This window comes from Solanum tuberosum, unplaced genomic scaffold (genome assembly GCF_000226075.1).
Source record: "Solanum tuberosum cultivar DM 1-3 516 R44 unplaced genomic scaffold, SolTub_3.0 scf00008, whole genome shotgun sequence".
NCBI classification, from domain to species: domain Eukaryota; kingdom Viridiplantae; phylum Streptophyta; class Magnoliopsida; order Solanales; family Solanaceae; genus Solanum; species Solanum tuberosum.
In genome coordinates this window covers 2,669,947-2,730,188 of record NW_006238934.1, presented here as the reverse complement: position 1 = coordinate 2,730,188, position 60,242 = coordinate 2,669,947, and the positions used below count along the sequence as shown (strand labels likewise).

General features: G+C 32.8%; 8 protein-coding genes across 11 annotated transcripts in view; 5 read left to right on the top strand and 3 right to left on the bottom strand.

Annotated features, from left to right (window-relative positions):
• LOC102584669 (uncharacterized) overlaps positions 1–4,128 on the top strand; it is a 4,806-nt gene extending 678 nt beyond the window's left edge. Inside the window, exons 2-7 of one of the 2 annotated variants that reach the window (XM_015309838.1) lie at positions 5–60; positions 1,784–1,930; positions 2,014–2,091; positions 2,876–2,941; positions 3,018–3,083; positions 3,166–4,128. In XM_015309838.1, coding sequence (XP_015165324.1) covers positions 5–60; positions 1,784–1,930; positions 2,014–2,091; positions 2,876–2,941; positions 3,018–3,083; positions 3,166–3,885 — 1,133 coding nt within the window. In that variant the 3' untranslated portion in view covers positions 3,886–4,128. The remainder of the gene's footprint in view (positions 1–4; positions 61–1,783; positions 1,931–2,013; positions 2,092–2,875; positions 2,942–3,017; positions 3,084–3,165) is intronic. The other variant, XM_006339254.2, reaches the window with a different exon arrangement.
• A 5,312-nt stretch (positions 4,129–9,440) lies between these two features.
• Positions 9,441–10,449, top strand: LOC102600965 (zinc finger A20 and AN1 domain-containing stress-associated protein 4-like). The gene has a single exon (XM_006339064.2). The coding sequence runs from the start codon at positions 9,632–9,634 to the stop codon at positions 10,109–10,111; it is 480 nt and encodes a 159-aa protein (XP_006339126.1). The 5' UTR covers positions 9,441–9,631; the 3' UTR covers positions 10,112–10,449.
• A 3,807-nt stretch (positions 10,450–14,256) lies between these two features.
• LOC102584326 (uncharacterized) lies at positions 14,257–14,631 on the top strand. The gene has a single exon (XM_006339253.2). It carries the CDS (start codon positions 14,257–14,259, stop codon positions 14,566–14,568), a length of 312 nt encoding a protein of 103 aa, XP_006339315.1. The 3' UTR covers positions 14,569–14,631.
• A 79-nt stretch (positions 14,632–14,710) lies between these two features.
• On the bottom strand, positions 14,711–17,872 carry LOC102600294 (E3 ubiquitin-protein ligase UPL5-like). Of its 2 annotated transcripts, XM_015309817.1 has the most exons (4): positions 17,406–17,872; positions 16,316–17,141; positions 15,447–16,033; positions 14,711–15,180 (listed from the first exon to the last, which is right to left on the bottom strand). In XM_015309817.1, exons 1-4 carry the CDS (start codon positions 17,847–17,849, stop codon positions 14,917–14,919), a joined length of 2,121 nt encoding a protein of 706 aa, XP_015165303.1. In that variant the 5' UTR covers positions 17,850–17,872; the 3' UTR covers positions 14,711–14,916. The 2 variants fall into 2 exon arrangements, with proteins under 2 accessions (XP_015165303.1, XP_006339124.1); XM_006339062.2 differs by having other exon boundaries at positions 16,316–17,872.
• Positions 17,873–18,388: 516 nt separating this feature from the next.
• Positions 18,389–21,292, bottom strand: LOC102600625 (F-box/LRR-repeat protein At1g67190). Of its 2 annotated transcripts, XR_001473739.1 has the most exons (4): positions 21,074–21,292; positions 20,903–20,952; positions 19,127–20,453; positions 18,389–18,475 (listed from the first exon to the last, which is right to left on the bottom strand). XR_001473739.1 is itself a non-coding variant. In XM_006339063.2 (3 exons), exons 2-3 carry the CDS (start codon positions 20,927–20,929, stop codon positions 19,191–19,193), a joined length of 1,290 nt encoding a protein of 429 aa, XP_006339125.1. In that variant the 5' UTR covers positions 20,930–20,952; positions 21,074–21,292; the 3' UTR covers positions 18,901–19,190. The 2 variants fall into 2 exon arrangements, 1 of the variants encoding a protein (XP_006339125.1); XM_006339063.2 differs by lacking the exon at positions 18,389–18,475 and having other exon boundaries at positions 18,901–20,453.
• Positions 21,293–22,506: 1,214 nt separating this feature from the next.
• On the top strand, positions 22,507–33,690 carry LOC102599969 (cell division protein FtsZ homolog 2-1, chloroplastic). Its single transcript, XM_006339061.2, has 9 exons — positions 22,507–22,612; positions 22,919–23,663; positions 27,027–27,326; positions 29,606–29,696; positions 31,031–31,155; positions 31,705–31,797; positions 32,803–32,868; positions 32,965–33,096; positions 33,198–33,690. Exons 2-8 carry the CDS (start codon positions 23,034–23,036, stop codon positions 33,094–33,096), a joined length of 1,437 nt encoding a protein of 478 aa, XP_006339123.1. The 5' UTR covers positions 22,507–22,612; positions 22,919–23,033; the 3' UTR covers positions 33,198–33,690.
• Positions 33,691–45,957: 12,267 nt separating this feature from the next.
• Positions 45,958–52,162, top strand: LOC102599640 (serine/threonine-protein kinase KIPK). The gene is made up of 3 exons (XM_006339060.2): positions 45,958–46,074; positions 47,545–49,913; positions 51,101–52,162. The coding sequence occupies exons 2-3, from the start codon at positions 47,731–47,733 to the stop codon at positions 51,933–51,935; spliced, it is 3,018 nt and encodes a 1,005-aa protein (XP_006339122.1). The 5' UTR covers positions 45,958–46,074; positions 47,545–47,730; the 3' UTR covers positions 51,936–52,162.
• Positions 52,163–55,050: 2,888 nt separating this feature from the next.
• LOC102584006 (growth-regulating factor 3-like) lies at positions 55,051–59,273 on the bottom strand. The gene is made up of 4 exons (XM_006339252.2): positions 58,883–59,273; positions 58,447–58,656; positions 57,421–57,748; positions 55,051–55,657 (listed from the first exon to the last, which is right to left on the bottom strand). Exons 1-4 carry the CDS (start codon positions 59,106–59,108, stop codon positions 55,246–55,248), a joined length of 1,176 nt encoding a protein of 391 aa, XP_006339314.1. The 5' UTR covers positions 59,109–59,273; the 3' UTR covers positions 55,051–55,245.
• Between the last annotated feature and the right edge of the window lie 969 nt (positions 59,274–60,242).

Here is a 60,242-nt window from a genome sequence, read left to right as displayed (position 1 = left end):
CGAGATCATACCGCCGGTGAAATTGAATTCTCCGTAGACGCCGACGATGCTCGTATTACTGTATGCGTATGATTGTATTCAATTTTGATTTATAAAACTGACACACTTTTTCTTACTGATACTAACAGTACATAATTTAAAAAGCATTGTGCCAATTAGTTTGCTTCACCGTTCGTGTTCATCAGTTCAGGTACGAGCTCTGGACATCTGTAACTATGGCTTCAATACAATCATATTAACGTGTGTTTGGTACGAAGAAAAATATTTTCCGCCAAGTAAATTTATTGAATTTGTTTACTTATTTTATGATATTTGGTAGATACACAGAGAATATTGTTGTCTCAAAAATATTTTTATAATAGTCTACGTAAAAGGGTCAAAAATGCAAACAATTCGAAATTGAACAAAAATGTCTCGGTTAATATTTTTGTTCTAAAAATATCCCTCTGGCAATAGTTTGATTAAAAAATGTCCAAATTGTTACTTAGCTATTCGAAAATGCCCTTTTTCCTAATGAAGATAATTGTTTCATTTCTTGGTAGTGTCAATTCTTTTTCTAATAATAATTTTTTTGATTAGCAAATGTTTATCCTATATTAAGAAATACAACTATTGTCTATTTTATTAAAAAAACATTATGTTATCAAAATGAAATTAACGATGGAATTACTATAATCTTATTTATATATACCTTATATTACTCCTCCTGTCCAAATTTATATGAGTTTGTTTGACTTGACACTTATTTAAATAAAATAAGAAATACTTTTATAATTTGTGGTCTAAAATAAGTCGAGTATATTTGTGTCGCTAGAAATCATTCGATAGGTAAAATGCATATTTTGAAGTTATATAGAAATATGTCACGACTAAAAAGGAAAGTAAGTCATATAAAGTGAGACCATAGGAGTATTAGTCAAGAAGATACATGTAATTATCCTATATTAATTGATGAAATGATATCTGATTCGATCAAACTATCGACGACAGGGGTATTTTTAAATCAAATTATTAATTGGGGGCATTGTTATTCAATTTGGTATAGTTCAAAGGGAGGCTATGGGTGGGGTGGACGTGAGAACCAAGATGAGATGATTGATATAAAATTCTAGTTGTGAAATTTATTTTCCCTACTTTCAGAACCTCTTCGTTAAAGAAGTTTGATCTAACCAGAAAATATTTTCCTCTGTACCAAACACACCAGTGTGATCCCTTTATAGGACGAGTTGAGTTAATTGTGTTGACAATTGGCAAGAGAGAGGAAAAGAGGAACATGAGACTACTCTCAATGCCCAATGGGTATTGTCTCTTTATTTTCTCTAGGAAATGGACTCAATTCTTCAGCATTGAGATAATGGTGATTTGGATGCAACATCTATACTTACTAAGTTTTTTAAGGGCATACATTGTGAATTGTTTTTTATGTTAGTTTAAGATATGACAGTCCGAGCTGAACTACTCTATTGCGTGTTTTCTCGGAATGTCTAGGAGGCACAGGTTAGTTTCCTCATTTGCTTTTCAATATGGACTTAATTTAGATGTTGACGGGAATTAATTTACTTTTCATTTCGAGGTTTTAACTTTCATTTACGTATCTTCGTGTGTGCATCTTTTGGCGTAACTGGTTATTCCTTACCTCAGGAACAAATTGGTTACTGGGCAGTACTGCAAGTATTTGTAACAGGTGCCCCTGAAGCCATTTCTGTCTAAGTAGATATGATTTCTTTTGCAATTTGTTCCTGGTCTTTTGATAGAATTCCCCGATGCTCTCTTGTGTATAAAGGAGCAAGGAATAGCCATAAAGTTTGAAGATGAGCAAGAAGTAGCTATTCAGGCTGGATATGAATCTGAACTCAAAACAAGTATTGTATGTGATTTAAATTATCCACCGCCAGTTACCAGAAGAACATCGCGGCAGGAATTGACTGAGGTGCTAAAGATTTACAGTCTCTTATACTTATTTCTTAGATGTTTCAATTCTTTTTTTTTAAAACTGAAAGCATGTTTGCTCAGGCAGAGAAGGAAGAACGAAGGATGCGCCGTGTATTAGCTAACAGAGAATCTGCCAAGCGGACAATTCATCGTAGACAGGTATGCTGGTATACTCAACCGCTTACAAATTCTGCGTACACCACTCCCTAAATGAAGGCACAAACTTACTTAACTGAGGGTGCTATGACATTTTTATATTTCATTGTTAAGAGTGTTATCATTTCATCAACAAATTTAAATTTTTAGATTTTTAGAGAGAACAAACTTTCGTTTACTTTATTATATTCCCAATTCCCTTAATGTGCATGCGAGTCGGCTGTTTATTTTACCATGCAAGAAGGAAATTTATGTGTTGGATGATTTACTTACCAGGTTTCCAGTTGACCCTTTTCTTGTAAAACAAGGTTATGCCTACACTTGCTGAACGACTTCATTACGAACTAATTGAAGCCGTTGGTGAACTAACGGAGTTTGTGCTGGTGCTTTGAGAACTCTCCTTAGAGAACATAACATAACATGTTTTTTTTTAACATGATAATAGTTTGGAACAATGCACTTAATTTAGAGTGATCAGGCAACCGTTGTGTCCACAGACGTCCCAATAAAATATGTTTACATGATTAGTGTGTCTTCCTACTTAAACATAATTAGTGTGTCTTCCTACTGCAGTTGGGACTTGCAGTTCTACCCTTACCGCTCGTCTTCCAACCAAAATCATCTGCCTAACAAGAATGAGAATTGACAAAGTCCTTATGGTTCAATGATTCTTTATAGGATTTTCATATTCCCTGGACTTCTACGTTTCTTGTTATCGATGGAGAACTTAATTAAATTGAGGCTACAGACTGTACCATGTCAAAATCTGATAGTTTTTCCTTAAAAGGCAATGCGAGAGGAAATGAGAAGAAAAGCAGATGATCTAGCACTGGAGAATGAAAATTTGAAAAAGGTATGTGTGATATCTTTACTCATATATTTGTGCTATCTCTGCCGTTTTTCTGCTGAGTGTCATTTTTGACGAATAGATTAAAGAACTTGCTGCTGCAGAATACAAATCGTTGAAGAACAAAAACAGTAACTTGAGAATGCAGGTAACTTAGTTTAATTGGAGATTATCGACTTTGCGTTACATGAACAAATTACATATGCGAAAAATGACTTGATTCATTGCAGCTAGCTAAAAATGTAAAGACTGAAGTAGAGGAAACAGATGATGATTGTAAGTCTACTCTTGTGGAAACTCTTACTTCAGCTACATCCACAACTTCTCTGCATAACCAAGTGCCTCTCGTTCTGTCTACCGTTCTTCCGTGTTTTGACGGTCTCATATTACAAAGTGGTACCCAAAGTATAGAGGAGTCCGTGATGATGAACGCCGCTCCAGAGACTCCTCTATATATAGTTTCCTTTCCTTGGCAGATGCAATTCCATGCCCAAAGTTATCCACTTCATTCATGGACGACCTCATATCCTAACGATCAACACAAGACTTCCTCAGTTCATGAATGTAGTACTTCAACTCCGAAAACAACGATCAACATGGAAAATCACCTAAACGCAACTCCTCCGAAAGTTGAAACAGAAACTCCTGATTCAATAGATACTTTGCCTATAGACTTCCTTCACTGCAACACCAGCAGGGATTTTCGACTAGATGAAATCGGACAACTATCAGGATTTCGTTCTACTTCAAGTCCTTTGGTACTACCACCAGTTATTGCTAGACAAAATGAGATCATTCAACAACATATATATACTCCTGATTTCAAAGTTACTTATTCTGATGTTGGGCATGTAGCAGGTGCCTCTACAGAAATGCATCAAGAACATGTTACATGTTCTAACAACGCGTCTGCAGAGGCTAGTAGGAAGTGGAAGGCGCTTATGAAATGAAAAGTCAAATGTTGCTATCAGTATGATTTGTCTGCCTGTCATGCCGAAGACATGAGATTAGAACCAAAAGGAAAGAGTAACTTTTTGAATTTTGAGTTTGTTATGATCGTCAATAGATATGTATAACTTACTACGTATACGTTCTTTAACATACGTTATGTACTTTGCTTCTATGAGTTTGTGAAAGATTAATGAATAAATAACGAGAAACGGAATGAACCGTGCTCAAGTACTACTTTTCAAGTTGTCGTGGTTAGTTTTATAACATGATTTTGTAAGATTTTAATCGGTCTGATTTTATATCTTTTCGTTGTGTAATGAGAGAAGGTTTTCAAACGAATTTTTTTGTTTTTGTTGTTAAATTTCTTTTTGATTAATCAATGTGTGATATTTTGAATGTTCGTTATTTCTGAAATTCAAATGATCTTTGGATGGATTATATCATTCTTTTAGTTAAAATTTATTACTATACATTCCAAAAGTATTAGTGGTCTCATAAACTCGAAGGTAGTGTTACTGCTAATGTACAGAACACATTATCTTAATCTCATATTATAATTTTTGTATCGTACGTGGTTCTTGCATTAATTAACGGGGCATAACTCATAATGCCTCTTTTTTTTTTATTATAAAAAGAACTTTGAATCATGATTCATGCATTATCTTGTTGCTACATCAAATGATTTTTAAATCGAAATATTATATCTTATCCAGTGAACAAGTCTATTCACGGGGATATTATTTGATTGAATCTATAAGAATAGTATTGAATATGATATAATAATAATACTGATATTGACTTGCATTAGTTATGTTGAGATTTCTTTTTATGGAGTATCTAATTTGGTGTATTAAAAATAATAGAATTATTGCATAATTTTTTTAAAGCATATTTATTTATAAAAATATTTTCTACAAATATGGAAAGGATGTCAAATGCGATGGAAATGATGTGTTTTTTTTAAGGGTTAGTTGTATTTTAGTTAACCATGCTATAAATCTGCATCAAATCTACTTGCATTGCTATCATGATTTTCCTTGTATTAGTTATACATAGCTTAATATCAAATAAAAATGATCGTTTGGTAGGATGATTAGAAAAGAATAATGTATGCATTAACTTTTTTGGTATTATTTTATGTATAACTAAAATACACGGGAAATCTTAATTAGCAATGTAAGAGATTTTAATGTATGCATTAGCTTGGTTGAAGACACAATTGTTTTTCAAAATCTTTTCGACATCCTTAATTTATTTCATATTTGTGGAAGATAAATTTTGTTTTCTTAAAAGTTATGTCATGCATGTTATTTTTAATAGATCAAATCAGACATCGCATAAAAATAATGTTAGCATAACTAATAATAACATCACTAACATATATTATATTTGTTGTTGTTTATCCTTTTGGTGTTCGATGTACTTTCTAGAGATGTAATTTTTTTCTATTTAGTAATTTCGGTCCATTTTCATATTAGTGGTAAGTGATTCTCAATAAAATTAATGGCTTATAAAATTAAATTTTAATCAAAACTTTTAAATATATATACATACATATTTAATGGATTTAACTTCCAATAGTAATATTAATGTATTATTATTTATAAAAGTAAGAGATAATTCTAGTAACTTAGAATTTAGTCATTTATGTGCAGTACATTATTTTGGATATTATTGTAAAAATTTCATTTATCAATATGAAAATTTTGAGTTGTTTAATTTAAAGTTATAAAATATTTCTAGTTTTATATATAAAAAAAAATAAAAATTATGTACCTTTCTTACCATCTTCAATATTGTTTTAAGTTAAACTGAAATTATAGAAGTTATTATTAAATTTCTTTTGAGCCTCAAAATATTAGGGGCATAACGTAAACGCTTTACTAGCCTAATTCAATTTCCGGGAGCTGCAATTTTTGGAATTTGACAAACTTTAAAACTCACCAAATATTTGACCGAACAAAAAAGCAGTGAGCATTTAGATAGATGTGAAAAATATATTTATTTGATATTTTTAATTTAAATTTTGAAAAAAAATTATGTATTTATTTTAGCATTCATTACATATGTAAATTTACATACGACATATCATTTATGTTTTGTCATATACATCAATATCAATTAGAATATATTTGAGTTTTGTAACTTATTAAAGTTATCGTATATAATTAAAGAAGTGACATATTTTGACGAATGAAATTATTTATGCATTGAGCTTAAGAATGTACCACAAAAGTTTTATAAATTTTAGCTGGATATACTTAATAACTCATTCAACTAGTAATATATTAATTCATTTAATATCTTAAATGGAAAAGGATCAAAACTCTTCAACTGTTGAAATAGATTAAGTATACCCTTAAACTATCTCTCGGTTCAAAAGTACATGTGTGTATTAATATGCCACATCGACCACCACATGTGCACGCCCAGCCCACCCACCTCCACATAGATGTTTTAAGAGCCCTAATTTCACTATTTTCCCACATTTCATCATTATCTAAAAAAAGACCCAAAGAAGGTTCCTTTCACCAACCCTAATTTCACCTTGAAGATTTACACAACATTATTCAAAGAATAGTGAGTGCAACATTATTCATGAGCTTGTCAAGTCTTGTTGTTTTTGGTAGCGTATGTCATATTAAAAATTTTAATGTAACCAACATCAGCTAGTGAAGTTTCATAGTACAAATTTCAAGCAATCTTTTACATTTAATTACACTTCATAGTTCAAACTTCAAACAACCTCCCACATTCCTAAGTTGAACCAATAAAAAAAATTAGATGTCATTTTCCTTGTTTGTCAAACATCCTTCTTATTTCTGAACACTAGTTGCCTCACTTCAGTGCCATGCTTTTGTTTACTTTTCTATTTTTGTTCTCGTCTTCGGATAAGTTGAGAGCAAAGAATTCATTACGCACAAAGAAAGTTGATAAGGAGGCAGGGTCCAACCAAATTGCAGTCAAGACTTCTATATTTCATGATTTAGCAGATGCAACAAAAAAATTTCGAGGTGATTATCTTCTTGGAGAACGAGGTTTTGGTAGAGTTTACAAAGGGTGATTGAGTCCAATCAGGTCGATTCTCATCAAATCTTTTTGCTTTTTGTTAATAATGGAATGTAACAAAGAAATCAACGGTTTGGTTTGCCTCTAATCTACTAAATTCGATCTGTTGCACTCACTATTCTTTAAATAATGTTGTTGCGTAAATCTTCAGAGTGAAATTAGATATGGTGAAAGGAAGCTTCTTTAGGTTTCTTTTAAGAAAATGACGAAATGTGGGAAAATGGTGAAATTAGGGTTCTTAGAACGTCTATGTGGAGGTGGGTGGGGTGGGCATGCACATGTGGAGATCTATGTGGCATATTAATACACACATGGGATGCCACATGCTCTTCCGTTAAATAGAAGGGTAAGTCTGGTCCAATAGTAAGACGGAAAGGGTACTTTTGAACCGAGAGATAGTTTAACGGTATACTTAATCTATTTCGAAAGTTGAAGGGTAGTTTTGATCATTTTTCATTTATTAAATGATAATATCATTTGATTTATTTTTTTCAAACGAAATTTAAAGCTAGCAATTTCAATCCAAGTTTCACATTTAATCTTTGAGAAAAGACATAAAATCACCACTAAAGTTGTTCCGGATTTTCAAAAAGACACCTTAACTTTGCAGACGTTCTATTATCCCAGAAAAATATTAACTACCTTTATAAATATACCATTTTGACTCATTTTCTCATCTATGAAGAGCACGTGATGGTCACCCCTTTGATCCATTTTAATTAAATTTAAAAATAAATAAAAGTGAGGATAACCCAACCCCAATCTAAACAAAAGCACTTCCATCTCTTTTCTTTTTCATTTTTCAGATTCTCTTTTCTTTTCCATTAAAATTTGCACGGCATTTTAACTAAATAAACAAGGGATTGAAGGTTAATAGGTTAAGATTTCATATTTATCTTGTATTTGATAAAAAATCATATTATTTTCTTCATGTATTTGTGATTTGTTGGGGAAACACCTGTTTAGGGATACGGTTTTTTGAGCTCTGGCAACAATGTAAGTTGATTTACCCATCCACCACTAGAAAAATAAAGATAGGTCGTCGTTGTATCCAATTTATATTTCACCGGCGTTTTGTGTTCGTCTTTTCAAATGAAATTGTAATTTACAGTAAGTTTGATAGTAAACTTGAAAAATAAATTCTATTGAAAGTTTGGGGAAGCTAGTGTCTTAATTAATGGTAGAAAGGGTCGGCATTGTTGTCGAAATTCGGTACAAAGATTCTAATTCTGATTTGCGTCATTATCGGAATTTGTGTTCTCTCTTGTACAATGGTATCTTGTATTGTGAAACTGTCATGTTCATCTTTTTTGGATAAAATTACAATTTACAACGAGTTTGATAGCAGATATGAAGAATAAGCTCTATTGAAATTTTGGGGATGATGGTGTATTTAAAGATTTAATTAATTAATAGAGAAATCAACTGAAATGTGGCATTTTAAAATTGATTTTGGGATGTAAACTGACTCATTCATGCGCTGATATTTGCGTGTTCACAAACATTAGGCGAAAATGGGTCAGAATGGTCTATTTATAAAGATATTTAATACTTTTATGGGTAATACGACGCCCACAAAGTTAGTGTGCCTTTTTGAAAAATTCGAGGCAACTTCAGTGGTAATTTTATGTCTTTTCTATTTATCTTTTTATATAGTCTAATAAGTACTCTATCAAATATATATAGTAATTCCATCAAAAATATAAATATTATATGTCATTAATCTGATCCTTTATAAGAACTATCTTAATAATGAATTCACAAAAATAAAATTTAAAAACAATAAATGACGAATGATTAAAATAAAGTTTGTCATTCATTTTTTAATGTAATCTAAGACAAATAGATTTTTTTTTTTTTTTATCAAACTCTACTTAGCAAACAAATCGGATTATTCATATAGAACTTATTTATCATATATCACTTAAATTATGTCAAAATTCGAATATCTAAAAAAAAAAACTTTCAATAAGTACATTAAGAGAAGTTTCTAGAGGATGATAGTCTATTATATATAGAAATTACATCAAAAATATAAATATTATTAGAACTATCTTAACAATGAATTTACAAAAAATAAAATTTAAAAATAACCAATGAAGAATTATCAAAATAAAGTTTGTCACCCATTTTTTAATATAATCTACGACAAATAGATTATTAGTATTTTTTATCAAACTCTACTTGAAAAACGAATTGATTATTCATATAGAACTTCTTTATTATATATCAATTAAAATATGTCATAAATTCAAATATTGGAAAAAAAAAATAGACTTTCAATTACCTCTCACCTCAAACCACAATTCTTTAGCCACGTGTCCTCCCCCACCATCCAATTACTCCTCATAAACAAATTTCTTGGCTTCCCTTCATTTGCTAAGTTTCCTCCCCAATTTAAAAATAAAAAATAAAAACAAAAACCATCTTCATCCTCTTTTTTGCCTCTTCCAGCCTGTTCTTTTCATATTTCTTTATTTTATTATATTATATTATATCCTTCTCTAATGATTTGCCACCATTTTCATTATTAAATTCCCTTTTTCATTTTTTTTCTTTTGTCTCCTTTCCCCTTCTCTATTTATCTATTCTCCCTTCACCCCATTTTTTCTCCATTTGCTTTACACAATTGAATTAAAAAAAATTCTTTGATATCGAAGAGAAATCGATATAATTATGGCGGAAGAGCATGGATTTGAAGCACCAGAAGGACATATATTATGCGCTAATAACTGTGGCTTCTTCGGCAGCCCAACAACACAAAATTTCTGCTCCAAATGTTACAATGAAGTTTATATAAAAGGGGGACAACAAAAACCTATTGATTCCCTCTTTCCTCCGCAGCTGCCGATTCCATCTCAAAGCTCATCGGTACTGGTGCTTCCGGAACCGGCAGCTGTTGAGGAAAAACCGGAGGTTGTGATCGCGGCCGTAACGGCCGCGGTCCAACCGATGCCTGCACAGTCGAACAGGTGTTCGGCCTGCAGGAAGAAGGTGGGATTGATCGGGTTCAAGTGTAGATGTGGGACCACGTTTTGTGGGACCCATCGATACCCGGAGATCCATGGATGTTCGTTTGATTTCAAATCTATGGGAAGAGAAGCCATTGCTAAGGCAAATCCGGTGGTTAAAGCAGAAAAATTGGGGAAGATATAATCACAGCCGTTGGATTTAGATGATGAAATCTCGTCGGAAAATGACGTCATGCGAATTAATATTATATCAATTATGGGGACCAAAATGGAAATAGAGAAAAATCTTGGGGGGGTGTCCCATTATTGACCAAAAAAAATGTGAATTAATTAGTGTATATTTTTTTTTGGTTATTTTTTATCTTTTGCTTGGAAAATAATTTATGGTTTGGCTTGTTTTTGGATTTCAACTTTACTATCTTTGGAATTTGGATATTCCCTCTCCATTGAGGTTTTCACCATGCATTATTGGTTAAATAAATAAAGATGATGAAAGTTATACAAATTTTATTTAAATGTCAATCCCAATTTTCTTATTTATCAATGTTACTTTATGAACCAATAATTTTCTAAAGTCTTTTAATACATTTTTACTTTTTCTAGGATAATTTAGTTAAACAACATAATATTTGATGTGATTATATAAGTGAAGTCAGGTGAGAAAAAAATGTACGTAGATCTTATCTTTACTTTAAGTTATTTCTTTATATTTTTGGCTCAAGTATAACACCTTACACTATGAAAAAGATATATAAAAATGGAAGTAATCAAAGCACAAAAAATACACATGGCAATTAGATGAACAAAGAATTAATTGCAACTTAATTTAGTGCTACTAAATAATTTTTGATGAATATGTCAAAATCGTAGTTGATTTGTGATTTGATAAAAATGTTAAAAATTGGAACTTCAGCACTTGCCATGCCAAAAAATCCTCTAAAGTTGTATATAAAATTATTACCAATTTGATCATAAAAAAACACTTAAATTTGTATGTTTTGTTGTTTAATTTGTAAACATGATAATTAAGTGATTCAATTGAGTAATAGTCAACCTTGCTCACCCACATTATCAAAACATAGTAATAATTTTAGTAGTCCACATAATTAAGTGAAACGGAGAGAATACATAATTAATCCTAACTCAACCCTATATAGATTTGAGAGACAAAATTTTGATAGATTATTCGTCTCCCTTTTTTTTTTGTCTTCATCCAAAAAGAAAGTTTTAAAGTTCAAGACTTTTTTAATTGGTACTATACTACTAGTTTGTATCTGTCACTTGCTTTGTGAATACCATTCTTTTACTCAATAAGAATTTTGGTAGTTTCAAATGAAGGGAAAGAATAGATCGCAATTTCTTAAAATATAATAAAAACAATAATTTTTAAGCTGCGATTTACATCTCTACTTTTCATAGTTTAGAACTTTAGATAAATTTGACAAAAAGGAAGTGGAAATACTAGATTAGTGATGAAGTTTGAATTCTCCGCTTAACCGTAGAAAAAAACAAAAAATTACTACAACCTTGAGATCAATCGTAAATTACTTTGTCCTACACATTAGGGTATTGCTTTCACTTTCACTATAAGGATATATTAAAAGGTTATTTATTTATTTTAATTAATAACAATTGAGTACCTAACATACAATTTATGGTGTCGACATATTTATGACACATGTCCTTATCCTTTGCCAAAGAAAAACACAATCAATGATTTAGGATAAAACCTTTCTTAAGTGGTCATATGCTAGTATGAGGTGAGTACTTCCTATTCCATGTGACAGAGAAAAAAAGAAGATAAATTGGTATATATTCAAATGGTAGAGGAATGAAAATGACTATTTTTTTATTTTTTTTGGCATTTATCAATTGGTAGCATTTTTATTTATGGTTTTCTCAAAGTTCTATTTGGTGATGGCCTTATGTGATTCATCTTTTGTGGCTATGATCAATAAAAGATAAGAATAAAGAAGCACAAACATAACACGTAGCTAGTATCTTCTCATGCTAAGTAAAAAACAAAAAATACTAACATAAAATCAAATATATCCTTATTATATTAGAAATAAATTTGAAATACCTTTTGTTTGAATATGTGTTCAATTATGATCCTTTATTTGAGTATGCTTTAAAATTATTTTTAATGGTATATAGGGATGACCTAGATGGAATGAACCGATTTTAAACATGTGTGAGACGGTCTAAATTTAGATATGTGTGAGTGTGAAGCAGGATAAACCTAAAAATAAATTAATTATACGTAGGTGTAGAATGAATGCGTGTATATTATTATTTCACATTTGCACTTCTAATTGACTATCAGTTGTGTACTTCATTCACTTATAATTTTGCTTTCACTTATTTAGAGAAAATTTTGATTTTTAAATAGCATAAATTTTTATAATTTTAGGCAAAAATATTTAAAGTTTGACCTTGTTATGATTATTGCTTTGATTAAACTTAATTATCTGAAGTTAGTCTTGGTAAATTCAGATAAAAATTTATTGATTAAGTTTGAAATTTGGTTTTGTCAACTAGTTCACAATTTAAATTAAAATTCTTCGACGTTAATTTTATTATATTAAACTTCAGATAAAAGTTTCTAATATTTGTTATTTACAAGGATATACTTCAAACAAAAATATTTAAAGTCGTAAATTTTCAACTTCAATCATTACATATAAAGTTAGAATATGTAAACTTGCAATAACAAAAAAAACACAAACATAAATTAAACGATGATCTCAAAATTAGATATTCGTGCACTTTCAAAATATATTTAGTAACCACGGAACGTCGGAACCCTTGGAAAGTCACAAATGACCTCCAATTTTTTTGACCTCGCTTAACAATCATTTAAAAATGTAGTTGCTTAAAAAAAATTGTTAGATAATTTTTTTTTGTTGCTCATCAGATATAAATCGTGGAAATAAATTATTTCTAACTATAAGGTAGAAGTTCAAGATATTTCAAAAGAGTGAACTTACTCAATTAACTACAAATTAGATAAAAATAAAACTTATACCGAATATAAACAACAAAAATTCTTTCTCAAGTTAAGATTATATTTTTAAATAATGACAAACTTCAAAATCGAACACTTTTAAAGACATCACCCGTCATTTCCTTCCTAGGATGAGCTAAAAAGTCTTTTTGACCAATTCAAACCAATCGCCAAAGAAATAAAATACATTTACATAGTCTTAAATGGATGCATCTAATCATATATATACTAGTATATATGAGGAAACGTTCTTTCTTCTTTGAATTTATGGATACCCATTCATTATTTGTCGAACGAATTTTCAATTGTATCGACTTCTTTAAAAAATAGTAAATATTATTTATCAATAAATATTTCTTTTATTACAATCGTTATACTGAATATATACTAATCAAACAATCTAGTGATACTTAGGAGTTAGATGGCGAGACACGAGTGAAATTTTCGTAACATACTATCAAAACTTATAATTTAGTGATATCAATGAAAAATATTTGTACCATAAATGTGAGTTCAATCCTCACTATCTTCCTAGCATCTTCATAGTTAACTTATTATGTACTTTATAATCATGCAATAAAATAGGTGGAAAAATTATAAAATAAAGTTCTTGTGACGTGGCTCTGACGTATCAGGCTGCTAATTATTAATATAATTAATTCATATAATAATAATTAGGAAATGTGTGATAACAATCCTCCCATGTGGTTGTTACTGTTAGCTCTACTTCTACTGACCTTTCTTTTGTTGGTTTAGGTGGAAGCAAATTACTCCGTTGGTTTTAATTTATTTATCTTCGTATAATTTGCAATAAAGTATTTTTTCAAAAAAACTACTTTTTAAAATTTAGGATCTTTAGACTAAATATGTGCAATATACGAATCAAAAAGTATGTAAAACAAGTAAACAACATATCACCGATTAAAAAAATGTATTAATTGCATAAAAAATATTTATTCTATCAATGTTTATTTTTTTTCACATTATCAATGAATTTTAACTTTATAATCTTGTTTACACTTTCAAAAAGAATTAATGGTAAGGATAAAATATTTTTAAAAAAAATTGATTCTATATTGATTTTCTAAATTAACTGGCAATTTCTAAATTAACGTGAACAATTGATATGAACGAGAGAGTAGTATCTAATTAGTTGCATTAAGAAATAAGTAACTACAAATATCTAATTAGTTTAGAAGATAGTTGAAGATTTGTTGAAGAGCGTTCTACTAATTAACCCATTTTCCACCAACCAACCACACAAATCTTAATATAAATAACTATATTATTCCTAAATCTCCAAAATTAAGAGACAAGACAATATGGCTCTAGTCTCTAATCAAGAACTCAAAGAAGAAATCAAAATTCTTATTGATCATTTGCCAAAAGAAGAAGATGAAGAAGAAGAATTTTTTGAGATAGATTTGGAATTAGTGAATAATTATTTTTCAACACCCAATAATTATAATTGGGAAAGCTATTTTAGAGCAACAACAACTAGTACTTGTACTCTTCTAGCTAATTGTTTGTTGCCTATAGCTGATGTTTCATGTGCTATTCCTATCACAACTAAAGCTTGTGATGCCTTCATTTCATTACCACCGAGTGGTGATTCACCGTTTTCAAGATTTTAAGTTTATGAGTTCTGAAACATAGACGTATTTACTTGGTTCTTGATAAGTGATTTATATGTGTATTGAGTGAATCTTAATACAAAATATTGAATTTGAACCAAAATTATTGAATTCTACCGAACATATAGCGATTCGCCCTTAATGCTAACAACATTGTTTGTTCTACTATAGTAGAATATTGTTATAGAAAACATAGGAGTATAATATAACATGACTTGAGAGATCGATTCTATAGAAAATTATAGAAAGATCTGACTGTATTAATTTTTGTTTCTTCTTTAGCAAGAGTTTACCTACATTGTAGACTTAACATTATAAGCTTCAAATGTTGAATTTGCCTCTGATCGATCACGAGGTACCAAAGCTGCAACCAATGTGTTCTTGAGTGATTATGTGGAGTCGATCTTGCATGATAGACTCGGACTTATAAGGAGGAAAACGCAAGCAGTTGAAGCAGGTTTGTGAAGTAGGCAAGTGATCATAAGGTGTCGAGCTTCTGTGGATGTAAAGCCTTGAGCTCAAACCAGCAAAACCATTTGGAGGCAGAAACTTAATTGAAGTCCAGAAGAAGAGGAGCGCGTTTCTCTGCTCAACAGACATACACTCGACTATCTGCACGTAAAGATAGATAACAAACATAACAGAACGTCCTGAATAATGGACTCATTTGCCAAGCATAGTTTCACGAATCATGCTTCAATTGTGTCCTTAACTGTTCCTATTAGACACTTTTTCAGCTCATATTATAGAGAATTACACGTATGCTCAAACGTTCATCACATATATTAGTTAATTAATCACGTAAAATATGTCTTGAGTGAAAAATTTACTACTTTTACAAGTAATTCAAACTATTAGTAGAGACAAGAATCATGTACCTTCCAGAACCAGGATATTTGACGATCACTTTTCTTGTAGCCAGAGTAATCCGTATGTGCTTTCCAATCTTCAACAGAAATATCATTTCCACTACCATCAAGCATTAAGTCGAGATCCTCAAGATTAAGACACCGGAATAAGGGCTGGTGCCTTGAAGTGGTTGTAATATCAGCAAAACCTTTGGCAAAACACGCAACCTGCTCTGCAACTGATGTTACAAAGTAATGTTTTATAAGAAGATTAATATATTTCTCCCGATTCTTACTGTCCACGATCGTATCTTTCCCATTGGGACAAAGCTCGATCCCTTTCCTAGAGCCCATCGACTCAACATCACAAATGAACCTCAAGCCTAGATTATCTCCATCCACCATCTCTGGATCCATTTCTAGTATTTCCTTACAGCTCTTGTAAAAGGGTGGATCCGCATCCCTAACATCTTCCAATGTTATGTCTTTCCCAGCCAATTGCAAAAAGAAAGTGCGATCAAACACAACACCGATTTGTACTTTATGCATTAAAGTCAATGCAATCATCCTACCAGAGAAGCAGAAGTAATTAAGGTGTAATGGATTAACCTTAGATGCTGCAAACACAAATTGTAGATGTGTGTTAATATTAGCGACGAGATTTATTATAGCTTCTTGAATATCCTCGAATACTAGAAGATGTAAAAACACATTTATCTTTATAAGAAAGGTGCATTTGGAGGGATGTTACAACCGGGGGTTTGTGGTTGCTCCATTTCCTTTCAGTCAAGTGACTTTAAGCTTATCCTTATCGACATCCATTCATATTGAACCAAATAGCAAAATTAGAACCAAATACTAGCAAAATGTCAAAGTGCATAAATGAAATAAAAGCTTACCTGAATTTGGAAAAAACCTTCTACGATCATTTGGGCAAGCAACAAAGAGAGCATTCTGAGGGTTGAACATCGCTTGGCATACCAATAAAAACCACTCCCTCAACACACCAGGCCCAGTAGCTTCTTCATGTTTGAATTTAATAAACAAACAACCTTGCAGATTCTTAGGAGTGGCATTACCAATGTACTCAAACGAATTTTCCAGCAATCGAGACCTGTCAATGAACATGCAGTACAGCCCCCCGCCGTCTCCAACTTCTGGAAGCATCATTATTGCCAAATGTCTCCGTACCTCAAAACTCATTACCTCCTTGTGCTCGAAAAGCCACCCATAATCTTCTGATTTAGTTGCAAACTTAACTACCAGAAAGCACAATGAAGCCTTTACTTGCCTCATCTTTTGCCAAAACACTTTCTCCAGGCCCGTATACACTTTTGATATATTGTTTAACTCCTTTAGAATTGTAAGATACAAAGACCACCATTGTACAACTCGCGCATCTTCTACTTCCTCTTTCAAGCCCAACTGGGTTTCCAAAAGCCCTAAAGACAACAACGTTGCTTCTAGCAAACCATGGAAAGAACAATGTAAACATTCAATACTCTCTCTGTAATACTCTGCTTCACCGGTGTCATTCTCCATCAACGGAAAAGTTATTGTAAAGTCAAATGGTACTTGAAACAATATGGCATTCCGCACTGGAAGCATAAAAGCAGCAAAATCATGCACAAGGCTACACGGTAATGACAAATCAGTTGATTCCATAGTCAAATTTAAGTTATGGTGTAATTGAGCAACTATCTCACGAACAAATGGTAAAACATCCTGCAATGATATGAACTTCTTCATATCAGCCTTGCACCTCGCAATTCCTACGAGCTCTATGATATCACAGAAACTACTCCGACAAAAGATATACAAATCATCTTCAATCCCAGCCTCTCTCAAAATCTTACAAAATTCTAACATGATAGCACATGTACTATACATTGGTGTAAGGGACTCACTCTTAAATGAATTTATAATTTGACGAATACATTTATCAGCAAGAGTTTTATTGTCTAGACGTGAAGACATATAAAGCATTACCAGAGCTGCTGGAACAGAGGATGAAATAAATATTTCGAGGTATTCAGAGGCTTCATCAATGTCATGAGGAATCATAATCAAAATCTCTATAAGCACATCTTCTATATGATCCTTGTCATACCGAACCGAACGGAATTCGGTTTTGCAGAATCCCCAAATTATTGAAGACAATTCATTCATGAGCTTCCAAGCGCGAGAATGCTTTGTGCTCCTCAATCGGCCAACGAGTTGCAAGTTGGATTCCATTTCAATTCCACAATCCGATATCATTTGGTCTGATTGAAGCTGTTTGCCCCTGTAGATTAAGCTCTGGACAGATATGGGAATTCCGGTGATCAAACTGATTTTCTGGTGAATTACTTCCACTCTATTGGTGGAATCGGCTTGAACAACTAGGGTTTTTCCACCAGAAAATAAACGGACAAAGAAATGAATCCGATTCATCTTAACGCTGAATCGATCGATAGGAACTCAGGAGAGACTGTTTGAGAAATGGATGTGGAGTGTGAAAAAGGTGAGGGGAAAAGTTCATTTAAAGCTGTGGGAAGACAAATATGGAATAAGTAAAAATTTAAAATTAGTCCCTTTAATATATTTTAAAACCGTTTCAAGTCTTTTAAGTTTGTAAAAGTGAAAGTTTAGTCTTCTTAAGTATTTAGTAAATCATGTCTCTATTAGAATTGCTTTAAAAAGATAGAGACCCCTTTGTAAAAAGTGTTAAGAAAAAGTCACTTAATGTGACTGTAGATCATATACTTAAAGACAAAGAAATGTTCATGCTGACTCTTTAGAGTGTATACAAGTGTAGATAGAATGAAGTGCGAGGATAAAATAATAAGACCTATGCAACCTTTAAAATCTATGCTAGACGCTATATATAAATCAAAAATAATATCAACTATAAAAATTGCACCTCTAAGATGTGAGTTTTTGATAAATAAATCGTCATAATATATATGACGATGAGGAAAAATGCTTACTATTGACAACTTAAAGGACTAAAGCCTGCTTGGATTGACAATTCGCATGACAATAATAGGAATACCACTTCTCATCTTCACTAAACAGGGCTGCAAAACAAACGAGTAACAAAGGAGAAGGTGAATAGGGTTCCATCAATCGGAACCAAGGTTGTATCTACAACAACATACCTAGTGTAATCCCACAAGTGGAGTCTGGAGAAGGTAGAGTGTACGTAGACCTTACCCCTACCTCGTAGAGATAGAGAGGTTATTTCCGATAGACCATAAGCTCAAGTATCACATCTCAAAGCAGTTTATAAATGAGAATACATAAATGAAAGCAGTAACAATACCAAAAAAGAGCGTTATGGAAAGCAGTACATAACATACAGAGAATGATATCTGCTAATTTCTACTTCTTGTGAAGGGGGATTCACTCCCTTTACATGGCAATTAGATGACAGTTTTTTTCCTCGTTTCTTCAGCAAGTATGTAGTTGAATTTATGCAGTATATATTAGAAAAGCTTAAACATGGAACAAAAGACTAAACTTCATTACAACAAGAAATAAAACAGACAAGCAGAAAAAATAAAGAAAATGAGAAGTTACAATAAGAATACCACAACAGTGAACACTATGCGAACTTGAGTTGAAAGAATAGGGTAAGTTACAATGCTGAAGCACAACTTTAACTAAAACATGAACGCAGCATGGTAACCACGTAAAAACAGAAACAATCACCACAAAGGATCGTGTACCTCCTTGAGCTAATGACATTTGAACAAAAATGTGAATTCCAAGGCAGGGTACAGTTGCTCAAATCTATTCATATTCAAACTGAACATCTATCTTCAAATACTTCTTCATTAGCCTTACAATAAAGGATGTGAATTTCGCTAATGTTTGGCATTCTTCGTGTGTTTTGGTTTCTGAAACAACCCCATGAATCACCAACTTCCTTAGATTAGGGCATCTTTCCAATAGCCCTGCTACCCACTGTGAAAAGAGGTCACTGATCACCGTCCAACCAAGCTCCAATACAACCACATTTTCCAATTGAAAAGAACCCTGCAATCCATACTGAATTACTGCCTCTCTTAGTTCATAGCTCAAGGAGAGATGAGTTAGTTGCGGAAAGCAAGCAGAAATTGTCTCAATATCAACAACCTCATCATCGTCATCAAACACAACTGCCCATAGCCTCAGTCTTCTCAGTTTTGATGACTTTGCTATCATATGATGGAACTTGGACCACATGATTGTGAAATTGCTGACGTCCACAATCTCAAGATTCTCAGCGCTCTCACCAATATCAAGATGGATGACACTAACATCATCAATCTTAAGGAGTCTTAACTTCCCCTTGCTGACAAGCTCAAAGACCTCAAGTGTACAATCTTTTAACTGCAACTTCTCAAGGCTATCTGCCTCCAGAATGATTTTATCCAAACTAATGGCTTCAACATAGATATCTTTCAAAGAGTTAGTACTCAGCTCCATTGAGGCATGTGGATCAGACATAACAATATCCAGACTTATAAGGCTCAAGACCTCAACTTTCGGGCAGGCTGTGAGAAAAATACTGAGGTCCAAAGCTGATACACTGACATAGCTCAGTGAAAGAGACCTCAAGCAAGGAAATTTTTGGTAACTAGGTTCAACACCCGTAATCGTATTGTGTGCCAGAGCCAATACTTCCAGTCTCTGGCGACCACATATCTCAAGAATATTAATGTTTGGCGTAGTCCTGACATTATAGTGTAACTCACGCAAAGTTTCTCTCGTGTACATTAGCCAAGCAATCACCGGAGCAGCAGAGAACTCATCCACATCATCCATCATAATTGACAGACACTGCAATCCATTAGTCTGGAATATTGTCTGTGTCACAATTATCTCTAGTCTGCTCCTTGTAAGCTCATGATAAAGAGGCCAGTCATTCGAATTAAATGTGAGTGTGTGAAGATGATTTCTCCAAGCCTCTCGCCATTTCCGGCAAGTAGAAGATGCAATCACAACATCTCGTGCAGCTCCTAACCGAGACAATATGTTGCCAATAACCTCAACAGGAAGGTGCTCCATAGCCTTCATACAGAATAACAAATCAAAAGGCCACCAGAAGTAAAGAAAAAAAAATGCTACAACCTAATGAATCCAACTGAGCCACTAAAACCTCCAAACTTCACAGCTACATTAGGCATGTTTAAAGTCAAGAACCAGCTTATTCTCAGCAACCAAATGAAATCCAAAATCAGATGGAAAAAAAAACACTAAAAGTAGACCAATCTTACAGCTTCACAACTAAAAAGTACACCAAACTAAAACCTCCAAACATCACAGCTACAGTACTGTTCAAACTGAGAGTAACAGTAAATCACAGACCAATCTTCAGGGGAAAGTAGACCAAAAGATGAAATATCAGGCAACCCAATCAATGACCCATCAAATTATATAATCAACCAATGACAGATTTCTTGATTCCACAACCATCTACTTCAAAACCCCAAATAAAAAAAAAACTCAAAAGATTTCACCTTTTTGGGCAAAGGCAACAATCCCATTAACACCTCATCAATTTCCCATCCTGCAACCAAAAAAAATCAAAACTTTAAGAAACCCCACACACATTCATATAGAAAAGCGATACATAACATGGATGATGCAGCAAAATTAAACCAAAAAAATCAAGAATTTGTCCAACTTACAACAAGAATCAAATAAGAGATCACGACCCAGAACCAGAAATGGATCGATGAAGGTAAATTATAAGCCCCGTCGATCAAAAGGGGGTGGAAATCTGATAAAATTTTAGGAGAAAATTGTTCAGACAAGATGGTGGAAGAAAGGCAGCACAGACACACACAGTGTGTGGTGTGCTGTGTGCAATTTGGAATACAGGTGAGACCCACGTCAAGTGGCTAGTTATATTGAACCTTTTAAATACGCAATTTTCAGTGTTTTATTTATTTATATTTTTAATAAACAAATAAAAAAATTCATGTTGCCAATTTGTTGGAACATTGGTTTTGGAGTAATGCATTTCATCGAGTAATGAATAATGATTCAAAGTAGGAAATTATGTACATAGTATCTGATTGTTGGACATAGTCCCAACATATTGCAGCCAAGCAAACTATACAAGAGCTATAGTTTAAGAATAGTAATTAAGTTTTGCGATCCAATTAGTTAACCTGGCCTTTAAACTACCTCGCATTACCACAATGTGAATAATTTGTCCTGTGAAAATCGCAGGGTTTCTCTTTTTGATTTGAAAGACTCAATTGTTCCTTTCTTATCATATCGTATACACTGTATCAGCTACAGTGATCCTAAGTAGTTCAACCCGTGTTTTCTTCCCATTAGCATGAGTCTCAATCCAACACACCTTCTTTGTCCATTTCATTGCATTCCTATTATGTACTTGCCAACGCAAAAGCTTGTTCCTACAACAGCCAAAAAGAAACATTTAAAGAACAAATCATAGATATTCTGATCAATCAAATTCCACTCAACAGTCGATCTCTAGTGTAAAGACTGTTGAGAATTGCTAGATAGAGTATGAAAATCCATTTGGGAGCTCCAAAATTATTGCATACCGGTCTCTTCCACTGTACTTTCTGATAGGTACCTCTAAGTTTTGCATACACCTGCTTCACGATGAATTGCTAGACATCGTGGAAACATTAAGGACAGATCGCTGCGAGAATTATGCTTTTCTTCATCAATTAATTACAAACCGACAATAATCCTCTCAAAGACCATAAAAAAGTTAAGTATTTCAAGAAATAATGAGAACACATTTTTTTACTATCTCAATGCCCCATTCAAACAGTTTCTCACGACATAATACTTAACGAAATCTACCTAATCACCTTTACTTCAAACCCAACAAGTTCTTTCATAATGTCAATATCTCATTCACTTCTATGAAAATTTATAAGAAAAAAAGCAATTTCCATATTTTTACCTAATATAAACAAATTTTTACCCTCTTTTAATTATCACATTTTTCGTAATATTTTTTTTATTTAAAAAAAAGTAACTTAAGTTAGGGTGATTCTCAAGCAATTCTTGTGAAGTATTTTACAAAAAGTTGATATTTATATCAAATGGACACTGAAATTGCTAAAATTCAGTTTCTTACCATTGCTTATACACTATAATAATAAAATAGATAAAAATCCCTTCTTTTTTATCTCACTGAAAACTTCGCCTCTCTCACTGCAAATGCTGCGAGTTTTTCTGTAAGTATTTGTTTCCAAGAATCTCTCTACTCCTATGGCATTTTCTTTCTTTTTCTTGCTGAAGTTACAATCTTGCTACAATTTCTGCAATTTTAAGGTTTTCAATTCTATCTTGCTTTGTTTAGGGGAAAAACTGGTAGAAATGTATGAAGTTTTGAGCTTTATCTGTTGCATTTCTGGTTTATGTTATCTTTTTGTTGCAAGTTTTAATGGGTTTGTTCATTGGGGGTAGGGGGTTATGGGTATTGGAGCCCTTTCACAAATTTCCCCTGATTGCCTGTTTCTTGCTTTTTTTTCAATTGACAGGTGCTGAAAGAAAGTTTTGGGGTTGAAATTCAGTTATAATCAAGTGGGGTTGTGATATTTTTGGGGAATTAGTAGATTAAGTTGATTTTTGATTCTGGGTTTTTTGAGTTTGGGTATGGCTAGTTGTACATCAGCTGTGTTTGTGCCTCTGGATACTCGATTGCGGAATGGGGTATTAACTGTTCTTGCAAGAAGAGTTTGTCCTTTGAAAATGCAGGATGAGAAAGTTGGATTCTTGGGTGTTAACCAAAAGGGTATTTCAAGTTGTCCACAGTTCAAGTGTTCAGCTAATTCACATAGGTTCAATAATTATCAAAGTAAGGACTCGTTTCTAAATCTGCATCCTGAAATTTCGATGCTTCAAGGTGAAGGAAACCATACTTTCACTACCTCTAGACAGGAAAGCTCGAGTGGAGGTGTTGCCGAGAGCTTAATGGACTCATCTAGTTTGAAGAATTTCAATGAGGCTAAGATTAAGGTGGTTGGTGTAGGAGGTGGTGGATCAAATGCAGTTAATCGTATGATTGAGAGCTCTATGAATGGTGTGGAGTTTTGGATTGTGAATACTGATATTCAGGCAATTAGGATGTCACCTGTGTTTCCTGAGAATCGATTGCCAATAGGCCAAGAGCTCACGAGAGGACTAGGTGCAGGTGGTAATCCAGATATAGGGATGAATGCTGCCAAAGAAAGCAAGGAGGCTATTGAAGAAGCAGTTCGCGGTGCAGATATGGTTTTTGTGACTGTAAGTTCAGCTTTTGTTTAGGACTATAAGTTTAAGTTGTTTAGCTTTATGTTAACTTTACTTTGATGCTTTGTCATATCTTTTTTTGTGTTCTCAGTTTCTCGGTTTCATATGGTGTTGTACAAGATTCTTTGTTTTTTCATTCTTCGATAACAGATACTGCAATACAGTGCTTCCTTTCTAGCTGTCAGGAATATATGAAACTCATAAGAGATATTCTGGATAGATTCAACTGAAATAGATTCTCTTAATTCACATCTATCAGAGTTAATTGGTGATAACATGCAGAATCACCAAATGATCTTATAATTGCAGCTTGTTTGGATGATAGTTACCTATTGTATTGTTAGTTTAAATACCATGTTCTTTTTATTGTTACTTAAATTATATTGTATCATATCGTTCAATTCATTGTTATGTAACCATCAAAAGTCTCATTTTAAGTAACGACCGATTTGGTGTGATCGCGTCGTTACCTTATTTTTTTCTTCTCATTTTTGTCTTTGTTTATTTCCAATAATAATCTTATTTTAACCTTTACACTGCCTTCTTATAATAGTTTTACCTAGTACCCTACTTTTCTTGTAGGTTTGTCTTTCAAATTGCTAATGTGTTGTATTATGTAATTAGGGAAACGATAATATTTACTCAAACATTATATTCATCAAAACAATACAACACAATACAATAAAAAACTATACATTTTGAAACTATATGTAACAACCATCCATTAAAGGCAAGCTAATTGCAACACTAAAACCAAACTCCAAATACTTTTTCTTAACAGATGGCTCCTAACCCCTTAAAAGCATCTGGAAATGGGAAAAAGTGGCGGTTGAAGGGATTTCCATTTAGGCCTCATTTGTTTGCACTTAATGATGGTCTTAATCTCAATCATTTAGATATCAATCATTAAGTTTGTTATTTAGATTTGAATCTTAATCATCCAGGTCTTAAAAATTTGGTGCTCTTTTGTTTTTCATGTCACAACCACATAATGAATGATTAAGATCTGTAACAAAGTCCTAATATTATTAAGATGTCTATTGGAAAATTTAATTCTATAAAGATGCAAGCTCACCATTTCCATCTATTCACCGCTACCGCCATCACCCACCATTATCAATTACTACCATCCGCAACCACAATCACCGCCGATGTAAATCATTATAATGAACTATCACCACCATTAGCCACCATTACAATCATCACCATTAACCACTATTACCATAACAACCAGCAATCACTACTTAGTATCAGTATCCCCACCATCGATTGACACTATATATCATCAACCACTAATATCATTCGTCACTACCATTAGTCGTCACTATCAATCCACCACAACTATCATCTGCCACCATCAACCACTACTGTCAACCACCATCAGCAACTAGCTACTATTCACAACATGGCCATTAACCAACACCATTCCCAATCGGCACTCATAACCACCACCGCTAGTCAACACTACCACCAATCGCCATACAATGTTTAATAATATTTTTAAATATAACATTAAATTAATTTAGTACTTTATTGAATTTTATATTTATTCATTTTTTTAAAAATAACTTGTGGGACTACACCGGGTGCGTTGTTGTTGTTGTATTCATTTTTAAATAAAGACAAGTTTTATACATTCATATGTTGAAAAAAATTAAAAATCTTAATTATTTAGTATTCCGATCTTAATACAACATCTTAACAATTCAAATGTGTATTCAGACATCTAAATCTTAATGCACATCTTAATATTAAGATGTATATTCAGATTCAGACGTCTTAATCTTAATGAAAACAAATGAGGCGGTCTACCTTTAAGAGCATAGTTTATTCTCCTTGTCACTAGTTGTATTACATTGTTCCACTTCATCCCTTTAGGCTTCTCTGATTACACAACTACAAAATCCTAATAATTTCATAACATTATAAATAATTTTGCATTGTGTCTTTCTATGAGATGTAGTTGTTGTAAATTTTGTAGCCATCTGGAATTAGTCTTCGTCTTGCATACACCACAAGCTTGGGCTGAGTATGCTGATTGTAAAGGTTGTAGGCAAAAGACAGTGTCATAATCTGATGTTGCGCATCACTCCCTATATAGATCAGAAATATCTATAAATGAAGTACTATATATTCTATGTAGTGAATCAAGGGAGTATAAATTTCCAGGATGAACACCTGACGTTTCATCAAATCATTAGTTTGAGTTTTCAATTTCAGGGACAAGGTTGATACCAGGCAGAAATGTAAATTAGGTGAACTTGATGCTGGAGAAGCTAGAGTATCTGTGATATTTGGCATTTTAGCCTTTAAGCACCTTAAGAATATGATTCCCCTTACCCTTCGGGTTGGCCCAGTGGTTTGGGCTTGGGACTTCCATGTTGGAGGTCTCAAGTTCGAAACCCCTTGCCAGCGAAAGCAAGGGTTTCTTCTGGGTTGAGCTCGTCGCACCGGGCTTGCCTAGTGCGGGTTACCTCTCCTATGTGGTTTGCGAGCTATTGCATAGGAGCGGGGGTTTTACCTTGTGCGCACCCAAAGGGGTAGCGGCTGCGGGTTTCCCTTGTCATAAAAAAAAAAAGAATATGATTCCCCTTGCTTAAATAGGATGAGAAATGAATGAATTTTGACTAGATCATCCATTCAAAGAGAGGAAAAAACTTTCAAAGAAGCATGATTGATATCTTCAGGGTGCCTTGATGATCGGTAGGGTAATTCAGTCATTACCTAGAAAGAGAAATATTTAGTTTTAGCTTAAGTGCAAAATAGGGCCATTTTGCCACATGTTTAGTTTTTGGTCTATTTATGATAACTTCAACCAAACTATGCATGAGGGGATTTTCTTAAAAGTTGTATGACATCTGGAATTTTCCGACAATCGCCAAATATGGTGTTGAAAGGCTTGAGTGAAGGGGAGATGCTGAAATTTATCAGGGGTATAAAATGATGAATTTTGCTCTTAGGGTCTTAATATGGATCTGCATTTGTTTCCTTATTTTATTGAGTTTAAATGGTGTCCAGAAATCAGTGAAGTTTCTTAACTTGAACATATTTAATCTGGAGCACTGATCAAAAGGAATATCTTACTCGAGAATAAAGTGTCATTTTCTGTTTTGCCTCCAATTTTTTATTCTGAGACTTCTTAACTTCACGAGTTATCCTTATGAAACTATATACATATAAGATGATTAATGCCATCCATCTCAATGTATATTATCCAGAAGCTTTGTAAAAGTTAAATATGGATGATCTGCATATTGCTGTATTCAGAATTAAAGTTCCTTTACATTTTTGGTCTTGTAGAAGGGAGTACTTAGTTTAATTTTCCTCCCTTTCTGGGCCTCAAAATTTTATGTGCAGGCTGGAATGGGCGGAGGAACAGGGACTGGTGGGGCTCCTATAATTGCAGGAATTGCCAAATCAATGGGTATCTTAACTGTTGGTATTGTCACAACCCCCTTTTCTTTTGAGGGACGAAGAAGAGCAGTTCAAGCCCAAGAAGGAATTGCAGCTTTGAGAGAAAATGTTGATACGCTAATTGTCATTCCTAATGACAAGTTACTGACTGCTGTTTCCTTATCAACCCCAGTAACTGAAGCTTTTAACCTGGCTGATGATATTCTTCGGCAAGGGGTTCGTGGTATTTCTGATATAATTACGGTACGAATGCTGAGTTCTCCCACTCTTTTGTTTCCATTCTGCTCTCTGCATTGTTTGCCAAGAATTTGAAGTTAAGTTGCTTTTCTCAGTCTTACTTTACATCTAGCAACTGGTCCTTTCATTCCCTTTTTTTTTGGTGTGAGGGGGAGGGCGGAGGTTCTTGTCGTGGTCACACGGGGAATTCACGCTTAACTTCTCTCTAGTCTTCATGTTTGTGCATTTGATTTTGCTTTTCTTTTAACAATTACTCCCTCCGTCCCATATTAGTTGATCATCTTATTAAAAATAGTTGTCCCATATTAGTTGATCACCTTACTAAATCAAGAAAACATTAATTAATTTTTTCCTATATTACCCTTGCAATTAATTCTCTTTGAAAGTGTTCACATTTGTTTATAAAATTTCCTAGAAGTTTTTAAAGGGGTGAATTAATAAAATTATCTTCTTATTTATTATTTCTTAATATGCGTGTAAAAAGAAAAGTGATCAACTAATATGGGACGGAAAGAGTACTATTTACTCCATCTTTTTCAATTTGCTTGTGTTACTTTCCTTTTAGTTTGTATCAAAAGAATGCCTCTTTCCTTTTTTGGCAATTCCTTAACTTCAACTTTCCACGGGACATGTTTAAGGCCACAAGATTAAAGGGCATTTTGGTACATTCTCTACATATCTTTAATTTAAGACCACAAGATTCAAAATTCATCTTTTTACTTTCTTAAGCTTCATGTCAAGTCAAACTAGAAAAATAAATTGAAATGGAGGGAGTAACATTTTCACCTAGGTAAGGTCATCATTTACTCAATTTTATGCTAGCAATATCAACATATAGTCAATTCTATGTTAATAATCACGGTAGTTTCACCTAGACTAGGTGATCATTGACTCAGTTATATCTGAACAATTCCTGTCTGTTACCAGGGGAGTGCATCTTAATTTGCTTTGATTTGGTGACCCCATGTAGCTGATAAGTCTGCAGTGCGTATAAGCTGTTAAATATAACTTTAGAGATTGACATTTACATCCAAATTTGGATACATGCTTTGTAAACTTGAGATGAATTTAGCATTATTTGCCACCTGCCCCTAAAGAGAGGGAGAGACAGGGAGGGAGGGAGGGAAGAATGACAAACTCTCGTGCCCGGTCAATGTTAATTGGCAGAACTGTTTCTAGTCTGACCTGGAAGAATGCAACGAAACCTTGCTGGCCCAGTGATGTTGATGTTTCTTTCTTTCATTTTTCCTGTTTTGGTATTAGGGAGTGGATAGGGCATTCCCTGCCTCTATCACAAGGTTTTCCTCTTTTCTCATCCATAAACTGATTTCTCATCCCTCATTCTCCAGAAGTCCACATCATCAGCTGCACACAAATCTTTGTTTTGATGAAAGTATTTAATTCACAGAAAGGCATCAAGAAGATGCATAGCTACAGGAAATAAATACAAAATAAAGAGTTGTTAGCCCCTTTAATAGTGTCATAAGACAATGGAACTAACAAAGTCCAAAGACTGATCCGTTCTTATTACAGTAACTAACGTAGTGTCGTAGTCCATCAAAAAAGGTTGTATAAGTAATTAGCTTTGAGAGAGTGGTTTGGAGTTGAGGTTTCATCAAAGCATTCCCTATTTCTCTCATTACATATACTACTCCAAAATTGACTGTAGGGATCATCAGCTGCACACAAATCTTTATCCGTAGTAGTAGCAATTGCCCTACTAATTTTATCCTGGTCTTGGTTTTGATATGTTTGGAGAGACTATGGAGCATCTTTGGTGTTTTCTGAAGAAATTATGATGTGATACCCTCCAATCAGTTTGTTTCATCAGCAACAAAATAGGGCTGGCAGATATATGTACTATTACAAAAGACCTTATTAGTGTTACAAGGATTCCGAAAAATCAACAAAAGTTTCTTCCACGACTACATACTTTTCTTTAACCAAAAATGAAGGATACCCTCTATTCAGTTTGTTATCAACAATGTAATTTTCTATGCTTATTTATTGCTACAAGCTTCTGATTCATACCATATGATCTTTGTATGGATTTTTAGAGCAATGAGTCTGATAAATTTTCGGTTAACTTGCCCAATGTCCATTCATCTTCTTTTTATGCATCTGAGTTCCGGCTGTGTAATATGTAACTTTGATCTCATTTTTGATATCTTCATATATTCTTTGCTTATGGATGAATTGAATTCACTTTCAAACCAGTGCTCTTGTTAAGTGGGTGAATATATTAGTCTGTATTATTTATTCTCAGTATATCTACATGAATTCAGATTCCTGGACTGGTAAATGTGGATTTTGCTGATGTGCGTGCTATTATGGCAAATGCTGGTTCCTCATTGATGGGAATAGGAACTGCTACAGGTAAGTTTAGGAAGCTATTTTTCAATTGTGGGCTATCACTTTTTGTTGGTACTGTTTAATTCATAATTTTGTTAGATGTAAGGTGACTACGAATGTGATGAAGTTGCCTTATGTGATACATTCGGGGCCTATATATCTGATATATTCTAAGTACTCCTAAAGTCAAAAGGGATTAAACAAACAAAAGTGGATAAGAGCATTATCATAAGAGTTCTAAATCTAAACACCCATCTAAGAGTTCCCTGATAGCATCATTTTAACCAAGATAAAATATGTTTTTCTGGTACAAACCTAACTTACCCAGCAGTAGACTGCAGTGCAAGCTTATGCTTGCCTAACATGCTGTATACTTTTTGAATGGAATGACACAACCATCAGTTGGTCGACTGTGTGGTTTTCGAGCTATTGCATAGGAGCGGGATTTTTACCCTTTGCGCACTCAAAGGGTAGCAGCTGCGGGTTCCCCTTGTCATTAAAAAAAAGAACATTATCATAAGATCACTTATGCATCATTCTCTTTATTTCCTATCAATATTTGGACTAGCGAAGCCTCCCCAAATGAATAGCAATCCCAATTCTGAACCACCGAATCACATGTTTTGCTTACTTTTATCCTAATATTTTCTTATGGTTCCTTGAGTTAAGTTTCCTGAGATGTTAGCGAGATATTAAATTCCCTTAATAGCTTTAGCCGATGACGGAACCTATAATCAGGTCATATTAAAGAAAAATGACATACTTGACAACTTAGAGGGCTGCAATGTTGGAAATATGAAATGAAAGTTCCGTTGATCTAATTATTTTTTTTTGTCATCCCCTTTCAATATTAACAATGTCTTTTCCGGCTGCGATGACAAACATTAGACTACAATATTTTTGTAGTCAAATCTTTTGTGAATATAAATATAGTATCTTTTCCACAGATGTTAAATGAATCTTTTCTGGGATTTCTTTGTTATCAATAATAACGGACTAACCTAAGCTTACATGCACTCTCATAACTTTCACACCCTGTCATGCCACAATGTACATTTGACATGTTTATATTAATTTCACAATGTTGTAGCCTTTACTTCTTTCTGGAAGTGCAGATTTTTTTTGCATGTTCCATCCTTGTTTTGACCAAGATCCGAAAGTATTTCATATCCATATTAAAAATCAGCTAAGTTTTGAGTTCTAGCAGACTACATGGAATGATATTTAGATTGGGATACAGATATATGTATGGCCACATACAGTTTTTCTCATCTCTCAAGTAGTTGCGTTTTTTCAGCGAATTATTTCTGTTGAGAATGTATTACAGGACATGTCATATTGTTGAGTTGATATTGCAGGGAAGACCAGAGCCAGAGATGCTGCATTGAATGCTGTTCAATCTCCTTTGCTGGACATTGGCATAGAGAGAGCTACTGGAATTGTGTGGAATATAACCGGTGGTAACGATTTAACATTATTTGAGGTACCTGCCCTGCTCCCCTCCTCCCCCACCCCTACCCCCAATGATTTTACTGCTTTTAGTAAATTAACTTTTCTATGTCGAACATAGCATGTATAGATAGTTATATGACCACCTTTCATTAATTTCCCTGAGTGATTGTTCTAGAAATGTAAAAGAACAAAGAGAATCTTTAACTAATGATGCATGAGTGCGGTTTCTCTAAAAAATTTAATGGTTTACACCTTTGGTCTACCTGTTTGTCCTATTTGCTATCTCTCTTCAGCTTTGATGACTGCTTTTCAATCGAAATTTCATATAGCCACATTTCCATCATTGCATCCTTTTCATGTTATACATAGTGATGGTCAGATGAGTCATTTACTCACAACTATTGAATCAAAGCATTCCTACTTCAGATGCACCATTAGTGTTTTTGAACCTCCAGATTCAAAGAAAGCTGCATTCACAATATCTTATGCTCGTAGACACATTGTGGATTATGTTAATTCATGATTATCCAATTTTTTATGTCTTCTCTTACATTTGCATGTTCATCTGGCACTTCTCTAGGTAAATGCTGCAGCAGAGGTTATATATGACCTTGTCGATCCAAGTGCCAACCTCATTTTTGGAGCTGTGATAGACCCATCATTAAGTGGACAGGTACATTAATATCTCCTATCACAAGGATAATATTGCTTTTGTTAAGATGATACTATGTTGAAATAACTAGCAAAGATCTATATGTTTAATAATTACAATGGGCCTGGTATAGACTCTCAGAAACTTCTAATTGAAACAGCATAAAAGTATGTCTGACCATAAAACCCGAACTTGTGAGGGATAGTAATGGTTGGTTTCCTTTACTTCGAGAAAGCATTAGCAGTCGCTTTCTCTTGCATGACAAATCTAATTCTGAAAGAATTTCTCAGCAAAGTATGTACTTCAAAGAAACAGCTTATCAGGTCAGAAGTCCAACATTGACCAAGTATAGGGAAGGCTTTCTCTGTAATTGGTAAATCAAGTGTTTAAAATTGGACAGATACAAGATTGCCTTGTTCTTACAACAACAACATACCTAGTGTAATCCCATAGGTGGGGTTTGGTGAAGATAGTGTATGTAGACCTCACTCCTACCTCGTGGAGGTAGAAAGGCTGTTTCCGAAAGATCCTCACTTCAAATAACGCATATCACAGCAGTTTAAAAAAGAAAAATATACAAGTAAAGAGGAGATAACTAATAATAAGGAAAACAGTCCAGAAAACAAGGAACATTAATAGCCAAATAATGCAATAACCGAAGAACAGGAAACTACGGGTAGTAACAGAAATCATAGGACAAGAAACTACGAGAATAATACTACTACTTCTTAGTTCTTATATGAATGGAGAAATAGGTTTGAAGCAAAATTAGTGCTCCAATGAATAGATGCATCTGTTGTGACATTGCCTTTATTTTTCCACGTCAAATACTTGTTTATGTTAGTTCTCTGGTGAACACAAAAAGGTTCTGGTAATGTTACAGCATTGGGAGGATTGTATCACTTGTTAGTTTGCATTACTCATAGTCTTTCTATTTAGTACTAGTTTCAAGCTCTCTTTCCACGAACCCTTGACCAATATTCATCTTGGATCATGTTTACTCGCGTCATTATTATCATGATGCAGGTCAGTATAACCCTGATTGCCACCGGTTTTAAGCGCCAAGAAGAAAGTGATGGGAGGCCCCTCCAGGTATTCCTCTCTTCCACTTCTCTTTGCATGTTCACTCTTCATGCAAAACCTGTGTATTGGTTGGCATCTTGTATAATTTGTTTCATGATGTTACAGGGAAACCAACTAGCGCAAGGAGATGCCAACCTTGGAATTAACCGACGGCCTTCATCCTTCCTGGAAGGTGGTTCAGTAGAGATCCCCGAGTTCCTCCGGAAGAAAGGAGGCTCTCGCTATCCTAGAGCTTAAGTCAGTCCTTGCTTTTCTTTTATGTATAGTAGTCTTTCACCCTTCATACAATTGTCATTTGTTTCCTCATCTTCTAATATGATAATGTCTTCTATGTACAGGATCTTGGTTTATGCTTCAAATAGTGACTCAGTCTCTGAGGAAGTGTTACCCGACGCCCTTTCTTAATGCATAGATACTTGTTCTGTTTTTCACTAGTCATGCCCGGTATATATTACTTCTTTGGCAGTCAATTGATTATAAGCTAGAGCTTTTTACAGCAAGATATGGAAACGTGATGAGTCGGTAGCCTTGACATACATGAAGTATACCGTTAACATGTCTGTTGTGTCCGGGGTGTGTGTGTGTGTGTGTGCATGCATGTTTTAGGATCAGTTTTCCATCCAGGTAGGGTATGTCAAAACGCGTCCTATCTATGTTCTTGCCAGTAGGCAGAACTGCAAAAAGTTGAGATATTAGAAACCAGTATTTGTGAAAAGATGAGTGATATGATACACTCTTTCTAGTGCAAGATATTGTCCCCAGTTTTGACATTTGTGCTGAAACAATCTTTTCCAGTTTAATGAGAAAAAATCAGAACTAAAATATCCTTAAGTTGATGATGCTTCGGGTTCGAATTTCAATAGAGACAGAATTATTAGGTGATTTTTCTTTATTTGTTTAAGCTTTGGTAGATAGAATTATTCGATATTTATATTGGTCGAAGCTAGTAAATACAGGAAATCGAAAATGTCGAAGTAGGTTGTGGCTTATAAATAGAAAAATAAGGTGTTAGTGAACCAACTTGTCAAGCTCTATCTAACTCGATGTGTGATACTTATAGCTCTGTGAAAACATATTCGGACATGCACACTGCTCATATGAAACCCCCATAGCAAGCTTGAAAGACTATGTGACCCATCTTTTGCGCGCAAACCTAATGACATAGTTGCATGTCACTACCATCTTCTTTTTATAAGTCCGACATATCGATGATTGTAGCTTCATCGAAAAGAAAAAAAAGAATCATAAATATGCCAGTCATTAAAATTAAGAACTGCTATGAAAGATTTTTAATGTATCATCTGTAACAAAATTATAAACCTAAGCTAGTAATTTCCTATGGGTATAATCGTTATACATGTAAGTTAATCTTGTCTCGATGAAAGATAGATATCCTAAAAAATTAATCGAGATGCTAGGTTGGACAACATGAATATCAAAAAGAAAAAGATGTAGAGAAAGGTGATGACAACTTTATGTTGAGTAGGTAGGTATTTGTGGACACATTCTTCTGTATTTTATTTTCCAGTCAGTCCCTATCAGTATTATATATCACTTTTCACTACCTACATTTACTTTAAATGTTCTCATAAGTCACAACACAAGACAAAAACATTAAATTCTCTAGCAAAAATGGACCACTGGCTAAACTTTATTTTTTTCTTTGAGCCTTTTTTGACAGATTGCCTAGCAAAGTGAAAACAGAAATTACCTAACTTAAAAAGTACCAAATTCTAAACATTAAATTGTCTTAATTCAATATTGTAGAGGCTTTTAATTTTAACCCACTATTTATAAATGTGCTTTATTGTCCCTAGAAAATAGTTGAAACATATTAATATACTATATTAAACTTGATCTTTTTCCCCTTTATCCAATTCTATACTCTAGTCTCAAAATATTTTTCGTTTTTATTCTCAAATATTTTCTTCGTCCATCTTTATTTGTTTATTTTACTATAAATAGATGTTCACTTTTACTTGAACAAATTAGAAAATCAAGGAATAATTTATCACTTGTTATGAGTCGTTTGGTGTGAGGTATAAGGTATAATTATCTTAAAAATAAAATGCAAAATTATTTTATTATGTATTTGGTTGGAGGTATCAGTTGGCTCTTGAATTATTCATCCCACCACTTTTACCGTGGTGGATAAGTTATCTCATATGTATGTGGGATAACTTATCTTGAGATAATTAATCTCGAAATAACTTGTTTTCAACCAAACAACCCCTAAGTTACTGATTTAATTTATAATAAACTATAGTCATTTCTCAAAAGTATTGAATTTATTATTATTCAAGGGTGATATAGTAAAATTATCATTTTATTTATTATTCTTGAAGGGGTATGCCAAGTCAATGTTGAACAAATAAAGATGGACGTATGGATTACTTGTCATTTTAGAATTACAAAGTAGCATTACTTTTTTTTCTCCTTTTTATCCTTAGTAGTAATTGTTTTTTAAGACTACAAATACTTTAATTATGACACATAAATAGAGCAAATATTCAATAAATACAAATTATATTTTAAGACATAAATAACATAAAATGATTAAACATTACATTTACTTTATTATTTTCTTATAAAAAAATATGTAAATGAAAAACACCATAATTATTTTGAGACTCATGAAATATTAAGTGTTTTCAAAAGTTAAAATAAAAGTGGGGCATTAGTAACTGTTCCTGAAATAGTTATATTCTTTTAGAATGAGAAGGGACAAAATAGATTTCAGAATTTTCAAACATTTTGAATGAGAAAGTAGATATTATGCTAGAATAAAGTGAAAAAAAGCAAATTATTTAGAAATAACAATTTAATAATTTTAAGTGTGAATGGCACTAATGTTGGTCAATCAATTATTGAAAATTCATATTTTAGTCCATGAGAAATTTACTCAAGTACATTTGAGTTTCGATTAATTGTAATATACACTTTTGATCCACTTTTGAATATTCATAAATTTACCTTTGATATCAATAATTTTACCTGCATTATCCATGTGTTATGTTAAGCTTCTAATTATTACTTCATATTTAATAATAATATAATATTAAAAATATATTAAATATAAAGGGACCCAAAAATACATTTAATTAACTGAAGATTAAATATATTTAATCAAATATCATACTGACTAAAAAATAATAATTACTATTTGAGGGACTAGAAATGCTATTATCCAATAATTTTAATGATTGATCAAAGAAAAGAATCACAAACAAGAATTGTAATACACGTAATCATCTGATTTAAACTTTAAACAGCATATTGTTAAAATTATAATAATCCATTTTCATAGAATATATATTTATGGGAATCAAACTTACCAAATAAGCATATCAAAACCAATTTCTAACTACTTTCCATGGCCCACAAATATTTTTTATGTGATAAGTACTAATCAAGTTTATCCCTAATCTTGTTTGTTTTCTTAATTCTAGACCAAATATATTACAAAGATTCTTTAATGTATAGACGCAAATCTCGTGAGATCTTAATAATTCATTGATTAACTATCTGAACTTCATCTTATCGGCAAGAGTTCGAATTCCCTTTCCCTATCCTAATTTTTTAAAATTTCATATTAATCTGCTAATCATTACACATTATTACACAATCCAAGTTTATAATAAACTATCCAAAAATCAAATACTACAAACGTTATTTTAAAAATATTTTTAGTCTTTAATTAGTTAGATCTTTCATTTGATTATATTGAGATTTTTTAACTCAAAGTATCTAACCTACAGAATCAAAATATTATTATTATTTACAAATCATTTCCTTCTCCTCTAATTAGCTGTCGATTATTTATTTTAATGGTAAAATAAATCATTTTGGGTATGTTACTAAACTTATAAGTATTTTTTTGAATTTTATATTTCTTAAGGGGGGACCAACAACAATATTATTAAATATAGGGGAACAAACAAACTATCCCTTTCTTAGCGAAATTAACACGAAAGTGATAGTTGTTATACTTTTTCTTTTTGACAATTGATACATTTAGGACCACAAACCATGACTTTTTCCATTTTTCACCCCAAATATTTGGTCAACTTGCAACAACCTTTGTAATAAATTAAAATGCTTCAATTGTTTCGATTTGTTTGTCCTATTTTGATTTGATACGGAGTTTAAGAAAATAAACTTCATCTCTTTCTGGACCTCAGGGAGTTTTTCCAAAGCTGAATAGCGCGTGCACTTCTGCTAGAGCAGAATTACATGTGTACTTGGTGTATAACATAAGACTTTTGAATCTTGTGCTCTTAAATTAAAAATATGCTCAATGTATCAAAATGTCCGTTAATCTTATGTTTTTATACATATCATGTGGGAAGTTGAAATTAAAAAGAGAAAAAAATATTTTTTTAAAATAGACTAAAAAAAGGTAGTTCAAACAAATTGAAACGAAGGAATATTTATGTTCTTTTTTGTAAAAAAATGTTTTTTTCCAACTTCGTTATATCATGTTCAAGATAATTACTTTTTTTTCTTTGGTTTTTATAAAATTAGTTTTTAGTAAAAATGACTAAAAAAATATAGTTCAAAAAAATTGAAACGGGGAACACTTGTGTTTTTTTTCTTCTTAAAAAATGTGTTTTTCCATCTTTGTTATATCATGTTCAAGATAATTACTTTTTTTTCATTGCCTTTTATAAAATTACTTTTTTTATATAAAAAAAATAACTTAGTGTTTTTTTATTCTAAATCAATACATTACTCGCTTTGAAGTCTCACTATTGAATTCATGACGACAAGTCTTATTTTGTAAGGTAAAGCAATCCCTACAAAAAATTTTGATTAAGAATGAAAGTCGAGTATGCATCATTCTACTACAACTTTTAATGATAAAAATAATTTAAAGTTACTCCACCTAGATAATATGAAATCGAAAACAGCCAAGCTAGTGGGTAATTCTTATATTTTTATGGATCATATCCCCATAAATTCAATATAAATATATATTTGTAGAGCTTTTGTAATTTTGAATTTTGAAACTATGTACATTTGACCTTGATTTTTAATCCATTAAAATTTGAGCCACCGCGCCGCGACTTCCCTTGGGATCACAAATTATGAGGAAAATATTACTCCTAAAAGTAAAAGTAAAAGAAACACCATCTTATTAATTTTCTAATCCACAATTAAGTATTATTTTTGGCAAATAGTTTTTGGAAGTGCTAAATGGCCAGAAATTTTGGCCAGAATTTGGTCAAAAAATTAAAAAACTATAAAAAAATTTAATTTTAAAATAAACTCACCTTTTTTCCATTTTTTAGTTAAAAGGGTAAAAATATTTTAAAAGATAAAATAACATAGATAAAATATCATTTTGGCCAAATTTTCTGGCCAAAAAGATTTTTCTAATAATTTTATTGCTGTTCGTTTTTCTTTCTTTTTGGTCATCAAGGGTTTATCAGAAATAATTTCTTTATTTTTTTCAAGATAGAAACACGATCTGCTACTCTGCTACACACTTCCCTTTTAGACTCCACGAATGAATATATTTGTTTTATCGAAAAAGACTCAAAAATACCTCTAAACTATTGGAAATAGCTCAGATTTATCCTTAAACTATATTTTGGTTTAAAACTACCCTTCCCGTCAAAGTATTGGGTCACACTTACCCTTCTAGTTAACAGAAGTATGTTAAGTGCTACATGGATGCCACATAAGCGCCAAACATTCCCCACTTTTACGTAGACTAATAAGATCCCTAATATCTAATTTTCCCCTCATTTCTCTTAAGATACGATTTCACCAATTTCCCCTAATTTTCCCATAATTTCTCCATTTCCCTTAGAAACGATTTCACCCCACCCCTTTCCCCTCATTTCGCGGCTAGGGTAAGAAATGATTTCACAAATTTCTTCATTTCGTGGCTAGGTTTCGAAGTTGATTTCGCGATAAAATAAGAACAAAGATTTACTAACCTACAACCGCGAAGATCCACTTTGAAACCCAGCCGCGAAATCAACTTCAAAACCCAGTCGCGATATGAAGAAATCTGTGAAATCGTTTCTTACCCTAGCCGCGAAAATGAGGGGAAATGGGTGAAATCGTATTGAGGGGAAAATTAGATATTAGGGATCTTATTAGTCTACGTGGAAGTGGGAAATGTTTGGCGCTTATGTGGCGTCCATATGGTTCCATGTAGCGTCCACGTGACACTAAACATACTTCTGTTAACTAGAAGGGTAAGTGTGACCCAATACTTTGACGGGAAGGGTAGTTTTGAGCTGGAATATAGTTTAAGGGTAAATCTGAGCTATTTCCGATAGTTTAAGGGTATTTTTGAGCCTTTTCCGTTGTTTTATTGTTGTTTCTTTTCTTTTAGGGGTTTCAACTTCTTCTCTTCTTTTTTATTTTTTCATTTTTGTTTACTCATTGTAATTCTTTTTCTTGTTATAGCCTCAAAATAAGGGGAAAAATGTTATAGGGGATAAGCTTTTCTTATGGTTTATTGGTGTCTACCTTTATTTTTTCAACTCTTTAAAATTGTCCTTATTATTGAACTAGTGGCTCAAAAAGTTCCCCTATCTTTTTTTTATAAAGAGGTATATATGTAGTCACTGGACTTAAAAGGGGAATTTACTCCTGCAATATCTTTTTGTTTTGATGAAAGCTGTTATTTTTGTCACAAGGAATTAACCTTTATTGCCTACAGATAGTATTTTCACATAATTTTGCTTATTATTTGGCTCAAATTAAATATTTATGATGAATTTTTTAATACAAATACAAAATCTGAATAAAATATATTGAATTGTCTGAATCTGTACTTAATGTTGTAGTTCATCTCCTACTGATAATATAAGGATTTTTTACACTGACACTACAATATAACTTGATATAACATGTAATTTACTCTATGAAATGTATTTTTAATGGTACACACATTAATAAAGAGTGCTAAGTCTTTAATTTATTGACATTAGTTAATTGTCATTGGATCCAATATCGCTATGAGCTCTGGGAACATTTACAAAGAGTGCTAATTGCCGCTAAAAATATATATTTAGCGATAATTAAGTTATTGTCGTTAATTAATTACTGCTAAACAATCTTTCTTTTTTTTAAGTGTAACCTGAGTGCCATGTTCTTCCCCATACTTTAACACATGCCCAAAAAATGGAAACAAAACTTAGAGGTGAGGGAGCAAATGTAGACTCCAATTGGATATAGAAAAGAAGATATTTTAGTAAACCAAAATCATAAAAAGATGTTATTGATTTTGCTATGTATATGAGAAAACCCATGATTTTTGTATGTTAGGAATTATATATATGGAGGAGGCAACAACATTATTGGTAGTAGGAAGACAATTTAAATTTTAAAACTTACCTTTGGTCCATAATTCCACATGCTTAGGAAAAGGTACAAATTTGTTAAAATATTTCACGAAAAAAATAATTAATTTTATCCTTCTTTGAAAATTTGAATCATCTGTATATATTCTTATCGAAACGAGTGAAAAAAATTTAATTTTATCTTTTCCATAAAAATTTAACTCATTCATATCCTTGAAGATACATTTCTAACTAGAAATTATCCTTTAGTCACTAATGTAACAACATAGACATATTATTATGGAGAATAGACTATAAATGTTATTTTTTTCTATTTGTTTTATTCATGCCTATATATGTTCATAGATCTTAAATTAGAATATTATTAACTTACTAGTTGACAAAATGAATAATATTTTTTTTAAAAATGGTATTGCAGAATTATGGCACATCAATATCATATTGTATAATTTTTTGTTTGAATATTTATTAATTCTTCTGGATTTTTGAGAGTCTATGGGAATACACATCTAAAGGTCACTTTCAATGCCTAATAATAGTCCAAAAATAAATTGTATCTGAAATCTGACAGACACCTCAGCTGCTACTTCCCACATGGTCCCTTTCATATTTATTTATGTCAAATTAAACTCATTTAAATTTTATGAACCACACATTTACTACATTAAAATTACTTGTATGGGATTTTTTCCCCATATATTTTTATATTATGATACTCCTGGACAATGAGGTACCAACAAAAAAAAAATAGCAAAATGAATTATTAAATTTCGCCTCTTGTAAAAATGCTATCGGAAACAGCTTCTGTATTACACAAAAGTAAAGATAAAATAGGTAAATATCCTATCTTTTTCCGACTTTATTTGAGGAATTACACGAGATATGTTGTTGTTATTATTGTTGTTGTCCGTATACAAATGATAACATTTAACATATATGAATGGGAGTAAAAAATTAACATTTAACATATATGAATTTCTACGTGAATTTATATGAAGCTTATATATTTATTGTCTATATGGGTATATTTTGATGAACTTGTTAACTTATGACTTATTCAAACAATATAAAACTATTTAAAAATATCTAAAATAAGTCGATTCAACCAGACTCTTTACAAAGAATACTCTAAATTATGTTTTTTTCTTTCTAAAGTTAGATATTTTCTTTTAATGTTTGAAATAATTATGAAATTGGAAAGTCCCACTGCACCAGTAAATTGAAAGTAGTAGGGTATGTATAAATGTATATGTCCTTCTCAAGCAGAATCCCAGAGGTCCCTAAAAACTGTTCAATAATGGATTAGACGTGAGTAATCAGAGACGACGCTAGAATTTGAAGTTTATGCCATTTAAATTTGAATCCTTTAAAATTATTGACTCGTAGACTAATAATTCATACAATTTGATTTGAAAACTCAGTCGCGTTGTGCCAAAAAAAAGTGCTATGTACCAAAAAACAAAATAAAATTTAGGATTCGAATTCGAAACATTTGATTAAATGTTCAATATATCAGTGAAGTTTAACTTTATTATAAAACTATAATAATTTCCAGGTTTTTTAGTTTGTGATATTACTACCGTTAGGGGTCGTTTGGTTGAGAACTGGTTATCCGAGGATTAATTATCCTGGGGTTAGTTATCTTGAGATAACTTATCTCACCCTGTATATGAGATAACTTATCCCATCATTATGGTATAAATGGTGGGATAAGTTATCCCAAACATGTCAACCAAACAAGACACCAAATTTTTATCCCAGGACTATTTTTTTATCCCAGAACTATATATTCTTATCTCTCACACCAAACGATCCCAGAATTTTGCCTGATTTTTTTTTTTTTTATTTGAAATTTATTTTTCTCTTGAAGGAAAATCAAAGCATTACCATAAGTTTTTGTTATCTGATTTATCATGTCTATGATTTACAATTATAAATTTACGCATGACGCCAAGATCACTTTCGAACCAAACAACTACTTTACAAATGATGATAGTAATTTTGCAAATTATAGGAGTACAAATTTGGAAAATTTTATGACTAAAGAAATCCAGTTTCAGTTTGTTGCATTTAATTGCATAAAATAAGGTATAAATAGAATAAAAAATAAAATAATTGTACAATATGAATTGTGTAACGGAATGTTTTTTCCTCTTTTTAGGCCCATTTTGCCGACAATCCTGTGAGACTAAAAGTTTCAAATTTCACAAATATACCAAAACTTATTTGTCAAATAATTGTCCATTGAATGACATTTATATATCACATCAAAAGTTTCGGTTGCTCAGTTCGAACCTTGTAAATGAAATATGTCTTTGATAAGAAGTATCTTACATCAAAATTGAGATTTTAAGATTTGAATCCTAAATAGTTAGACTCAAAAATAAGTATTTAGTAAAAAAAAAAAAAATTAAAAAAAATCAAACATAACAAAAAAAAGAGAGACAAATATCTTCTATTACTATTTAAAACTCACTATTTGTTTCTTGAAAATTTAATCAAACACCTCAATTTTTTAACAAGTATATATATATCGTTCAGAAATTTGGTCAAGCAGGCAATAATATTATTGATTTGGTAAGTATTTCTTCAAATAATCATATATAGCTGTCATTATAAGTGCACCTTTACTCCTTTTGTCTGTCTATTTTTTGATATTTTTAATGTCCTATGTATTCATGTATGCATAATTCCCTACACAACTAAAACAAATTAAAATGTCGAAAAGAGTTTGTTCATAGTTGAGCTTTCATTCTTAAATTGTTGTCTTTTTTTTTCCTATTGAATTAAAGTAATTGTGAAGTTTTGGTCATTTTCCATGTCTCAAAAAATGATAGATAAATGTCAAAGAAGGCCTAATATGAAATTAAATTCAGGTCAAGTGATTGTGACATATTAAAATCTCTTATTTATTTATTTATTTATTTATTTATTTATTTATTTATTTATTTATTTATTTATTTATTTATTTATTTATTTATTTATTTATTTATTTATTTATTTATTTATTTATTTATTTATTTATTTATTTATTTATTTATTTATTTATAAATGTGGAGATTCGAGTTAAAGAAAAGAGGAAAAAAGACATTATATCGTAAGTCGTTTATTCGTTGATATTCTGAATTTTTCTAAAAATTCAGTTATATATTATAAAATTTATTACAACATTTTACACCACGCATATCAGTACTTGTGCGATGAGGTATGTTATTTTCGTAAAGACCGCACTCTACAACTCCCTTCCTTACTGAATCTATTCAATGCGAATCAGAATTAATCAAAGAACAATGTTAATTAGTATTAAAACGATCATGTTGCTCCTGATAGATGATATTGCCATGCTATTGCTCCAATCTATCAACTTTTAGAGTTAATTTTTTCAGTGCTAGCTTAAGCACCTAATCTTTTTAATTAACTTAATTAATCAAAAGCATTCATCATCATTATTGTTGTTATTTTAGGTAGCTATCAATTGATTTGCACTCTTCCTTTTTATACATTCTACGTGATTATTACTCAATCTACTTCTTTTTAGTAAAAAAACTAGTATTTCAACAAGAAACTAATCTTAATCGAATTAATCCTCCAAAATAATATATCTCTAGGATATGTTACTACTACTAACAATGAAATATTCGGTATTATTTCATATGCGAGATCTGAGAAAAATAAGACATATACGTAAATTTTGCCTTTGTCTTTATGGGATAGACTCGGCTCAAGTCATGAAATGTTATCAAAGCATGATTAGAAGAAAAATATAACAACCAGATAAAAAGCAAATGAAATAACAGATAGTAATATACATAAGAAGATAAAGAAAATACGCAATTACTAAATAATGTTACCAATAGTGAGAAGAGCGGGAAGAAGGAGGAGGCTAGCCCCTTACCCAGTCCACATATAGTGCGACAATACTCGACTACCTGCTAACCTCTTAATTATTCTAATCCTCGACCTCCCTACCTTCATCTCGAGGATATGTTACGTCCATTTTCTAAATTTTATACTAATAGAATGAAATTTAATTTTAACAATATCAATTCCCTAAAAAAAAAACATATATAATAAAAAGGCTTAAGCTCTTGTACATTTTCATAATTGAATTGTTTACTAGCTCCATTTATTCTCTATTATTGAGCTTATACTTTTTCTATTTTCTATTTTTTTTTTGGATTCTCAAATTCAGGGAAGAAAAAAATAATCAAAGATGTGAAGGGTAGTCTCAATCTACAGTATAATTGTAATATTTTGAAATGCTCAATAATTGCTTTTTCTCAGTCCAATAATTGTTAGGTCTCTGAGTAAAAGTATTGTCTATTCTGCACTTATTTAAGTGAAAGTATCATATTTCCCATCAAAAGTAAAGTTGATTAATTCTTTGAATTAAAAAACTAAAAAAATTGTTACTTGTGAAAAGAAGTAATTGTCAGGCAAGAAACTAATAAAAATAAAATTTTTAGTAAGTTTTAATATATACTTTGGTGGTTTCTTTCTCCGTGTATATGAAATTTTTAAAAAGTAAAAATAAATTTCGAAATTTACAAATTTAAACTAAAGAGTTACTTAGTTTATCAAAATATCATTCGAGCCTTATGAATTTAAACATATTAAGTAAGATATTTGAATAAAATAGTTACTAAATAAAAAAATGACATTCTTTTTTTTAAAAGTAGATTAAACTCAAAACATGAACCTAATATACATTATTAAACCTATAAAAATTAAGTTTGATAAAAATATCAAAACATTAAAAAGTATGAATTTTTTTACCTCATAAAAAATCTTTATTTTTAACAAGAGATCTCGAGTTAAATAGTGTTCTATCCAGATATGAAACGTCCTAATGCAAAGTCAAATTTAACAATGATATGAAATCAAGAAAATAAAATTGTATGAAACTTCTTAATAGATAATGATTGAGAAAAGACTTAATTTTTAGTTAACAAAATAAACATAAAAAGTACATTGAACTTAACATAAATAATTAACTTAAAAAAAGTTAAAGAAAGCAATTGAAGAATCCAAAGCAAGTAAGATTTGTAGTTATTAATTTTTTAGGCAAGATGTTACAGGTTAAGCACGTTGTAAAGACGTGCATTGTCCCCAGCCCAACATTGCATGAGAAAAATATCAATTTTATAAATTAAATTTCAATAAAAAAAAAGGTTAATTATTTAAGGAAAAATGATGTGACACAATAAATTTAGTCCCTTAATTAGATACACTTATGACTCACGCAAATATAATTAGTTAGAGATATTATATACTTATTAAGCGCATAAATAATGCATTTCACTATCATTACATATGCATACATAATCTATTCAGCTACAAATGCTACATTTTGAATCAAACTGTTGCTAAGTTTCTTGATTAAGCAAAGTCTTGCTATTCTTGATTTTTTTTTCTTGATATGCAATCAGGGGCGAATCCTTGATAAAAAAGTTATACTATATATATTTTTAGTAGCATAATCCTTCCAAAATTATATATTTGCTATCCTAATTTACCTTGTCTATCTTAACTTTTCTAAATTTGTTTTATAACATTAGTAGTTGTATTTTTCTACAACTTTCATAATTTTTATACTACATAAAAATATTGTGTTTTATTATTCTTGCTATAAAATTATATTTTGAAAAATCACTTTATAAGGAAATTCTAAATTAGAAAAATATATAGTGTGGGACCCATTTCACTCTTATGGAGTGGAAGCCCACATGCCCTCTATACAATCCAAGAAAGAACCATTGATGTTACAAAAAATATACAGAGAAATGAGAAAAAAAATGAAAAAACTCTTTCTCTCTCTCTCAAGCATTTGTTCAGAGTATAGTTTGTGAAAATACAGAGCTTTAGATCTCTGTTTTCATCATTTTTTTTTAAGGTAAATAGGCTTTTCTTTTATACATTTTCTTGATTTGCTGTTGTGTTTTGCTGTGAAGTTTTGCTCATTATTGATGGTCACTATGTGTTGAATCTTAATGGGGTTTTTCTTAACTTCATTGCAATGACTTTTAAGTTAGTCAATCTCTTATTCTTGTTGTTTATAGTTTAATGAGTTTTTTGTTTGTTTTTTTAAAGGTTTTTTTTTGTGTTTATACTAAAAATTGCAACTTTTTAGGAAGTTGGGAGAAATGATGGAGGAATTTGGGAAATACCACTTCAAATCTCTTGTTTTTCCTTTAAAGTTGTAATCTTTGATGTTTTTGTGTAATGGGGCTGTTTTAGTTGAAATGGAGAAATTTGAAAAATCTCACTTCAAATCTCTTGTTTTTCCTTTGAAGTTGTAATCTTTGTTATTTTTCAGTAGTGGGGTTGTTTTTATTGAAATGGAGAAATTTGAAATATCTCACTTCAAATCTCTTGTTTTTCCTTTGAAGTTGGAATCTTGATGTTTATGAGTAATGGGGTTGTTTTAATTGAAATGGATCTATGTTTGAACTAAGTGTATCTCCATAGTTGAGTTTGACTTAAGGTATGAAGTTCAAGAAGTTGATGCTTGGTAATAAAATGGGTGGATTTATATACCTCATTTAGGGTTGTGTGATTTTATGGGATACTTCTTATAGGAAATCAAGCAATATATACAACAACAGTATATTCGGTGAAATCTCACAAAGTGAGGTTTGGGGAGGTGTAGAGTGTAAGCAGACCTTACCCCTAACTCGTGGAGGTAGAGAAGTTGTTTCCGAAAAACTGTCAACTCAAGTGAAGGAAAGTAGTAATGGAAAGGAAAAACAGTAGTGAAGAAAGCATGACAACTAAAAAATCAAGCAATATATGTACTTTACAATATCCATTACATTGTTTAAACAAATATCATGGCATCAAAAGATTTACTTTTATTGTTCATACAATGTTGGATCTCAAACTATTGTGAATGCTTTATTGAGGTCATTACATTATGTTCCTTTACAAAATTTATTGGAAAATTTCACCTAACTTGAGTTTTTGAGATTTTCAATTGCATTCTCTTGTTCATGAATTATTATTTTTATATCTGTGGCGTCCGGGATAGCTTGCGTGCACCTCGACTAATTCCACGAGATACTTGTCACCTCATACCCTCAACATGCACTAGGTAACTCTATCTACCAAGGCTAGGACAAATGGGAAGAAATCACCTAGTGCTTTTTGTCTTACTGAGATTGGAACCTGAGGCCTTGTGGTTCTGTTTCATGAAATGCTTGTTCGTTCATCTCTTTATTGTTGTGTTGTTGGTAGTCAAAGAGGTTGTATTTGCCTCTTCTATAAATTTATTTATTGTGGTTTAGGATATGTATGAGTCTGATTATTAGGAAGATAGCAGGTGTTGCTTGGTTTCCTGATATGGAATTCTAATTAATCATTTCAGGGGCAAGTATTGATTTCAAAATGACTGAATCAGACTGGACTCGATAGAACTCAGGAATTTTTGGTTCAGTGTGATGTATGCTATGCTGTTTCAGGCATAGTCAGCGAGGTGTTTGGCTTTTATGAGTCAGCCATTAACCTTTGAAGTGCTTGCTGATTAGTCTACTTACTGCCAAGGCCCATTGTGATGGGTTCGTTTCGTGGTAATTGTGAAATTGTTGAGTCGAAGGATGAGGCTGAATTGTTCCAGCATTCGAGAAGGTTTAATCAAGTACTCGAACCGGACAGAAAGCAGCAGAAGCCTCCTTTGGCTAGAAAAGGAGCCGGTAAATACTTAGGAGATGACATCAATCAGCTTTTCGAATCAATCAATGTAAGAACATCAAAGAGTCTGGATTTGACAGATCATGTAAGAAGAGATGCCTCAAAAAGGCCAATGAGGGGTGGTGGATCGAACTCTCCGGTAACAGGGTTTTCTGATCCAGTTTCTCTAAAGCAGGCATTTCGGGGTCTATGCATATCTCAGGCAGCTGAAATGGCTGCAATGAGGCGATTATCAAAGCCACCTGGCTCTCCTAGTGGTTCAGAACCTGGAAGAATTACATGTTCCTCCCGATTTGCAGGTCCTAGTGAATCTGGTTTTCTTCGATCAGAAAGACTATTACAAGATGAAAGCATTTCAGGAGGTCTCCACAAGCTGTCTCATAACCCCCATGAACGGTATGTTAAGTCAGCAAACCATAGTCCCCGCTCTTCTCCACGATTTTCCATTAAGCCATTCAACATGAGTCAAAATGGGAGAGTAGCGCCATCAGAGAGCATGTCCAGCTCTGCGCCTCAGCACATCCAAGAATCCAGGTTAAAGTCACCAGGTCAAAGTGCGCTTTCTTCTCCACGATATGCTAGTAAACCGAGTATTAAGAGTACAGAGTCCATATCCAGGCAATCTGAGAGAATATTGTCAGCAGAAAATGTACCAGGCAACCGTAAAAAAGATTTTCTACAGCCTCCAGAAGCCAACATGAGATCAACCAGCCAAAGTGCTCTCTCTTCACCTCGAATTGGTGATAAACCAGTAACTAAGCAAGCAGAATCAGTTGTAGCGCAAAATGAGAGGACAGGAGGCGCCGAAAGCATTTCTGGTTTTTTCAACATGATACCTGATTACCAAGAGCACATGAAGTCTCCACACAAAGGTGCCATTTCGTCTCCTAGGTTGGTAGCTGCACAGGCTCTACAGTTTACAACTTCAAGCCTCCAGGAAACTAAGAATGCACAAGCATCAAACCATCATGGGATCAAACCACTGGGAACTGCATCAACTAAGGAAAAAACCCAAACTGCAGTTCCTTCCTCATCTTCATGTGAGTCTAGTAATGTCGTATTGGTGTTTGGACCAAAAAGATCGCCAGATAATCAGAAGAGAAATGTGGTTACATCATTTAGGGTAGCAAATAAAGCAGCTCTAAAGCTGAGACGGAAAGGCAGATCGCAGACAGTGCCTTCGTCGAATGTAGTAAAAGGCAACAAGGAGTCAAAATCGAGAAAAAGCACCAGTCGTTCCATTAAGCCTCCAGTCAAAAACAAATATCTTCTCAAGAAGAAATTGAAAGAGGAGGTAGCACTAGCAGCTGGCACTTTTAATCTATGCTATGAAATAAATGGTCCAACAGAATCTCCTAGTCAACTTATCTGCCAGAGATGTCAGTGCACTCTCGAGGGTACGGGGAAGGAATCTAGTGAGGAACCTGCAAAGCAAACCTCTGGATGTATGACCATTGGAGCTAGTGAAAATAGCACTAGCTGTGCTGCTAATGGTTATAACAATAGTGGTCCCCCTGTCTTGAAATTCAACAAGACATCAAAATCTAGGGAGCAAGGCGAATTTTCTCAGAGCTCAAAGAGTAGTATTGGTGATTATAGTACTAGCACAACCATCAGTGAAGAGAGCAACCTAAGCGGCTCTTTTTCGGGGAATAGACCACACATGTCCAAAGATGGCAGGTGGGAGGCTATCAATCAGGTGAGAAAACACTATGGATTCTTAGGATTAAGTCACTTCAATTTATTGAAGAAGCTTGGTTGCGGAGACATTGGCACGGTGTATCTTGCTGAGCTGCTAGAAACCAACTGTTTGTTTGCAATAAAAGTTATGGATAACGAATATCTGGCAAGAAGGAAAAAGTTGCCGAGGGCCCAAACTGAAAGAGAGATTCTGCGGATCCTGGATCATCCTTTTCTGCCAACACTCTATGCACAGTTCACTTCAGATAATTTATCATGTTTAGTTATGGAGTTCTGTTCAGGTGGTGATTTACATGTCCTCCGTCAGAAGCAGCCAGGTCGATATTTTTCCGAGCCGGCAGCAAGGTATGATGTTTTTCAATGCAGTAGATCTTACTCAACATTAATAATGTTGGCAGATGATGTTTGCTGGGAAATACTTGTAAATAATGAAGCTTTCTTTGAAAATGATATAAGTTCACCATAAGCATAAAAAAGACTTGTCTTTCTTTTGACCTGCAAATATACGTGAAACATTTTTGGCTCGGTTTATTATAGAGCTTAACTAAGATTTTCTCGTAACTTTACTGACTTGAACAAATAATGGCTAGGTAATGCATGATCATAGGAGTCTGTGTTTTAACCTATCTATATATTATAGCTACGCAATAAGACAAATTCTTTTAATATGCGTGCATTTTCTGATTAGGTGTATCCTCTTTCGTCACCAATCAAACCCCTCCTTCCAAAGAAAAATGAAAATCGATAAAAATGCACTTGTGTCGAAACTGTTGCTTTTAAGTTTTAAAGGCTGAGTGGAACTTATTTGATTGGGCTGGTGTTTTAAAATGTTGGCTTGCTTTCTTTAATGGCTGTATCTTTGTACACTGTTGGAAAGATTAAAGATTTTGGCTTGCTTTGATAGCTGTGTTTTTAAACACTAAGAAAAGTTGACCTAGCTCTGTCACCTTCAGCATAAAATATTTCTTCCATTATAACAAGACAACTAGCTTAGTGTATAATTTTTGTTCTTCTAGTGACCCAAGATTTCTCTCACTAGTTAGTTATATTAGACATGTTTTACTGACTTTAGGTTCTCTATTATTTGAGATACCTATTATCTTCTCTGTTTAACATATGCTACTCGTTAAATGCCATGTAAATATATCTGTTGACCTGTTGGTACATCAATATCATGAAAGACCTTACTGTAGATGGCTCCCTCTCTCCACTTCCTTGCAATTTATTATCATGACCTAGTGGTTGTGCTTTTCCTAACTTGGCTGAATGTACATCATAGTTTCAGCCGAGTTTTTATGGACGGTAGTAACTCTGTTCAGCGTCGTGAATATTTATCTATTATATTTAATCATAGACCAGGCTGAGAATGTGGAAATCAATTCCAGCCATGTTTTAATGGAAGCTAGCAAGTGTGTTTTGTATCCACAATATTCAAATTTAGATGTATTATACATCATGTTATTAATCTTTTAGCTTCCACATCCGTGTATTCGGTAGTCTGTGAAACCTCTCTTAACTCATTGTAATTGCAGGTTTTATGTTGCTGAGGTCCTCCTTGCTCTGGAGTATTTGCATATGCTAGGAGTTGTATACCGTGATTTGAAACCAGAAAACATTCTGGTTCGGGAAGATGGTCACATCATGCTTACTGATTTTGACCTCTCACTCAGATGTTCTGTTAATCCCACTCTTCTGCAGTCATCCTCATTGGGAGTAGAAGCCCCGCGGATCTCTGGTCCATGCGCAGGATCCAACTGCATTGATCCATTTTGTGCCGGACCATCATGTCAAGTTTCTTGCTTTAGCCCCAGAGTTTTACCTGGCACTGCTAGAGCAAGAAAGCTAAAAGCTGAAGCTGCTGCATCTCTTAATAGATCATTGCCTCAGCTTGTGGTAGAGCCAACGGAAGCTCGGTCCAACTCGTTTGTTGGTACACATGAATACTTGGCCCCTGAGATCATCAAAGGTGAGGGCCATGGGAGTGCTGTTGACTGGTGGACACTAGGCGTTTTCCTTTATGAGCTTCTATATGGTAAGACACCCTTTAAAGGTGCTGGAAATGAAGAAACTTTGGCCAACGTCGTCCTGCAGAACCTCAGATTTCCCGACAGCCAGATTGTTAGTTTCCAAGCAAGGGATCTCATCAGAACGCTGTTAGTAAAGGAGCCCGAGAATCGATTGGGAACAGAAACAGGTGCTGCTGAGATTAAGAGACACCCTTTCTTTGATGGCCTGAATTGGGCATTGATACGCTGCGCCGTTCCACCTCAAGTACCTGGAGTAACAAAAGTAGCACTTGAGGAAAAGAGCAAAAAGTTTTTGGAGTGTGGTTCAACAGGGGAGCATCTGGAATTTGAGCTATTCTAGCAAAACTTGTTGATACTCTCATGTCTAAATTATTAATGAAAAGCAAGGCCAAAAAATTTTGCTCAGTGAAAAGCATGGTGAATGCTGTAGTTATACTTTGATTATGCCATATTATATTTGGATTTTGCTTAGCTGATGTACTTGGGAAAAAATTTAAGAGCCACAACTAGGAGGCTGAGCAATAAATGCATTAAGTCCTGCTATGGAATGGTAGTTGATTGTTTTGACTGGCAGGTATACATATTAGCTATGTTGGGTGAGCGTCAGATTCTCCAAAAATAGTGTATTTTTGGAGAATTCGACACGGATATGGCATTGAAAGTCAAAGAGTTCGCGCAACTTAACATATTAGTGGAGTTACATAAGTCTGGGATGGGTGGTCTCTTCTTGAGCTAGCTTTAGGATTGAGTTTGAGTTAAATCGAAGATGCGTTTCTTTTAGGGATAATAATTATGCAGAATGTTAGCCAAATAAACTTTATCATCTATTTAACACAACTTAAATAAATTAGAAAAAAGTGATTATTCAGCCATATTATTTACCAAAATGGCCGACACAGCCTTTCTTACTCTTCCGTGTCGTCTTCAATTCTTCTCCTTTTTTTCTTTAGAATTCAACGTGTGAATCATTTTAAGGGAATTATATATCAAAAGATTCGAAATATTGAGAGGATTTCATATTTAATATTTGGGATGGTTTAGAGGTGATTTTGATTTTTAAGTTGGTCGGAATTGAATACTCTGTGTATATTTTCTATGACTTCGAACTATTTTCTATGTTAGTAAAAACATGACTATATTTATTGTAAACTAATTAATTTATTTGTATATATTTAAAACTATCTCTTTCTTTTAACACCAAATTAACATGGAAGAAAAAACGTTGCAAGATGTTTTTTGTTTATTTGGCATACAATTAATATTAATAGAGGCTGCATATGAACACTTTTATCCAAAAATTATATCATGTCATTATGGTGGTTAATGGCTATAGTAGACATTGAACTTTCCTTGTGAAAATCCAATATGTCATTGATTAAAAAGTCATTTTTATTGGAATTACGTTTTTTTTTTTTAAGTTTTTGTGTGTGTTACCCGTGAATATTTTGATAATATGATTTTTGTTAATTTTTTTTGCAAAACCTTTACTTCGTAGGGGTCGGGGAGTCGGGGGAGTAGTATGTGAAGTCTCACCATTTTTTGCGCATATTTTGGGCATTTAGGAGCTATTTTACAGCTTTTAGACAATTTTCTCAGTTTTCGTGTATGTTAGCCCATGAATATTTGGTGATATGACTTTCGAATGATTTTTTTGCAAAAACCTTTACGAAATCCTTTGTAGAGAGTTGGGGGAGCAATACGTGTAACCTCACCATTTGTTGCACATATTTTAAGAATAAGGAGCCATTTTACATGACTTAGGCAATTTTCTCAATTTTCGTGTGTGTTAGCCTATAATATTTTGGTGATATGATTTCCAGACAATTTTTTTTCAAAATCTTTATGGAACCCTACGAAGGGAGTTGGGGGAGCAATACGTGTAGCCTTACCATTTTTGCACATATTTTAGACATTTAGGACCCATTTTACATAAATTAGGCTATTTTCTCAATTTTCGTGTATGTTAGTCCATAAATATTTTAGTGATATAACTTCCGGACAATTTTTTTGTAGAACATTTATGGAACTCCCGGTAGGGAGTTGGGAGAGCAATACGTGAAGCATCACCATTTTTACACATATTTTGGACATTTAGGGGTCATTTTACAAAAATTAGACGATTTTCTCAATTTTTTTTGTGTGTTAACCCATGAATATTTTGATGATATAACTTCAAAACAAATGTTTTTGCAAACATTTAACCCTTTGTAGGGAGTAGTACTTGAAGCCTCACCACTTTTTCACATAGGCCATTTAGGATCCATTTTAATAGAATTAGGTGATTTTTTCGGTTTTTCGTGTGTTTGCCAATGAATATTTTGGTGATATGACTTCAGAACAATTTTTCTGCAAAACCTTTGCAATAACCCTCAGTAGGGTGTTGGGGGAACAGTAAGTGAAACCTCACCATTTTTTGCACATATTTTAGATATTTAGGAGCCATTTTAAAGGAATTAAGCGATTTTCTCAGTTTTTCGTGTGTGTTAACCCATTATTATTACTTTGATAATATGACTTTTGGACGATTTTTCTACAAAACCTTTACAGATCCTCCATAGAAAGTTAGAGGAGGAGTACACAAAGTTTCACCATTTTTTGTACATATTTTGGACATTTAGTAGCCATTTTTATAGGAATTAGGTCATTTTCTCAGTTTCTCGTGTGTTTGAACCCATGAATATTTTTGTGATATGGCTTCCAGACAATTTTTCTGCAAAACCTTTATGAAATTCTCTATGGGGAGTTGTGGGAGCAATACGTGAAGCGTCATCATTTTTACACATATTTTAGACATTTAGGAGTCATTTTACAAGAATTAGACGGGTTTTTTTAATTTTTCACATGTAGCCCATGAATATTTTGATGATATGGCTTCCGAACGAATTTTCTGCAAAACTTTTACGGAAACCCTCCGCAAGGAGTTAGGAAAGTAGTACGTGAAGTCTCACTATTTTTACACATATTGGACATTTACAAGCTATTTTACCATAATTCAACGATTTTTTTAATTTTTCATGTGTATTAACCCATAAATATTTTAGTTACAATGGCTTCCGAACCATTTTCTTCCCTTAAAAAAATAAATTAATTACAGAAACAAAATAATTTCACGATTCAAAACAAACAAAGCAGTTTCATAGAAAAGTGAATCTCTGTGTGGTAATATTTTTTTTAAAGGTACACTGTTCGCTGAAAAAAATCAGAAATATTTGCCCTTGTGTTGCCCTTACCCACACCGTACTACCCAAATTATAAAGATTAAACTTATAAGTTAAAATCTTAATTCCGCCTCTATCCTCAAGGTGGGAAAAATGAATATTAAATTGAAGCCTTAAAGGTAAAAGTAGAGGTAGGGTTGTCAATTAATTCAATGGCAGGTTGAAGTGGACCTAATTATTATAGCACAAGTTACATATTTAACCGATCGATCAAAATAACACTAAAGTTCACCAAAATGCACAACTTTGGTATCAACTCAAACCAATAATAAACACACCACACATCCCATGCAAATTTGTACAGGTGATAGTTAGGGACATCAATACCACAAAAGAACAATGAACAACAACACAACCAAGAAAAAAAAAACGATAAAGTCCAAAAAAAAACATTTTTTTCCATGAAAAATCAAACAAGAGCACTTGAAAAAATCAAGTGCTAATATAGCTGGCCTCGGACGTGCTACCTCGTGCCAATTCATGCAACACGCTAGTAGGGGACGAGTTAGTCATCGATGACCTTAAGGCCTCGGCAAGTGGCCCACCCATCGAGGCCACTTGGTGGTGACTCGTCCCCCATGTAGACTGTTCAACATTACTTACTTGAGTCCCCAAATCATAGTCATTCCCAGTTGAAAGCTTCAACGAAAAGTCGGACGAGGTGTTACCCCCTCCACCGGGCATCGAAATAGACAGGCTGGTGGCAGCATTGTCACCTTCTTGAAGTTGTTGTTGTCTAGGCCAATCATCAAAGAAATGGCGTAGGATTTGGCCACTAGATGATTTACCGTCACCAATAGATACATCTTTTTGGAGTACTTCTTGTGGTGGACCCTTAATTGGCCTACAAATCAACATCATGACAGCCCAACTCAAATCAAGCAGGGGACGAATTGAAGAAAAAGCTGTACAAAACATATAGTACATACACAAAACAACAAACCACATAATAGAAATTAACTTCTTTTAAACATATGTAAAATTTAGTCAACATGATATTCCATATTTACATTGTAATCCGTCTATCTCAATTTATGTGAAGGGATTCAGAGTACATATCAAAACACTTAACTATGATTATAAGTTCGGATATAGTTTCTTGAATAGCTAACAGCTTGAAATATCAAAAAATGACTTAAAAGAAAATTATAGTCAAAGAATAAACTATTCAACTCTCCAAATAGTAACAACACCTTCACATAACACGAAATGGAGGAGTACTTCTTATACATTTAATATACACACCAATGATAACTACAAATAACTATAAGTAGGTGGGTGATTTTCAAAACACAAATAGCTAGCCGGATTCATTATATAATGTTTTATCGATATACATAGATTAAACATGGTTATATACATATAATATACTTTCGTGAACGGCTATTTAGGTTAATAGCCGTTCACGAAACTGTTAAGATCTCAGAAAGTGGGATCCCTGCCAGAGCAAACCCCCAAAAAAAAACAAAGATAAGGTTCCTAGAAAGAAAATGAAAGTGGGCCACGAATATCTTCAATAGATTCTAAAGATCCAAGAAAAATCTAATAAGTGGACCATGCTCAACTACAAGGCAAAAAGAGAAAAAGAAAGATAATAAAAGGAATTTAAAGAAAATGGAACTCACTTTGATCAAGGTTTTAATTTAAAATTTCTCCCTATTGGGAGACAAGTATCAATTTTACAGTTATATATAAAGATGTCTCTTTGGAGGAGGTAGTGGAAAAAAGAGAATATTTGTTGGTCCCTTCAAGAAAAAAAAAAGTGAAAGTTCAATGCTTTAATGTATTAATTGAACTTCTTGTCAATCTCTTTTGCATAAAAACAGTGAAAAAAAGTTGTATCTGTACAAAGTAACACTTTGCTTTTGAGTAAATGAGTTATATATAGTACTTAGAAATATTTATAGAAAGAATAATGATTTCACTACAAAATATAGAGTGCATATTCACTAGATTGAATAAAGTGAGAACAGACACTCCAAGATAATGCTATACCAAGATAGGACTTTTCTTCTCCCCCCCAAAAAAAAAAGAACAAAAATGAAAAGGCCTAAAATGCATATATAATGAAACACCATAGTAGGATAGGCAATCTGTCTTATTAACCAAGTTAATAATTCTACTTTTTATGGAGGAAGTAGTTATCTTTTTTGCTTTTGAATTATAGTGTCTGGACCAGCTTCACTCACCTCGACTAATTTGATGGTACCTACTACCTCTCATTAGCATAAGCACAATTACGGGATATATAACACTATTCACTACGACTTAGACATATGAAGAAAAAAAAACTAGTTTTTTTTGCCTATATTGCTCGAACTCTTCGAAAATGATCACACACACGTATTGTATCCTCTAAAAAAATGCACTCCTTTTAGAATATTCAACATGCACCAGTCGACATTTTTAAAGAATCTGAGAAACATAGGTTATTGATGCCCTAAGACCTCATCATTCTCAACTCACTCTATAGGCGACTAGGCGACACTCTTGGGTGCAACGAAATAACTATCTTTTATTTCACATATTGCAGTACTGTAAACTATTAAAGCACAAAACATACAAGATCCAGCATTTGAAAATCTATTAAAATAAAAATATATATACCTTTGATTGAGATGAAAAGGTGCATTAGTGGAAGGTGAATGCCCAGATAGAGAAAACTGAGGAGCACCAGCACCAGCATGTCCAACCATTTTTCCAAAGGCTTGATGATGAGAAACAGTATTGTTGTTGTTTTTACTGCCATTGTTGGCAGGTGTGGGAATTTCCACAGGCTTTCTTGAACGGCTGCGGCCACGATGAACGTGGCGCTCGCAGTATTTCTGGCCAGCCACTACATCCCTTGAGCACCTCCATTTCTTGCCATCAGTCCTCCTACACCTTCCTGGTTCTGGATCCATGGCGGCTCTACCCCAGTACCCTGACTGCATCACTTCAAAAACATTCACATAACATTCTTAATCTTCGAGGTCAAGTAGAAATTATAAACGAAATGATTTAACTTATAGACACTAACAATTTTTGTGTAGTTATTTGGTATCTTCAACTCATTGGGGGGACTATTCCAAGTTTGGGCTGTATAAAACTATGTTGCTCAGATTTTACAAAAATACTCCAAAAACAATACATTTTTCGATAGTCTAAGATCAAGAACACAACTTTATGATTCAATATTTCATTTTCCTTTGCTCTAAGATCAAGAAAGGAACAAAAGAGTCAACATATACAACAACAACCACATATACCTAGTGTAACTCCACAAGTGGGGTTTTGAAGGATAAGACGTCCTTAGACCTTACGACATTATTTCTAATAGACCGTCAGCTCAAACAATAGAGTTATTAAAAAAAGAGTCAACACATGCAACAACAACAACAACACATATCCAGACCTTATAACCTTACCCTCTATACATACAGCAAAAATGAATAGCAAAAAAAAAAAAAAAAAGATTCCAACTTCACAGTAGGGTAGAGATGTTGTTTCCTATTAACCATTGGCTCAAAAAGTGAAGCTATTCAAAAAAGAGTCAACAATACACATACATAAAAAATGAAGAGCTACAAAAAAAGATTCCAACTTTACACAACAAAAACTAAAAACTTGATACAAAAAATGAAAATAACTTACAAGCTTGTTGATAATGAGGATACTGTTGAAATGGATGAGCAAAGTAATATGAAGGAGGAAGAGGAGAAGAAGCAATAATACTTTTCTTAACAAGATGAAGTAGTTCAGAAGGAACAGGGGCACCAGCTACAAAATGCCTAAAAATCAAACTCTGTAGTTCAAGTTCTTGCCATTGAGCCAAGCTGAAGTAACCACCACCACTCCCAATCCCTAAAAATCAAATAAAAAGACAATCTTTAACATGTACAACAACTCAAAATCTAAACTTTAAAGCAAGAAAAGTAACAACATTGAAAAGGGTGTCTAAATCTAAAATCAAGAAAACCAAAAAAAATAAAAATTGAATCTTTAACATGTACAACAACTCAAAATTCTAACTTTAAAGCAATAAATGCAACAACTTTGAAAAGGGTGTCTAAATCTGTGTTTATCTTACTTGGAAATTTGGTGGTGACAGTGGTTGTTGAATCTGACATTAATTTGGCACAAGTTGTTGTTGGTTCAGATACAAACAATGGAAGAGCAGCAGCAGAAGCAGAATCAGAAGAAACAGAGTGGAAGTCAAGAAGAAGTCTTGGAAACTTTGTTGGTGATTCTTGATTTTCTGACTCAAAGCTCCTTTCTTCAGCTGGATTACTCCATTGCTTCAGATTGAAGTCCATGTTTAGATTAAGGATGATTTGATACTAAGAAGAAGAGAATATTAATGTGAAGGGAAATTTATTTCTGAAGAGAAAGTTAAGTTTGGAAAAAAGTTAATTTTTTTTTTTGCAGAGAGTTGAGTGGACCTTTTTTTATATGTATCTTTTTTGCAGTGTCGAGTGCGGGGAAACCTGCAAAGTTAAGTCTTCTGTGTGCGCTTATCATCCCTTTATTTTACCACCAACAAGGTAATAACTACAACCAAATGGAACTGCGGAAGTTTGTGGTTCAGTGGTAAATATTTCTTCGTGTTTAATCATAGGCCTTTGAGTTTGAGTCATTTCAGGTATGAATAATTTTGTTAGAGAATATTTTATCTTCTAAATATGAGATTTTCCGAGTAAATTCAAATTTAATCGGATTCTAATGTGAATATCAATCACCAAATGAAAAGTTATAAAACAAATGGTAAAAGAAATTCCTTTGAGTCCTTGTAAGGGGTTGGTCATAGATTTTAAGTATTTTATTTCAAATTTATGAGGTTAAATTTAAAAAATAGTTATACTTTTGTAAAAACATATTTGAGATACTTTTTGCATTTAAAAAATAAATGACCTGTTTTTGTTTTATCTTGTTATAAAAAGATTGATCTTTTTTTTTTAATAATATTTAAAATTTCAGTTTTTCACGTGACATGCTTTAAGTTATAAAAATCAAACAACATTTTGATGCATTCGGTATAACTTCAATCTAGGACATTTTGATACAAGTCAGTCAAACTAGTTCATGTTTTTTCTAAACAGAGGAAGTACTCTAATATTTATATTGAATGATACTTAGGGGTCATTTAGAAGCTGAAAACTCACAAGTTATTTATATATTAATTTTCGTATAACATATACAATATTCTATTAACAATTTAAAAATTTATATATAATTAATATATGCGTAACTCAAACCAACTATCGCTAAACCACCCTTTAAATGAATGAGATGAATAAATCTTGTTTGTGGTGGCCAGTAAAGCTAAAGAAGTGATCAGTAAGTAGGCAGGCAGTAAGCACTTGAGAAAAAGTAATAAAAGAAGCTTTTAGGTAAAGGTTAGTAAGCACTTGAGATAAAAAAAAAAAAAAAAAAAAAAAAAAATCAAAAAA

Bases quoted from the DNA above. Each gene is read 5' to 3' on its own strand.
- LOC102600965 (XM_006339064.2), top strand. From the start codon at position 9,632: ATGGCGGAAGAGCATGGATTTGAAGCACCAGAAGGACATATATTATGC.
- LOC102584326 (XM_006339253.2), top strand. From the start codon at position 14,257: ATGGCTCTAGTCTCTAATCAAGAACTCAAAGAAGAAATCAAAATTCTT.
- LOC102600625 (XM_006339063.2), bottom strand. From the start codon at position 20,929: ATGGGATTGTTGCCTTTGCCCAAAAAG. The intron at 20,454-20,902 runs GTGAAATCTTTT...TTCTGTATGAAG, and splicing joins TGTTGCCTTTGCCCAAAAAG to GCTATGGAGCACCTTCCTGT.
- LOC102600294 (XM_006339062.2), bottom strand. From the start codon at position 17,849: ATGAATCGGATTCATTTCTTTGTCCGTTTATTTTCTGGTGGAAAAACC. The intron at 16,034-16,315 runs GTAAGCTTTTAT...TTGTGTTTGCAG, and splicing joins AAGGTTTTTTCCAAATTCAG to CATCTAAGGTTAATCCATTA. The intron at 15,181-15,446 runs GTACATGATTCT...CTTTACGTGCAG, and splicing joins AAATATCCTGGTTCTGGAAG to ATAGTCGAGTGTATGTCTGT.
- LOC102599969 (XM_006339061.2), top strand. From the start codon at position 23,034: ATGGCTAGTTGTACATCAGCTGTGTTTGTGCCTCTGGATACTCGATTG. The intron at 23,664-27,026 runs GTAAGTTCAGCT...TTTTATGTGCAG, and splicing joins CAGATATGGTTTTTGTGACT to GCTGGAATGGGCGGAGGAAC. The intron at 31,798-32,802 runs GTACATTAATAT...ATCATGATGCAG, and splicing joins ACCCATCATTAAGTGGACAG to GTCAGTATAACCCTGATTGC.
- LOC102599640 (XM_006339060.2), top strand. From the start codon at position 47,731: ATGGGTTCGTTTCGTGGTAATTGTGAAATTGTTGAGTCGAAGGATGAG. The intron at 49,914-51,100 runs GTATGATGTTTT...TTGTAATTGCAG, and splicing joins TTTTCCGAGCCGGCAGCAAG to GTTTTATGTTGCTGAGGTCC.
- LOC102584006 (XM_006339252.2), bottom strand. From the start codon at position 59,108: ATGGACTTCAATCTGAAGCAATGGAGTAATCCAGCTGAAGAAAGGAGC. The intron at 57,749-58,446 runs GTAAGTTATTTT...ATGTTTTTGAAG, and splicing joins TCCTCATTATCAACAAGCTT to TGATGCAGTCAGGGTACTGG. The intron at 55,658-57,420 runs GTATATATATTT...GTTGATTTGTAG, and splicing joins CCTTTTCATCTCAATCAAAG to GCCAATTAAGGGTCCACCAC.